Raw genomic sequence first — 56440 nt, forward strand, 5'->3', positions numbered from 1 at the left:
TTTGACCAAGAAGGAGAGTGATGGAGTGCTGCATCAGATGACCTGGTCTCCACAATCCCCCGACCTCAACCCAATTGAGATGGTTTGGGATGAGTTGGACCGCAGAGTGAAGGAAAAGCAGTCAACAAATGCTCAGCATTTGTGGGAACTCCTTCAAGACTGTTGGAAAAGCATTGATAAATGATTGTGTGCTGTGTCCTATCGTTTGAGTAGTCCTGTACATACAATGCACTCGGAAAGTATTCAGACCCCTTGACTTTTTACACATTTTTGTTACAGCCTTATTCTAAAATACAGTGAGGGAAAAAAGTATTTGATCCCCTGCTGATTTTGTACGTTTGCCCACTGACAAAGAAATGATCAGTCTATAATTTTAATGGTAGGTTTATTTGAACAGTGAGAGACAGAATAACAAAAACATCCAGAAAAACGCATGTCAGAAATTTTATAAATTGATTTGCATTTTAATGAGCTAAATAAGTATTTGACCCCCTCTCAATCAGAAAGATTTCTGGCTCCCAGGTGTCTTTTATACAGGTAACGAGCTGAGATTAGGAGCACACACTTAAAGGGAGAGCTCCTAATCTCAGTTTGTTACCTGTATAATCGACACCTGTCCACAGAAGCAATCAATCAATCAGATTCCAAACTCTCCACCATGGCCAAGACCAAAGAGCTCTCCAAGGATGTCAGGGACAAGATTGTAGACCTACACAAGGATACAAGACCATCGCCAAGCAGCTTGGTGAGAAGGTGACTGTCACGATCGTCTGAAGGAGGAGACCAATGCGCAGCGTTGCGAGTGAACATGATTTATTAAATAACGTACTCACGAAAACAAAACAAAAGACGATACGTGAAGTCCTCAAGTTACAAACTACTGACACACGGAACATGTAACCAGGAAACAATAACCCACAAAACAAAGGTGAAAACACACAGAATATATATGGCTCCCAATCAGAGATAACGAGCCGACAGCTGACACTCGTTACCTCCGATTGGGAGTCATCGACCAATCACCACATGACACAAACAAAATGAAACTCACCCATACCACACACCACCAAATGAAATACACCCAAACACAAGAAAATGAACAACCCTGGCTCAATATAAACGTCCATAGAGCCAGAGTGTTACAGTACCCCCCCCTAAAGGTGCGAACTCCGGGCGCACCAACATCAGGACTAGGGGAGGGTCTGGGTGGGCGTCTGTCCATGGTGGCGGCTCTGGCCCCGGTCGTGATCCCCACCCCACCACAGTCACAACCTGCTTTGGTAGCCTCCTCCCAATGACCACCCTCCACCTAACCCCACCTGGACTAAGGGGCAACCCCGGACTAAGGGGCAGCATCGGCCTAAGGGGCAGCACCGGGATAAGGGGCAGCACCGGGATAAGGGGCAGCACCGGGACAAGGGGCAGCACCGGACTACGGGGCAGTACCGGACTAAAGGGCAGTACAGAACTAAGGGGCAGCACCGGGCTAAGGGGCAGTACCGGACTACGGGGCAGCACCGGGCTAAGGGGCGGCACCGGACTCAGGGGCAGCACCGGACTAAGGGGCAGCACCGGGCTAAAGGGCAGCACCGGACTAAGGGGCAGCACCGGACTAAGGGGCAGTACCGGACTACGGGGCAGCACCGGGCTAAGGGGCGGCACCGGACTCAGGGGCAGCACCGGACTAAGGGGCAGCACCGGGCTAAAGGGCAGCACCGGGCTAAGGGGTATCACCTGACTAGATGGCGGATCCTGGCTGGCTGGCTCTGGCGGATCCTGGCGGGACGGCTCTGGCGGATCCTGGCGGGACGGCTCTGGCGGATCCTGGCGGGACGGCTCTGGCGGATCCTGGCTGGACGGCTCTGGCGGATCCTGGCTGGACGGCTCTGGCGGATCCTGGCTGGACGGCTCTGGCGGATCCTGGCTAGACGGCTCTGGCGGATCCTGGCTGGACGGCTCTGGCGGATCCTGGCTAGACGGCTCTGGCGGCTCCTGGCTGGACGGCTCTGGCGGATCCTGGCTGGACGGCTCTGGCGGATCCTGGCTAGACGGCTCTGGCGGATCCTGGCTGGACGGCTCTGGCGGATCCTGGCTGGACGGCTCTGGCGGATCCTGGCGGGACGGCTCTGGCGGATCCAGGCTGGACGGCTCTGGCGGATCCCGGCCGGACGGCTCTGGCGGATCCTGGCTAGACGGCTCTGGCGGATCCTGCTGCTCATGGCTGGCTGACGGATCTGGCTGCTCATGGCTGGCTGACGGATCTGGCTGCTCATGGCTGGCTGACGGATCTGGCTGCTCATGGCTGGCTGACGGATCCGGCTGCTCATGGCTGGCTGACGGGTCTGGCTGCTCATGGCTGGCTGACGGGTCTGGCTGCTCATGGCTGGCTGACGGATCTGGCTGCTCATGGCTGGCTGACGGATCTGGCTGCTCATGGCTGGCTGACGGATCTGGCTGCTCATGGCTGGCTGACGGATCTGGCTGCTCATGGCTGGCTGACGGGTCTGGCTGCTCATGGCTGGCTGACAGGTCTGGCTGCTCATGGCTGGCTGACAGGTCTGGCTGCTCATGGCTGGCTGACGGATCTGGCTGCTCATGGCTGGCTGACGGATCTGGCTGCTCATGGCTGGCTGACGGATCTGGCTGCTCATGGCTGGCTGACGGATCCGGCTGCTCATGGCTGGCTGACGGGTCTGGCTGCTCATGGCTGGCTGACGAGTCTGGCTGCTCATGGCTGGCTGACGGATCTGGCTGCTCATGGCTGGCTGACGGATCTGGCTGCTCATGGCTGGCTGACGGATCTGGCTGCTCATGGCTGGCTGACGGATCTGGCTGCTCATGGCTGGCTGACGGGTCTGGCTGCTCATGGCTGGCTGACGGGTCTGGCTGCTCATGGCTGGCTGACGGGTCTGGCTGCTCATGGCTGGCTGACGGATCTGGCTGCTCATGGCTGGCTGACGGATCTGGCTGCTCATAGCTGGCTGATGGTGCTGGCTGGGAGACTGGCGGTGGAGGCGGACCCCAGCCTCGGATTGCAGTCAACATCTCCAGCAGGGCGGCTCCCATCTGCAGGAGCTGCTCTTCCTGGTCCCGAACCCGAGCTTCCAGTCTAGTATGGGCTGCGTCGGCTCCTGCTGATTCCATAGCAGATGTATGATTCTGTCTGGCGGAAGGCTCTAGCGGCTCCTGTCTGGCGGAAGGCTCTGAAGGCTCATGGCAGACGGACGGCTTTGCAGGCTCAGTACAGACGGGCGGCTTATGCAGCGCTTGGCAAACGGGCAGTTCAGACGCCATAGGGCCGACGGGCAGTTCAGGCGCCGTTGGGCAGACGGCAGACTCTGGCCGACTGGTAACGCACCCCGTAGGATTCGTGCGTGGAGCAGGAACAGGCCGGGCTGGGCTGGCGACGCGCACCTTATCCCTGGTGCGAGTGGCCGGAACAGGCCGGGCCGGGCTGGCGACGCACATCGTGGACCTGGTGCGTGGAGTAGGAACAGACCGGTCCGTACCGGGAACACCCACCACTGGCCTTAACTGGGGATCAAGAACGGACCGGACCAGACTGGGAACACACTTCAGTCTCTCATGCCGTGCCACAACAACTTCCCTCCTTCCACTCGCCAATGGCTCCCGTACTCCGTTAGCCTTCTCTCCTTTTCTCCCTGTGGCAGCCTCCTGCTGCCCAGCTGCCCAAGCCATGTGCCCCCCCCAAAAAATTTCTTGGGGTTGCCTCTCTTCCACGGGCTTCCAGCCTCGCCTTCGCGCTGCCTCCTCGTACCACCTCCTCTCGGCTTTGGCTGCCTCCAGCTCTTCACGAGGGAGGCGATATTCTCCCGGTTGTGCCCAAGGATCCTTTCCGTCCAATAACTCTTCCCATGTCCAGACCCTCGGCTCCTGGACACGCTTGTTACGCTGCTTGGTCCTTTTGTGGTGGGTTATTCTGTCACGATCGTCTGAAGGAGGAGACCAATGCGCAGCGTTGCGAGTGAACATGATTTATTAAATAACGTACTCACGAAAACAAAACAAAAGACGATACGTGAAGTCCTCAAGTTACAAACTACTGACACACGGAACATGTAACCAGGAAACAATAACCCACAAAACAAAGGTGAAAACACACAGAATATATATGGCTCCCAATCAGAGATAACGAGCCGACAGCTGACACTCGTTACCTCCGATTGGGAGTCATCGACCAATCACCACATGACACAAACAAAATGAAACTCACCCATACCACACACCACCAAATGAAATACACCCAAACACAAGAAAATGAACAACCCTGGCTCAATATAAACGTCCATAGAGCCAGAGTGTTACAGTGACAACAGTTGGTGCGATTATTCGCAAATGGAAGAAACACAAAATAACTGTCAATCTCCCTCGGCCTGGGGCTCCATGCAAGATCTCACCTCGTGGAGTTGCAATGATCATGAGAACGGTGAGGAATCAGCCCAGAACTACACGGGAGGATCTTGTCAATGATCTCAAGGCAGCTGGGACCATAGTCACCAAGAAAACAATTGGTAACACACTACGCCGTGAAAGACTGAAATCCTGCAGCGCCCAAGAAAGCACATATACAGGCCCGTCTGAAGTTTGCCAATGAACATCTGAATGATTCAGAGGAGAACTGGGTGAAAGTGTTGTGGTCAGATGAGACCAAAATCGAGCTCTTTGGCATCAACTCAATTTGCTGTGTTTGGAGAAGGAGGAATGCTGCCTATGACCCCAAGAACACCATCCCCACCATCAAACATGGAGGTGGAAACATTATGCTTTGGGGGTGTTTTTCTGCTAAGGGGACAGGACAACTTCACCGCATCAAAGGGACGATGGATGGGGCCATGTACCGTCAAATCTTGGGTGAGAACCTCCTTCCCTCAGCCAGGGCATTGAAAATGGGTCGTGGATGGGTATTCCAGCATGACAATGACCCAAAACACACGGCCAAGGCAACAAAGGAGTAGCTCAAGAAGAAGCACATTAAGGTCCTGGAGTGGCCTAGCCAGTCTCCAGACCTTAATCCCATAGTAAATCTGTGGAGGGAGCTGAAGGTTCGAGTTGCCAAACGTCAGCCTCGAAACCTTAATGACTTGGAGAAGATCTGCAAAGAGGAGTGGGACAAAATCCCTCCTGAGATGTGTGCAAACCTGGTGGCCAACTACAAGAAACATCTGACCCAACAAGGGTTTTGACAATGTACTAAATCATGTTTTGCAGAGGGGTCAAATACTTATTTCCCTCATTAAAATGCAAATCAATTTATAACATTTTTGACATGTGTTTTTCTGGATTTTTTTGTTGTTATTCTGTCTCTCACTGTTCAAATAAACCTACCATTAAAATGATAGACTGATCATTTCTTTGTCAGTGGGCAAACGTACCAAATCAGCAGGGGATCAAATACTTTTTTCCCCTCACTGTAGATATTTTAAATTGTTTCATTTCCCCCTCATCAATCTATACACAACACCCCATAAAGGTCAAAGCAAAAAACAGGTTTGTATGAATTTTTTCACCCTTTTTCAAAAAGAAAACCTGAAATGTCACATTTACGTAAATATTGAGACCCTTTACTCAGTACTTTGTTGAAGCACCTTTAGCAGCGATTACAGCCTAGAGTGTTCTCAGTGTTGCGCCCAGCTCTAGGAAGAGTCTTGGTGGTTCCAAAGGTCTTCCTTTTAAGAATGATGTTGGCCACTGTGTTCTTGGGGACCTTCACCACTGCAGAAATGTTTTGGTACACTTCCCCAGATCTGTGCCGTGACACAATCCTGTCTCGGAGCTATAAGGACCATTCCTTTGACCTCATGGCTTGGTATTTGCTCTGACATGCGTTTGTCAACTGTGGGACCTTTTATAAACAGGTGTGTGCCTTTCCAAATCATGTCCAATCAATTGAATTTACCACAGGTAAGTTGTAGAAACATCTCAAGGAGGATCAATGGGAACATGATGCATCTCAGCTCAATTTCGAGTGTCATATCAAAACGTCTGAATACTTATTTAAATAAGGTATCTTTTTTTATATATATATTTGCAAAAATGTATAAAAACCTGTTTTGTTTCTGTCATTAAGGAGTATTGTGTGTAGATTGATGAGTGAAAAAATATTTTAAATCCATTTTAGAATCAGGCTGCACCGTAAAAGAATATGGAAAAGGTCAAGGGGTCTGAATACTTTCCGAAGGCACTATATTATAAAGTATGAAAAGGCTTGTTCATTCAGATGTCATGAATTCACTATGATATCATCATATTTTTGAATATGTTTTATTGATTGAAAAAAGTTTTTTTCTAAGAAATAAATAAACAATTCCAGGTGAAAGCCAAAGGTCATAGCTTTAATAAAATAACAAATTAACTGGCAAAGCAGCAGAGCGAGGCCCGCTTTCAGCAACGTCAAGAGTCACGTTTTTGCAGCGGTTTCAGTACAGCACTACAGGGAGAGAGGGCAAACTCCACTGGACTAGTTTCATAGTATGGAATCACTTCAGAGTTTCTGGATTTTGGGTAAACTTCTCCTTTAAAGCATCATTGAGAAATAATTAATTGAAGTTGGAACATTTGTAGACTAGCGGTTAAGAGTGTTGGGCCAGTAACCGAAAGGTCGCTGGTTCAAATCCCCACGCCCGCAAGGTGGAAAGGTCTGCCGTTAAGCACTTGAGCAAAGCAGTTATCCCCCAACAACAACTGCTCCCCGGACGCTGATGACGTGGAACGTCGATTAAGGCAGCCCCCGCACCTCTCTGATTCAGATGGGTTGGGTTAAATGAGGAAGACACATTTAGGGTGAATGCATTCAGCTGTGACTGACTAGATATCCCCTTTCCTTTCCCTTTTCATCCCAGTCCTCCTTTAAGACTCCATAATGTTTCATCATTAGATGCTACAGTCCTCCTTTAAGACTCCATAATGTTTCATCATTAGATGCTACAGTCCTCCTTTAAGACTCCATAATGTTTCATCATCAGATGCTACAGTCCTCCTTTAAGACCATAATGTTTCATCATTAGATGCTACAGTCCTCCTTTAAGACTCCATAATGTTTCATCATTAGATGCTACAGTCCTCCTTTAATACTCCATAATGTTTCATCATTAGATGCTACAGTCCTCCTTTAAGACTCCATAATGTTTCATCATTAGATGCTCCAGTCCTCCTTTAATACTCCATAATGTTTCATCATTAGATGCTACAGTCCTCCTTTAAGACTCCATAATGTTTCATCATTAGATGCTACAGTCCTCCTTTAAGACTCCATAATGTTTCATCATTAGATGCTCCAGTCCTCCTTTAAGACTCCATAATGTTTCATCATTAGATGCTACAGTCCTCCTTTAAGACTCCATGTTTCATCATTAGATGCTCCAGTCCTCCTTTAAGACTCCATAATGTTTCATCATTAGATGCTCCAGTCCTCCTTTAAGACTCCATAATGTTTCATCATTAGATGCTACAGTCCTCCTTTAAGACTCCATAATGTTTCATCATTAGATGCTACAGGCTACAAAGCAACAATGGGTCATATTAATCTTTACCACTTGATCTGTAATATGAGCAGTATTTTAATTTAGTAAAAAAATGAATTACATGAATTTATGAATATTGAAAAACATAAAAATGAATATTGAAAATATAACATTTTAGATTTTTTTTCTATATATTGTTGAACATAATATACTGTAAGGATATCTCAGTTCCAGAATCTCTGCTAGTGTTACAGTTATGGGCCATTTTATAACCGGCCAATAGCAGACCACTCCACTTCCCATACGAGGCTGCTATGGTGGTGTGACCAGGGGAGACTTAGGAGGCAGTTGGTCCAGAGGAGGCCGTGTTGGTGCTGACAGACGTGGTGGGGTGGGGGTGTGCATCGTGGTGGTGGTGGACAAAACCGCCGACGATGGCTTGGAGGAGCTGGTGTTTGTAATGGTGGGGTTGAGGTGCCAACGATGGTGTGGCCGGGAGAGTAGGCACGTGGCCTTCTTCTGCAGCTGGGGACTCCGGCGGCTCCTACAGGTGTTGCACACTGGGAGGCACTGGCAGTGGTGATGCACACTCAGCTCTCCCCCTGTCCAGAGTGTCCGGCCTCCTCATGCTCAGGTTCTTGTGCCTCTTCCTGAACAATTCCCACCACCTCTTCCCCAGTGGTGGGATTGTTTCCCCTGGGTGCCGAAACCTACAATAGAATAGAATATATAATTGTATATCCAGGATGAAAATGTTTGTTTTGGCATCACCATACACATCCACATTTACATCACACACATTGAGAACAGTCAGTCCACCAATCTACATACATAGAACACCAAATACCTGCGTATTTTGTCGGCGTATTTCATCACCCTCTGTCTGGTGAAGGGGAACCCATGGCTAGCGCAGTAGATACAGTACTGCACCAGAGAATTTTCATCCTCTGGTGCAAGCAATGTGGGTGGTCCACTGCGACAACCATGGGTACCCCGGCCGCTCAGCCTGTACGCCAGGGTCTGCCGAGGTACACCATGCACCTTGGTAGAAAAGAAAAGAAAACTGTTCCTAGCAGATAAAATTCACATACACATGGTAATCTCCTAAAAACAAAAGATGCCTAACCTTGGCAGCCTGGCGGATAGCCATCCCTGCCCCGCAGTCCTCCATGGCATGGAACATGTCCACCTCACTCCACTGCTTCTTCTTGACTTTCTCCATGCTGTGGTGGTAAATACATGTAGCTAAATAACTTGGCATACTATACACATTTTAGACAGATAACTCAATCTGAATATGTATAAAAATAAATAAAAATAAATTGGCCATTTAGCAGACGCTCTTATCCAGAGCGACATACAGGAGCAATTAGGGTTAAGTGCCTTGCTCAAGGGCACATCGACAGATTTTTCACCTAGTCGGCTTGGGGATTAGAACCAGCGACCTTTCGGTTACTGGTACAACGCTCTTAACCACTAAGCTACCTGCCGCCCCTGTATAAACATTTACATTTCAGAGCTAAGGCATTGAAAGGTGATGATGAAAGTTTTCACAATAACTGAAAGTGTACCCACATTTTTTGTTTGATGTTATCTGTAATGAAAATGAGTGTCCCAATTAGTTTCATATTGATGCATACATTGTAAAATTTGATTAAATACTGCCTCTATGTAGCTGTTGTAAGATGAAACATAGCCAACAGTGATAGGTGTCAAAAGGTTCATGGTTCAAAATTCCAAATACATTTTTGCAGATTGTGATAAAACGCCCCCGTCAGAGGACTCCAATTCTGAAAAGGTAAAGCTGGACAACATTCAGCTGTTTTCGTGATATGTATTATCTAACGCTTACAATCTCTTTCCTTTTTGCTGTCTTAGCAGTTCTATCAACATTTAGCAACTAAGCTAGTAACATTAGAAAATGCGTTAGCTATATTTCAGAGGTAAAAAGTTGGATATTAAATGATGTGTGGTCTGTCGCGCCGTCAAATTTTACAATATGCAAACCGAACTTAACTTACAAAAATAGCAATGAAAATCGGTGGTCAGCTAGCTAGAAGGGTGTCGTTAGTCGCAAAACGTACAGTTATTTTCCAGTCCATTTAAACGTCGAACTCGAGGTGATTTAGTCCTCCAACCACTAGAGTGTCCGAAGTTAGGGGGTGTCCGATGTTGGGGGAAAATTAGCTAATGTTTTTAGGAAATGTTTTTGTAAAACATGCACCTTATATTGGATCATCTTGAAACGTTCTCTCTAAATCTAACTTTCATCAAGGTTTTATATAGTCTATTGGTTTCTCTCTTTTCATTGGCAGAATCCTTTTTCAGTGTTATGATATTCATAACATCCATATCCACCAGTCTATCTTCGTGTCAACTAACAGAACTGTCTACTGTGGTGGAAATATACCAGTCTATCTTCATGTCAACTAACAGAACTGTCTACTGTGGTGGAAATATACCAGTCTATCTTCATGTCAACTAACAGAACTGTCTACTGTGGTGGAAATATACCAGTCTATCTTCATGTCAACTAACATAACTCTGCTGGTTGTCCTGGTAACAGATACCAGTCTATCTTCATGTCAACTAACAGAACTCTGCTGGTTGTCCTGGTAACAGATACCAGTCTATCTTCATGTCAACTAACAGAACTCTGCTGGTTGTCCTGGTAACAGATACCAGTCTATCTTCATGTCAACTAACAGAACTCTGCTGGTTGTCCTGGTAACAGATACCAGTGGGCAGATCTATTTTATTTGTTCAAACTAAACTACAGCACTTACTTTGATGAGTCAAATCTGCTCCTTTCTTCTCTTCTCCTCCTCTCACAGTTCCACTCAGCCCCGTTGTTTTCCTGCAGTCCACCAGCCGCACAGACAACCTCTTCAGACCCAGCAGTAAGGTGCTACTGGGAGAGGTACGACACAGGGACTCTGGGAGGGCGGAAGGGCTTGCGTTGTCCTGGTAACCATATAGAGGGGACATAGACATATATCATTATGGATGCTGATGTCACTGTTGTAATAAAGTGCTTTACAGAAACCCAGACCCCGATAGAGCAAGCTGTATGCTAGCCCAGACCTGTTCTGATCTGGAGAGACTCTTCTCTGCCTCGTCAGCATCAGGATGTTGTTGAGGCTCCCCAGAGGATCCATGATAGTCATGTCTCCCTCCTGTGTGAACGAGAACATCAAACAGATGGTAAACGTATTATCTTCTATTACAATCACAGGGTCTTACAAGAGGCATTAATATATCTAAACAGGGCCTAAAACGGTCACTTTCATCATGATTTTATAAAATATTGTTTATGATGCAAATGTGAAAAGGTAGTTCCACAAATTGGGTGCCTTTTGCATCTATTTGATATTTTAAGTAGAAATTAAGCACCAATATTGAATTTGAAAAGCCTGTTATATTAGATGAGGTGCACTTTAATGTAGACCACATGGATAATTCATTAAAGCTAATTTAAAAGTCCAAAAAATATATGTACCAATTGCAGATTGAACCTTTAACAATTTATACAGTACTGAACAACATATTGAAGTATATAACTTCAGTAGAACGCCCCTTTAAATCCCCACATTAGTTCAAGAACTGCATAGTTTGTGCCCCTGTGTTTAAGACAGTACTCACTGGTGTTAATCTGATCTTCTGTCTCCTCCTCCTGCTCTTTCACTCCAAAAACGTCTTCCTTCTTCACCTTTATTGAGATACCATCCTCTTCCTCTCTAAAAGGTTCTTCCTCTTTTTTCACTATAACATCCTCCTCTTCTTCTTTCAATATACCAGCGTCCTCTTCCTCCTTTTTCATTCTGAAAGCTTCTACCTCCTCCTCTTCCACTGTGACAGCCTCTACCCCCTCTTCCTCTTTCACTCTGAACGGATCTTTCTCTCCTTTCACTGTAACATCCTCTTCTTCTTTCAGTGTAACAGCCTCCTCTTCCTCCTTTATCATTCTGAAAGCTTCTACCTCATCCTCTTCCACTGTGACAGCCTCTATCCCCTCTTCCTCTTTCACTCCAAACGGACCTTTCTCTTCTTTCACTGTAACATCCTCTTCTTCTTTCAGTGTGACAGCCTCCTCTTCCTCCTTTATCATTCTGAAAGCTTCTACCTCCTCCTCTTCCACTGTGACAGCCTCTATCCCCTCTTCCTCTTTCACTCCAAACGGACCTTCCTCTCCTTTCACTGTAACATCCTCCTCTTCTTGTTTCACGGCAATGTTCAGCCCCAGAGCTTCTTTCTCCATACACCAGACCTCCTCTTCTTTAGCAGGGGAGGAGTAGTTTAGTGAGCTCATGCTCAGGTTCTTGTGCCTCTTCCTGAACATTTCCCACCACCTCTTCCCCAGTGGTGGGATTGTTTCCCCTGGGTGCCGAAACCTACAATAGAATAGAATATATAATTGTCCATCCAGGATGAAAATGTTTGTTTTGGCATCACCATACACATCCACATTTACATCACACACATTGAGAACAGTCAGTCCACCAATCTAGATACAGTGGGGAGAACAAGTATTTGATACACTGCCGATTTTGCAGGTTTTCCTACTTACAAAGCATGTAGAGGTCTATAATTTTTATCATAGGTACACTTTAACTGTGAGAGACGGAATCTAAAACAAAAATCCGGAAAATCACATTGTATGATTTTTAAGTAATTAATTTGCATTTTATTGCATGACATAAGTATTTGATACATCAGAAAAGCAGAACTTAATATTTGGTACAGAAACCTTTGTTTGCAATTACAGAGATCATACGTTTCCTGTAGGTCTTGACCAGGTTTGCACACACTGCAGCAGGGATTTTGGCCCACTCCTCCATACAGACCTTCTCCAGATCCTTCAGGTTTCGGGGCTGTCGCTGGGCAATACGGACTTTCAGCTCCCTCCAAAGATTTTCTATTGGGTTCAGGTCTGAAGACTGGCTAGGCCACTCCAGGACCTTGAGATACTTCTTACAGAGCCACTCCTTAGTTTCCCTGGCTGTGTGTTTCGGGTCGTTGTCATGCTGGAAGACCCAGCCACGACCCATCTTCAATGCTCATACTGAGGGAAGGAGGTTGTTGGCCAAGATCTCGCGATACATGGCCCCATCCATCCTCCGCTCAATGCGGTGCAGTCGTCCTGTCCCCTTTGCAGAAAAGCATCCCCAAAGAATGATGTTTCCACCTCCATTCTTCACGGTTGGGATGGTGTTCTTAGGGTTGTACTTATCCTTCTTCTTCCTCCAAACACGGCGAGTGGAGTTTAGACCAAAAAGCTCTATTTTTGTCTCATCAGACCACATGACCTTCTCCCATTCCTCCTCTGGATCCTCCAGATGGTCATTGGCAAACTTCAGACGGGCCTGGACATGCCCTGGCTTGAGCAGGGGGACCTTGCGTGCGCTGCAGGATTTTAATCCATGACGGCGTAGTGTGTTACTAATGGTTTTCTTTGAGACTGTGGTCCCAGCTCTCTTCAGGTCATTGACCAGGTCCTGCCGTGTAGTTCTGGGCTGATCCCTCACCTTCCTCATGATCATTGATGCCCCACGAGGTGAGATCTTGCATGGAGCCCCAGACCGAGGGTGATTGACCGTCATCTTGAACTTCTTCCATTTTCTAATAATTGCGCCAACAGTTGTTGCCTTCTCACCAAGCTGCTTGCCTATTGTCCTGTAGCCCATCACAGCCTTGTGCAGGTCTACACTTTTATCCCTGATGTCCTTACACAGCTCTCTGGTCTTGGCCATTGTGGAGAGGTTGGAGTCTGTTTGATTGAGTGTGTGGACAGGTGTCTTTTATACAGGTAACGAGTTCAAACAGGTGCAGTTAATACAGGTAATGAGTGGAGAACAGGAGGGCTTCTTAAAGAAAAACAAACAGGTCTGTGAGAGCCGGAATTCTTACTGGTTGGTAGGTGATCAAATACTTATGTCATGCAATAAAATGCAAATTAATTACTTAAAAATAATACAATGTGATATTCTGGATGTTTGTTTTAGATTCCGTCTCTCACAGTTGAAGTGTACCTATGATGAAAATTACAGACCTCTACATGCTTTGTAAGTAGAAAAACCTGCAAAATCGGCAGTGTATCAAATACTTGTTCTCCCCACTGTACATAGAACACCAAATACCTGCGTATTTTGTTGGCGTATTTCATCAGCCTCTGTCTGATGAAGGGGAACCCATGGCTGGCGCAGTAGATACGGTACTGCACCAGAGAATTTTCATCCTCTGGTGCAAGCAATGTGGGTGGTCCACTGCGACAACCATGGGTCACCCGGCCGCTCAGCCTGTCCGCCAGGGTCTGCCGAGGTACACCATGCACCTTGGTAGATAAGAAAATAAAACTGTTACTAGCAGATAAAATTCACATACACATGGTAATCTCCTAAAAACAAAAGATGCCTAACCTTGGCAGCCTGGCGGATAGACATCCCTGCCCCGCAGTCCTCCATGGCATGGAACATGTCCACCTCACTCCACTGCTTCCTCTTGACTTTCTCCATGCTGTGGTGTTAATACATGTAGCTAAATAACTTGGCATACTATACACATTTTAGACAGATAACTCAATCTGAATATGTATAAACATTTACATTTCAGAGCTAAGGCATTGAAAGGTGATGAAAGTTTTCACATTAACTGAAAGTGTACCCACGTTTTTTGTTTGATGTTATCTGTAATGAAAATGAGTGTCCCAATTAGTTTAATATTGATGCATACATTGTAAAATGTGACTAAATACTGCCTCTATGTAGCTGTTGTAAGATGAAACATAGCCAACGGTGATAGGTGTCAAAAAGTTCATGGTTCAAAATTCAAAATACATTTTTGCAGATTGTGATAAAACGCCCCCGTCAAAAGACTCCATTTCTGAAAAGGTAAAGCTTGACAACATTCAGCTGTTTTCGTGATATGTATTATCAAACGCTTACAATTTCTTTCCTTTTTGCTGTCTTAGCAGTTCTATCAACATTTAGCAACTAAGCTAGTAACATTAGAAAATCCGTTAGCTATATTTCAGAGGTAAAAAGTTGGATATTAAATGATGTGTGGTCTGTCGCGCAGTCGAATTTTACAATATGCAGCGTGTTACACAAAATGTGTACATATATAACTTTTTTTGAAAACGCTCAAAACCGAACTTAACTTGCAAAAATTGCAATGAAAATCGGTGGTCAGCTAGCTAGAAGGGTGTCGTTAGTCACAAAACGTACAGTTCTTTTCCAGTCCATTTAAATGTCGAACTCGAGGTGATTTAGTCCTCCAACCACTAGAGTGTCCGAAGTTAGGGGGTGTCCGATGTTGGGGGAAAATTAGCTAATGTTTTTAGGAAATGTTTTTGTAAAACATGCACCTTATATTGGATCATCTTGAAACTTTCTCTCTAAATCTAACTTTCATCAAGGTTTTATATAGTCTATTGGTTTCTCTCTTTTCATTGGTAGAATCCTTTTTCAGTGTTATGATATTCATAACATCCATATCCACCAGTCTATCTTCATGTCAACTAACAGAACTCTGCTAGTTGTCCTGGTAACAGATACCAGTCTATCTTCATGTCAACTAACAGACCTCTGCTGGTTGTCCTGGTAACAGATACCAGTCTATCTTCATGTCAACTAACAGAACTCTGCTGGTTGTCCTGGTAACAGATACCAGTCTATCTTCATGTCAACTAACAGAACTCTGCTGGTTGTCCTGGTAACAGATACCAGTGGGCAGATCTATTTTATTTGTTCAAACTAAACTACAGCACTTACTTTGATGAGTCAAATCTGCTCCTTTCTTCTCTTCTCCTCCTCTCACAGTTCCACTCAGCCCCGTTGTTTTCCTGCAGTCCACCAGCCGCACAGACAACCTCTTCAGACCCAGCAGTAAGGTGCTACTGGGAGAGGTACGACACGGGGACTCTGGGAGGGCGGAAGGGCTAGCGTTGTCCTGGTAACCATAAAGAGGGGACACAGACACATATCATTATGGATGCTGATGTCACTGTTGTCATAAAGTGCTTTACAGAAACCCAGCCCAGACCCAGATAGAGCAAGCTGTATGCTAGACCAGACCAAGCTGTACCATCTGGTGTTCTGATCTGGAGAGACTCTTCTCTGCCTCGTCAGCATCAGGATGTTGTTGAGGCTCTCCAGAGGATCCATGATAGTCATGTCTCTCTCCTGTGTGAACGAGAACATCAAACAGATGGTAAACGTATTATCTTCTATTGCAATCATAGGGTCTTACAAGAGGCATTAATATATCTAAACTGGGCCTAAAACGGTCACTTTCATCATGATTTTATAAAATATTGTTTATGATGCAAATGTGAAAAGGTAGTTCCACAAATTGGGTGCCTTTTGCGTCCATTTGATATTTTAAGTAGAAATTAAGCACCAATATTGAATTTGAAAAGCCTGTTATATTAGATGAGGTGCACTTTAATGTAGACCACATGGAGAATTCATTAAAGCTAATTTAAAAGTACAAAAAATATATGTACCAATGGCAGATTGAACCTTTAACAATTCCTACAGTACTGAACAACATATTGAAGTATATAACGTCAGTAGAATGCCCCTTAAAAACCACACATTAGTTCAACAACTGCATAGTTTGTGCCCCTGTTTTTAAGACAGTACTCACTGGTGTTAATCTGATCTTCTGTCTCCTCCTCCTGCTCTTTCACTCCAAAAATGTCTTCCTTCTTCACATTTATTGAGATAGCCTCCTCTTCCTCTCTAAAAGGTTCTTCCTCTTTTTTCACTTTAACATCCTCTTCTTCTTCTTTCAATATACCAGCCTCCTCTTCCTCTTTTATCATTCTGAAAGCTTCTACCTCCTCCTCTTCCACTGTGACAGCCTCTATCCCCTCTTCCTCTTTCACTCCAAACGGATCTTTCTCTTCTTTCAGTGTAATAGCCTCCTCTTCCTCCTTTATCATTCTGAAAGCTTCTTCCTCTCCTTTCACTGTAACATCCTCCTCTTCTTGTTTCACGGCAATGTTCAGCCCCAGAGCTTCTTTCTCCATACACCAGACCTCCTCTTCTTTAGCAGGGGAGGAGTAGTTTAGTGAGCTCATGGTCAGGGATGTAAGCTAGTTAGCTAGCTAGTTAGCATTAGCGACTAGCCTAGTGGTAGGCTCAGTATCAATCTTTAACAAGTTTGCAAATTAGGTTAAAGTTACCCAGTAGATAATGTTACGTCAACAGAAATGTGTTTCAAACACTGAGATTAGCTAATGTACATAAACATGGTCTAAAGCCTCAATCTTTCGGTTTTATGTTGGCTAGCAAGCTACTGAGATGGTTGAAAGAGTAGCCGTGTGGTTGTTGCTGAAGAAGAGTCCCGTCCAGTCCATCACACGTCACGCAAGAATCATCACCTGAAAGACGCACATCGCCATCTGCTGACTGGAGTGGGTAACGCAGTTTGGAAAATATATTTACTACATCGTATTGGCAAAGAATGTCGTAAAGCTTAACATGAATATTTAGATTTAGGTTCCTGTCTCTCCATTGGGATTCTCTGACCCTATTATGGGGCTGTTTCCCTGGCTTACTGGTGCTTTCCATGCCGTCCCTAGGAGGGGTGCATCACTTGAGTGGGTTGAGTCACTGACGATATCTTCCTGTCCGGTTTGTCGCTCCCTCGGGCTCGTGCAGTGGAGGAGATCTTCGTGGGCTATACTCAGCCTTGTCTCAGGGTGGTAGGTTGGTGGTCTGTTGATATCCCTCTGGTGGTGTGGGGGCTGTGCTTTGGCAAAGTGGGTGGGGTTATATCCTGCCTGGTTGGCCCTGTCTGGGGATATCGTCGGATGGGGCCACAGTGTCTCCCGAACCCCCCTGTCTCAGCCTCCAGTATCTATGCTCCAATAGTCTATGTGCCGGGGGCTAGGGTCAATCTGGTGTAATTCTCCTGTCTTATCTGGTGTCCTGTGTGAATTTAAGTATGCTCCGTCTAATTCTCTCTCTCTCCCTCCCATCCCGGAGGACCTGAGCCATAGGACCATGCCTCAAGACTACCTGGCCTGATGACTCCTTGCTGTCCCCAGTCCACCTGGTCATGCTGGGTTTCTGTATAGGACTTTGTGACATCTGCTGATGTAAAAAGGGCTTCATAAATAAAATTGTATTGATTGAATTTGATTAATAAATACTTCTATGAATAGGTAGTGTGTTAATACACATTCTCTGTTCATTTTTCACATTCGTTTTTATCTAAAAGTGACCATAATATTCCCTTAAAGCCACGCTCTATAAGATACAAATCGTCCTGTAAACAATAGAGCAAATGCATCACATGCAAATAGCACTTTATTTTCTGTAGTGATATACACTGAGTATACAAAACATTAAGAATACCTTCTCCTTCCATGACATAGACTGACTAGGTGAATCCAGGTGAAAGCTATGATCCAACTATTGATGTCACTTGTTAAATCCACTTCAATCAGTGTAAACCAAAAGCTTACCTTGACTTGGAAGAGTTCCAGTGTTGTGTTGGATAGTCATAGCCAGGTAGCTAACATAGCATCCCTCTGTTTGAGCCGGGTGTTTGAGTAACTAACTAGCCAGCTGCATTTGCTAGCTAAGTAAGTGAAACTGAAAGTGGGAAAAAAAATGACGAAATCTCTCTCTCTCTTGCTTCTCCTTCATTTTGGAAGAAATTAATTTGTTCAAAACTGTTCAACTATTGTATTTTTCTCTCTTTGTGTCAATTACTCACCACATTTTAGGTACTGCAGTGCTAGCTAGCTGTAGCTTATGCTTTCAGTACTAGATTCATTCTCTGATCCTTTCATTGGGTGGACAACATGTCAGTTCATGCTGCAAGAGCTCTGATAGGTTGGAGGATGTCCTCCGGGAGTTGTCATAATTACTGTGTGTCTATGGAAGGGCTTGAGAACCATGAGCCTCCTAGGTTTTGTGTTAAAGTCAATGTACCCAGAGGAGGACGGAAGCTAGCTGTCCTCCGTGCTATACCATGGGGCTACCCTACAGAGTGCTGTTGTGGCTACTGTAGACCTTCATTGCAAAATAGTATGTTTGAATCAATTATTTGGGGACGTGATTATATTTAGTATAGTTTTGTCTAAAAATGAGAACTTTTTAAATGTTTTACAATTTTTATTTTTCTGGAAATCACTCAGGAGGATGGTCCTCCCCTTCCTCCTCTGAGGAGACTCCACTGGACCCAAACGACATCCAGCCAACTTGACACAATTTTGGGAAGCATTGGAGACAACATGGGCCAGCTAGAGTCCATGTCCTGACGAATTGAGGCTGTTCTGAGGGGAAAAGTGAGGGTGCAACTCAATATTAGGAAGGTGTTCCAAATGTTTGGTATAATCAGTGTATATATATGCCATTTAGCAGACACTTTTATCCAAAGCCATTTACAGTCATGTATGCATACATTTTACATATGGATGGTCCCGGGAATCGAACTCACTACCCTGGTTTTACAAAAACCGTACTCTACCAACTGAGCTTCAGGACCACAATGAATGATCAAGGAATGACGCAGATAAACACACAAGCCAGAGTTTGAAAAATAGAATTGAATCAAAGACCGTAACATTGAAACTGATATGCTCTGTATTCAGTTCGAATCAAATCAAATGTTATTTGTCACATGCGCCGAATACAACCGGTGTAGACCTTACCATGAAATGCTTAATTACAAGCCCTTAACTAACAATGCAGCTTTGTGAAAAATAAGAGTTAAGAAAATATTTACTAAATAAACTAAATATATAAAAAGTAACACAGTAAAATAACAATAACGAGGCTATATACAGTGGGGAAAAAAAGTATTTAGTCAGCCACCAATTGTGCAAGTTCTCCCGCTTAAAAAGATGAGAGAGGCCTGTAATTTTCATCATAGGTACACGTCAACTATGACAGACAAATTGAGAATTTTTTTCTCCAGAAAATCACATTGTAGGATTTTTTATGAATTTATTTGCAAATTATGAAAATAAGTATTTGGTCACCTACAAACAAGCAAGATTTCTGGCTCTCACAGACCTGTAACTTCTTCTTTAAGAGGCTCCTCTGTCCTCCACTCGTTACCTGTATTAATGGCACCTGTTTGAACTTGTTATCAGTATAAAAGACACCTGTCCACAACATCAAACAGTCACACTCCAAAACTCCACTATGGCCAAGACCAAAGAGCTGTCAAAGGACACCAGAAACAAAATTGTAGACCTGCACCAGGCTGGGAAGACTGAATCTGCAATAGGTAAGCAGCTTGGTTTGAGGAAATCAACTGTGGGAGCAATTATTAGGAAATGGAAGACATACAAGACCACTGATAATCTCCCTCGATCTGGGACTCCACGCAAGAGCTCACTCCGTGGGGTCAAAATGATTACAAGAACGGTGAGCAAAAATCCCAGAACCACATGGGGGGACCTAGTGAATGACCTGCAGAGAGCTGGGACCAAAGTAACAAAGCCTACCATCAGTAACACACTACGCCGCCAGGGACTCAAATCCTGCAGTGCCAGACGTGTCCCCCTGCTTAAGCCAGTACATGTCCAGGCCCGTCTGAAGTTTGCTAGAGTGCATTTGGATGATCCAGAAGAGGATTGGGAGAATGTCATATGGTCAGATGAAACCAAAATAGAACTTTTTGGAAAAAACTCAACTCGTCGTGTTTGGAGGACAAAGAATGCTGAGTTGCATCCAAAGAACACCATACCTACTGTGAAGCATCGGGGTGGAAACATCATGCTTTGGGGCTGTTTTTCTGCAAAGGGACCAGGACGACTGATCCGTGTAAAGGAAAGAATGAATGGGGCCATGTATCGTGAGATTTTGAGTGAAAATCTCCTTCCATCAGCAAGGGCATTGAAGATGAAACGTGGCTGGGTCTTTCAGCATGACAATGATCCCAAACACACCGCCCGGGCAACGAAGGAGTGGCTTCGTAAGAAGCATTTCAAGGTCCTGGAGTGGCCTAGTCAGTCTCCAGATCTCAACCCCATAGAAAATCTTTGGAGGGAGTTGAAAGTCCGTGTTGCCTAGCGACAGCCCCAAAACATCACTGCTCTAGAGGAGATCTGCATGGAGGAATGGGCCAAAATACCAGCAACAGTGTGTGAAAACCTTGTGAAGACTTACAGAAAATGTTTGACCTGTGTCATTGTCAACAAAGCGTATATAACAAAGTATTGAGAAACTTTTGTTATTGACCAAATACTTATTTTCCACCATAATTTGCAAATAAATTCAAAAAAAATCCTACAATGTGATTTTCTGGATTTTTTTTTCTCATTTTGTCTGTCATAGTTTAAGTGGGAGAACTTGCACAATTGGTGGCTGACTAAATACTTTTTTCCCCCACTGTACAGGGGTATCAGTACCGAGTCAATGTGCTGAGGTACAGGTTAGGAGCAGAAGTTGAATGAAAAACATACAGCTTTATACAATTTGATTTAATGTGGCATGACCAAAAATTATATTCTAGTAAAAATATATGAGACAAGTGTACGAGCAGTATGTGTGTTCTCGCATAAACTTTAAGTAGCCTATATTTGATGTGATATATTCCTTTCGAGATAGGATTGTGTCACGGCACAGATCTGGGGAAGTGTACCAAAACATTTTTGCAGCAGTGAAGGTCCCCAAGAACAAAGTTGCTCCTATCATTCTTAAATGGAAGTAGTTTGGAACCACCAAGACTCTTCTAGAGCTGGCCAATCGGTGGAGAAGGGCCTTGGTCAGTGAGGTGACTAAGAACCCAATGGTCACTCTGACAGAGATCCAGAGTTCCTCTGTGGAGATGGGAGAACTTTCCAGAAGGACAGCAGCACTCCATCAATCAGGCCATTATGGTAGAGTGGCCAGACGGAAGCCACTCCTCAGTAAAAGGCACATGAAAGCCCGCTTGGAGTTTGCCAAAAGGCACCTAAAGGACTCTCAGACCATGAGAAACAAGATTCTCTGGCCTGATGAAACCAAGATTGAACTCTTTGGCCTGAATGCCAAGTATCAGGTCTGGAGGAAACCTGGCACAATCCCTACGGTGAAACATGGTGGTGGCAGCATCATGCTGTGGGGATGTTTTTCACCGGCAGGGACTGGGAGACTAGTTAGGATCGAGGGAAAGATTAACAAAACAAAGTACAGAGAGATCATTGATGAAAACCTGCTCCACAACACTCAGGACCTCAGACTGGGGCAAACGTTCACCTTCCAACAGGACAACGACCCAAAGTCTCTTCTGAGAGACTGGATGACGGCTGCCTGCTCCCTCTTCCATAGTGAGAACACTGCTGGCTCAACATGGGCTTCTGAGAGACTGGATGACGGCTTCCTGCTCCCTCTTCCATAGTGAGAACACTGCTGGCTCAACATGGGCTTCTGAGAGACTGGATGACGGCTGCCTGCTCCCTCTTCCATAGTGAGAACACTGCTGGCTCAACATGGGCTTCCTGGTGATGAAAGAAAGTGTAGTGGTCAATGGTAGCCACTCCCATTGTGTGAAGCAGTTGTAGTCTTTGTTGGCATGCATCCAAATCAAATCAAATTTAGTTTAGCAGATGTTATTGCGGGTGTACCGAAATGCTTGTGCTTCTAGCTACGACAGTGCAGTAATATCTAACAGTTTCACAACATATACCTAATACACACAAATCTAAGTAAGGAATGGAATTAAGAATATATACACCAGCAGTCAAAAGTTTTGACACACCAACTTATTTAAGGGTTTTTCTTTATTTTTGAAACGTTTTACATTGTAGAATAATAGTGAAGACATCAAAACTATGAAATAACACATATGGAATCATGTAGTAACCAAAAAAGTGTTAAACAAATCTAAATATATTTTATATTTGTGATTCTTCAAATAGCCACCCTTTGCCTTGATGACAGCTTCTCTCAACCAGCTTCATGAGGTAGTCACTTTGAATGCATTTCAATTAACAGGTGTGCCTTCTTAAAAGTTAATTTGTGGATTTTATTTCCTTCTTAATGCGTTTGAGCCAATCAGTTGTGTTGTGACAAGGTAGGGGGGGTATACAGAAGATAGCCCTATTTGGTAAAAGACCAAGTCCATATTATGGCAAGAACAGCTCAAATAAGTAAAGAGAAACGACAGTCCATCGTTACTTTAAGACATGAAGGTCAGTCAATACGGAACATTTCAAGAACTTTGAAAGTTTCTTCAAGTGCAGTCGCAAAAACCATCAAGCGCTATGATGAAACTGGCTCTCATGAGGACCGGCACAGGAATGGAAGACCCAGAGTTACCTCTGCTGCAGAGGATAAGTTCATTAGAGTTACCAGCCTCAGAAATTGCAGCCCAAATAAATGCTTCACAGAATTCAAGTCACAGACACATCTCAACATCTACTGTTCAGAGGGGACTGTGTGAATCAGGCCTTCATGGTCGAATTGCTGCAAAGAAACCACCACTATAGTACACCAATAATAAGAAGAGACCTGCTTGGGCCAAGAAACACGAGCAATGGACTTTAGACCGGTGGAAATTTGTTTTTGGTCTGGATTCCAAATTTGAGATTTTTGGTTCCAACCGACGTGTCTTTGTGAGACGCAGTGTGGGTGAACGGATGATCTCCGCATGTGTAGTTCCCACCGTAAAGCATGAGGGAGGAGGTGTTATGGTGTGGGGGTGCTTTGCTGGTGACACTGTCTGTGATTTATTTAGAATTCAAGGCACACTTAACCAGCATGGCTACCACAGCTTTCTGCAGCGATACGCCATCCCATCTGGTTTGGCCTTAGTTGGACTTCCATTTGTTTTTCAACAGGACAATGACCCAACACACCTCCAGGCTGGGTAAGGGCTATTTTACCAAGAATGAGAGTGATGGAGTGCTGCATCAGATGACCTGGCCTCCACAATCCCCCAACCTCAACCCAATTGAGATGCTTTGGAATGAGTTGGACCGCAGAGTGAAGGAAAAGCAGCCAACAAGTGCTCAGCATATGTGGGAACTCCTTCAAGACTGTTGGAAAAGCATTCCAGGTGAAGCTGGTTGAGAGAATGCCAAGAGAGTGCAAAGCTGTCATCAAGGCAAAGGGTGGCTATTTGAAGAATCTCAAATAGAAAATATATTTTGATTTGTTTAAAAATAAATTGGTTACTACATGATTCCATATGTGTTATTTCATAGTTTTGATGTCTTCACTATTATTCTACAATTAAAAAAAAAAATTAAATAAAGAAAAACCCTTGAATGAGTAGGTGTGTGAAAACTTTTGACTGGTACTGTTCATATATGGATGAGCAATGTCAGAGCGGCATGGACTAAGATACAGTAGAATAGTATACAATACAGTATATACATGTGAGATGGGTAATGCAAGATATGTAAACATTATTAAAGTGACTAGTGTTCCATTTCTTAAAGTGGCCAGTGATTTCTAGTCTATAGGCAGCAGCCTCTAATGTGCTAGTGATGGCTATTTAACAGTCTGATTGCCTTGAGATAGAAGCTGTTTTTCAGTCTCTCGGTTCCAGCTTTGATGCACCTGTACTGACCTCGCCTTCTGGATGATAGCGGGGTGAACAGGCAGTGGCTCGGGTGGTTGATGTCCTTGATTATCTTTTTGGCTTTCCTGTGACATCGGGTGCTGTAGGTGTCCTGGAGGGCGGGTAGTTTTCCCCCGGTACTGTCTGTGTGGGTGGACCATTTCAGTTTGTCAGTGATGTGTGCGCCATGGAACTTGAAGCTTTTCACCTTCTCCACTGCTGTCCTGTCGATGTGGATAGGGGGGTGGACCCTCTGCTGTCTCCTGAAGTCCACGATCATCTCCTTTGTTTTGTTGACGTTGAGTGAGAGGTTATTTTCCTGGCACCACACTCCCAGAGCCCTCACCTCCTCCCTGTAGGCTGTCTCGTCATTGTTGGTAATCAAGCCTACTACTGTTGTGTCGTCTGCAAACTTGATGATTGAGTTGGAGGCGTGCTTGGCCACGCAGTCATGGGTGAACAGGGAGTACAGGAGTGGGCTGAGCACGCACCCTTGTGGGGCCCCAGTGTTGAGGATCAGCGAAGTGGAGGAGTTGTTTCCTACTTTCAACACCTGGGGGCAGCCCGTCAGGAAGTCCAGGACCCAGTTGCACAGGGCGGGGTTCAGACCCAGGGCCTCAAGCTTAATGATGAGCTTGGAGGGTACTATGGTGTTGAATGCAAAGCTATAGTCAATGAGCAGCATACCTACATAGGTATTAATCTTGTCCAGATGGGATATGGCAGTGTACAGTGTGATGGCGATTGCATCATCTGTGGATGAATTGGGGCGGTAAGCAAATTGAAGTGGGTCTAGGGTGACAGGTAAGGTAGAGGTGATATGATCCTTGACTAGTCTCTCAAATCACTTCACGATGACAGAGGTGAGTGCTACGGGGCGATAGTCATTTAGTTCAGTTACATTTGCCTTCTTGGGTACAGGAGCAATGGTGGCCATCTTGAAACATGTGGGGACAGCAGACTGGGATTGGGAGAGATTGAATATGTCTGTAAAAACACCAGCCAGCTGGTCTGCTCATGCTCTGAGGATGCGGCTAGGGATGTTGTCTGGGCAGGCAACCTTGCGAGGCTTAACACACTTAAATGTCTTACTCACGTCGGCCACGGAGAAGTCGAGCCCACAGTCCTTGGTAGTGGGCCGCGTCGGTGGCACTGTGTTATCCTCAAAGCGGGCGAAGAAGGTGTTTAGCTTGTCCGGAAGCAAGACTTCAGTGTCGGCGACGTGGCTGGTTTTCCTTTTGTAGACCGTGATTGTCTGTAGACCCTGCCACATATGTCTTGTGTCTGAGCCGTTGAATTGCAACTCCACTTTGTCTCTATACTGACGTTTTGCCTGTTTGATTGCCTTGCGGAGTGAATAACTACACTGTTTTTATTCTGCCATATTCACAGTCACCTTGCCATGGTTAAATGTGGTGGTTCCCCGCGCTGCCATCTAGCCACGGTTTCTGGTTAGGGTAGGTTTTAATAGTCACAGTGGGCACAACATCTCCTATACACTTCCTGATAAACTCAGTCACTGTTTCAGAGTATTCGTCTAAATTATGACCGCAAGCTACCCGGAACATATCCCAGTCCGCGTGATCAAAACAATCTTGAAGTGTGGATTCCGATTGGTCAGACCAGCGTTGAATAGTCCTCAGCACGGGTACTTCCTGTTTGAGTTTCTGCCTATAGGAAGGGAGGAGCAAAATGGAGTCGTGGTCAGATTTGCAGAAAGGAGGGCGGGGTAGGGCCTTGTAAGCATCCCGGAAATTCGAATAGCAATGGTTGAGTGTTTTAGCAGCGCGAGTACAACAGTCGATATGTTGATAGAATTTCGGCAGCCTAGTCCTCAAATTTGTTTTGTTAAAATCCCCAGCTACAATAAATGCAACCTCAGGATATGTGGTTTCCAGTTTGCATAAAGTCCAGTGAAGTTATTTGTGGTATCGGCGTGAGGGGGGATTTTTAACGGCCGTGGCTATAACCAAGGAAAATTATCTTGGGAGATAATACGGTCCGCATTTGATTTTGAGGTATTATAGGTCGGGTGAACAAAAGGACTTGAGTTCCTGTATGTTACTAAAATTATACCATGAGTTGTTAATCATGAAACACACACCTCCGCCCTTCTGCTTCCCGGAGAGATATGTATTCCTGTCTGCGCGATGAACTGAGAACCCATTTGGCTGGACAGATTTCAACAGAATATCCTTAGAGATGTTCCATGTTTCCGTGAAACAAAGTATGTTACAGAACCTGATGTCTCTCTGGATAGAAACCCTTGCCCTGAGCTCGTCAACTTTGTTATCCAAAGACTGAACATTAGCAAGTAATATACTCGGAAGCGGTGGGTCACCTCCTAAGTCAAACCAGCAGGCCGCTCCGAGTGCCGGCGATGTTTTGGGTCGGCCTCTGGAACCAGTTTAATTGCCCTGGGGAGAGCGAACAAAGGCTCTGCTTCGAGAAAGTCGTATTCCTGGACGTACTGCTGGTAGTTCTGGTGAGTTGCCAATAGTTTTTCCCGGCTGCATGTAATGACACAAAACATTTTCTGAGCTAATAATGTAAAAAATAACACATAAAACAACTAAATACCGCAAAAGTTTCCTAAGAGCTAGTCGCGAGGCCGCCATCTCCGTCGGCACGATCACTTACTTACAGACACCAGATTGGCAGTAGAAAGGAGGCTGTTTCCCGCATGCTTCATCCCAACCATTGGCTGGCTCGACCACTCCCCCACATGACCGCAGGACCAGCACCGCTGTCAGATCTTCACGGCCATTCCTACAGCCTTTATCACCGTCCCTGGAGTCTCTTCATTGTCTGATCTTCATTCCCACAGCCTTCATCACCGTCCCTGGAGTCTCTTCATTGTCTGATCTTCATTCCCACAGTCTTCATCACCGTCCCTGGAGTGTCTTCGCTGCACATCACACAAGTTCTGAAGAGTTCCAGAAGCTGTGATTGAAACACGATGTACTTCATCTCCTTGTTAGGAGCAGTTTTCAGACTCTCTAAAATAATATTATTAAAATGTCAATACATAAACAGCGATGTAGCGTCTATGTCCAATAATGTGTAGCCAATAAGAAACCTGTCCCATTCTACTTGTCTATTATCTTAACAATGTTAAGAAATAGTCATTTGTGATGACTTACTGATGCTTCTAGTGTGCTGTCTCAATGAAGAGAGCTGTGTGCCCATGTGACACCATCCTTGATGTGGGGAAGAGTGTTGGGCAGGCACATCCTGTTCCTATTAAGACCTGACCAGCTGAGTGCAGGTGGGCTCTCCTGTCAACATGAGGCTCCTGCTGCTGCCCTCAAAGACACATTGACAGATTTTTCACCTAGTCGTCTCTGGGATTCAAACCAGGGACCTTTCGGTTACTGGCCCAACACTCTTAACCGCTAAGCTACCTGCAGCAGGAGCCTCATGTTGACAGGTGAGCCCACCTTTATATTTCCCTCATTATGAACATTCATATTGGACTGGACATCTATAGAGTTTTAAAAATGTATTTAACCTTTATTTAACTAGGAAAGTCTGTTAAGAACAAATTCTTATTTACAATGACAGCCTACACAGGCCAAACCCGCCCAATAATGGGCCAATTGTGCGCCGACCTATGGGACTCCCAATCACGGCCCATTGTGATACAACCCGAGATTGAACCAAGGTCTATAGGGATGCCTCTAGCACATTAGAGAGTAGCTGTGTTAAGATGTAGCAGCTAGCTAACTGGCTACCGATCAACCTATTGTGTGTATTGAACATTCATATTGGACTGGACAGCTAGCTAACTGGCTACAGATCAACCTATTGTCTTGATTTCTCAAATGACTGCCTCGCCTGGTTCACCAACTACTTCTCAGATAGAGTTCAATGTGTCAAATCGGAGGGCCTGTTGTCTGGACCTCTGGCAGTCTCTATGGGGGTGCCACAGGGTTCAATTCTTGGGCCGACTCTATTCTCTGTGTATATCAATGATGTCGCTCTTGCTGCTGGTGACTCTCAGATCCACCTCTACGCAGACGACACCATTTTGTATACATCTGGCCCTTCATTGGACACCGTGTTAACAAACCTCCAAACGAGCTTCAATGCCATACAACACTCCTTCCGTGGCCTCCAACTGCTCTTAAACGCTAGTAAAACTAAATACATGCTCTTCAATCGAACGCTGCTTGCACCCGCCCGCCCGACTAGAATCACTACTCTCGGAGGGTCTGACTTAGAATATGTGGACAACTACAAATACCTAGAGACCGTAAACTCTCCTTACAGACTTACATTAAGCATCTCCAATCCAAAGTTAAATCTAGAATCGGCTTCCTATTTCGCAACAAAGCCCCCTTCACTCATGCTGCTAAACATGGCCTCGTAAAACTGACTATCCTACCGATCCTTGACTTCAGCGATGTCATTTACAAAATAGCTTCCAACACTCTACTCAGCAAATTGGATGTAGTCTATCACAGTGCCATCCGTTTTGTCACCAAAGCCCCATATACTACCCACCACTGTGACCTGTAAGCTCTTGTTGGCTGGTCCTCACTACATGTTCGACGCCAAATCCACTGGCTCCAGGTCATCTATAAATGACTTCTAGGCAAATCCCCGCCTTATCTTAGATCATTGGTCACCATAGCAACACCCACCCGTAGTATGCGTTCCAGCAGGTATATCTCACTGGTCATCCCCCAAGCCAACACCTCCTTTGGCCGCCATTCCTTCCAGTTCTCTGCTGCAAATGACTGGAACGAACTGCAAAAATCTATGAAGCTGGAGACACTTATCTCCCTCACTAACTTTAAGCATCAGTTGTCAGAGCACCTTACCGATCACTGCACCTGTACACAGCCATTCTGAAATGAGCCCACCCAACTACCTCATCCCCATATTGTTATTTACATTGTTCATTATTTTGCTCATTTGCACCCCAGTATCTCTTTTTGCACATCATCTTCTGCACATCTATCATTCCAGTGTTAATACTACATTGTACTTATTTTGCACTATGGCCTATTTATTGCCTTACCTCCATAACTTGCTACATTTGCACACACTGTATATATATTTTCTATTGTGTTATTGACTGTACGTTTTGTTTTACCCCATTTGTAACTCTGTATTGTTGTTTTTATCGCACTGCTGTGCTTTATCTTGGCCAGGTCGCAGTTGTAAATGAGAACTTGTTCTCAACTGGCTTACCTGGTTAAATAATGGTGAAATAAAAAAGAAATGGTGTGTATTGAACATTCATATTGGACTGGACAGCCTTACTGGACAGCTAGTTAACTGGCTACCGATCAACCCATTGTGTGTATTGAACATTCATATTGGACTGGACAGCTAGCTAACTGGCTACAGATCAACCTATTGTGTGTATTGAACATTCATATTGGACTGGACAGCTAGCTAACTGGCTACAGATCAACCTATTGTGTGTATTGAACATTCATATTGGACTGGACAGCTAGCTAACTGGCTACAGATCAACCTATTGTGTGTATTGAACATTCATATTGGACTGGACAGCTAGCTAACTGGCTACCGATCAACCTATTTTGTGTATTGAACATTCATATTGGACTGGACAGCTAGCTAAATGGCTACAGATCTACCTATTGTGTGTATTGAACATTCATACTGGACTGGACAGCTAGCTAACTGGCTACAGATCAACCTATTTTGTGTATTGAACATTCATATTGGACTGGACAGCTAGCTAACTGGCTACAGATCAACCTATTTTGTGTATTGAACATTCATATTGGACTGGACAGCTAGCTAACTGGCTACAGATCAACCTATTTTGTGTATTGAACATTCATATTGGACTGGACAGCTAGCTAACTGGCTACAGATCAACCTATTTTGTGTATTGAACATTCATATTGGACTGGACAGCTAGCTAACTAGCTACACATCAACCTATTGTGTGTATTGAACATTCATATTGGACTGGACAGCTAGCTAACTGGCTACCGATCAACCTATTGTGTGTATTGAACATTCATATTGGACTGGACAGCCTTACCTATAGAGTAGCACCACCACCCATCAGCCAGTTCTCTTCTTGACGTCAAAGCCTCAGTGTATTGTTGCTATAGGAGTTTTTGATTAATAATCCTATTTATTTCAAGCCACACTAAGATGTCACCTTACTATTCCTTTAAAGCCCCACTCAGTAAGATATAAATCATCAGAGTGGGTCACCAACTTAAATGTAAACAATGGAGCAAATGCATCACATGTAAATATCACTTGATTATCAGAGGGGTGTACTACGGAGCCAGATAGAACTACTGAGACATTCCAAATCAGGCTTCATCCATATCATGAAGGTGGATGTTGATCCAACCATTTCAAAAGTAATGACGGGGCTGATGGATATGCGGGTACGATTGTATTAATGCCAACAGACAATTTGTTAGTTCGTTTGACATGGTGGGGTCTTTTTGTGTCAGTAAAAATGTATAGGCGAGAAATGGCGGTGGAAACTCCTTTATGCGCAAATATTGATATAATAACCATCATATCGAAGTTAGCTTGGAGTCATGCGATGATATGTTGTGTGGTCCTCCCACTACGACTTGGGAACCCATGCAGTTTATTAGGCTACAGATGAAATAAGTTATGAACTTCACAGGGTGGTGAAAGTGCACGTGATGAGCTTGATGCTCCGTTCCAATACATTTTGATGGTCTCATTCTGGTGACATGATGATCGATGCTTGGTTGCCATTTGACAAATAAAATAATATCGCTCTTATCCATAATAATCTCATCATGTAGGTAGCCTACCTGCACTGTATCTGTGAGCTGTTGGCTACAGTGCACGTGCCAAGAGCACGTTTGCTATATAACGCAACAGTTTTTTCAAACCATCAGTAGAGTTGAAAATGCGATGGTAACCCATTTAACTTGTATTTTAATTTGGTAAATGGAAATTTAACAGCAAAATCATTTTTTTTGTGCACTACGTCATCACACAAAGCCTTTGATCCGCAATAAGTCTGTTTGATAGAAACATAATGCATCTATTGTTTTAGGTAGATTAGAATATTCACATGAAAATCTGGTCGCAAATTGCATGGAAACTTAGCTACTAAGGTGGATATTGATCCAACACCTGCCGCTTATTCAAACCAGTCCACTGGGCACAGACGTCAGTTCAACATCTGGTTTCTATTTACATTTCTTTAAAGTGAATTCAACATGAAATCAACACAAAATGTCAACTGTCATTGGATTTAGGTTGGAAGTTTGGATTTGTTTTGTTGAAATGACGTGGAAACAACGTTTATTCAACCAGTGGGAGGCTTGTAAATGCCCCCAGGAAAGTCGAACGAGGAACTCTTCATTGAGACAATGATGAAACAGCAATAGGTCGGCAAATATCACTTGATTACCTGTAGTGCTGAAGGAATGACACACCCAGATAAACACACAGTCAGAGTTTAAAAAAGGACAATTTAAACACATGGAATCTGATCTACTGTATATTCAAACTGACACACTCCATATTCAATTCATGTTTTCTAATAAACACAATATATGTTTGAGTATACTTTGTATAAACACATTTCATATGGAATAAACAAGTAACCACATTCTCAGTCAACAATATAAGACAATGGGAGCACTGTGTATGTTCTCTGATGAATTTTAAGTCAATGTGATGTGAAATATCAATTTTACACACTAGGAGAAGTAATTAAGTCAACGTGATGTGAAAAATATCAATTTACACACTAGGATAAGTAATTCTTCTCTCCTGTGTGGATTCTCACATGACTTTTAAGTGACTGTGATGAGTAATATGTCTTCCCACAGTCTGAACATTTGTAAGGCTTCTCCCCTGTGTGCCGTCTCATGTGTTCTTTCAGCTTTCTGAACTGGTTAAAACGCTTTCCACACTGTGGGCAGTGGTAAGGTTTCTCCCCTGTGTGTATTCGCTCATGAGCTTTCAGGTTTCCTAAATGGCTAAAACTCTTTCCACACTGGGAGCATTGATAAGGCTTCTCCCCTGTGTGTATTTGCTGATGAGATTTCAGGTTTCCTAAATGGTTAAAACTCGTTCCACACCAGGTGCAGTGGAATGGCTTCTCACCTGTGTGTATTCGCTCATGAGCTTTCAGTTTTCCAAAATGGATAAAACTCTTTCCACACTGAGAGCAGTGGTAAGGCTTCTCCCCTGTGTGTATTCGCTCATGAGATTTCATGTTTCCTACGTGGTTAAAACGCTTTCCACACTGGGCGCAATGGTATGGCTTCTCCCCAGTGTGTATTCGCTCATGAGTTTTCAGGGTGTCTAACCTGTTAAAACTCTTTCCACAATGGGAACAGTGGTAAGGCTTCTCCCCTGTGTGTATTCGCTCATGAGCTTTCAGCTTTCCTAACTCCTTAAAACTCTTTCCACACTGTGCGCAATGGGGTGACTTCGCTCCTGTGTGTGTCCTCTCATGTCTTTTCAGGCTTCCTAACTTGGCAAACCTAGTTCCACACTGGGAGCAGAGGTGTCGTCTTGCTGGTTTGGATGTCTCTGGTTCCTTCGACTTTGGTTTTTCTCCTGGCAAAGACAGTGTTTATTTAAAGAGAGACCTGAATGAAACCCCACTTGATAAAACCGCCATGCTATGAAACAAATAATGTAAAGCTTCCTGGTATTTACTGATAATATATTTACATGACTTATTTTATTCATTCTGTTTATAAGTCAGAACACAAAAAACTAGACAGTTCTAGGACACTCAAGACAGACATCTCTGGATTCCTATCGTGCAGGTGGTTGTAAATGTATAACCTTAATAGCTGTATGATACAGAATGAGACCTACACATTTCCTTCAACCAAAAATAAGTAAAAAAGTAATTTTGTGTGGAAGTCCTTTTGTGTGGAAGTCCTTTTGTTTTTACATTGGAGACAGACAAAGCACATCAGTAACATCTACCCGTTTTCGAAAGGGTCCGACACATGATGTTTAAATGTTTCTAATTTAGACATTCAAAATTTTTTACATTTTGACTATCACTATGTGAAATATTTTGTTCCTAAAAATATAAACACAACATGTAAAGTGTTGGTCCCATGTTTCATGAGCTGAAATAAAAGATCACAGAATTTTTCGAAGCGCACGAAAGCTTATTTCTCTCAAATGTTGTGCACTAATTTGTTTACATCCCTGTTAGTGAACATGTCTCCTTTGCCAAGATAAGGCATATCAAGAAGCTGATTAAACAGCATGATCATTACACAGGTGCACCTTGTTCTGGGGACAATAAAAGGCCACTCTAAAATGTGCAGTTTTGTCACACAACACAATGCCACAGATGTCTCAAGGTTTGAGGGAGCGTGCAATTGGTATGCTGACTGCAGGAATATCCACTGGAGCTGTTACCAGAGAATCTAATGTTAATTTCTCTACCATAAGCCGCCTCCAACGTCGCTTTAGAGAATTTGGCAGAATATCCAACAGGCCTCACAACAGCAGACCAGATGGGGGACCGAGTGGCGCAGCGTCAAAAGGCGTCACTACAGACCCAGGATCGATCCCGGGCTGTATCACAACCGGCCGTGATCGGGAGTCCCAAAGGGCGGAGTACAATTGGCCCAGCATTGTCCTGGTTAGGGGAGGGTTTGGCCGTCATTGTAAATAAGAATTTGTTCTTAACTGACTTGCCTAGTTAAATAAACATATACGCATACATTTACATATGTAAAGAAGGTATTTATGTTTCTATATACATTTGCAAAAATTCTAAAAACCTGTTTTCACTTTGTTATTAGGGGGTATTGTGTCCCCCAGGGCTCAGTTCTAGGCCCTCTCCTATTCTCCCTATACACCAAGTCACTTGGCTCTGTCATATCCTCACATGGCCTCTCCTATCATTGCTACGCTGACGATACACAACTAATCTTCTCCTTTCCCCCTTCTGATAACCAGGTGGCGAATCGCATCTCTGCATGTCTGGCAGACATATCAGTATGGATGACGGATCACCACCTCAAGCTGAACCTTGGCAAGACGGAGCTGCTCTTCCTCCCGGGGAAGGACTGCCCGTTCCATGATCTCGCCATCACGGTTGACAACTCCGTTGTGTCCTCCTCCCAGAGTGCGAAGAGCCTTGGCGTGACCCTGGACAACACCCTGTCGTTCTCCGCTAACATCAAGGCGGTGACCCGATCCTGCAGGTTCATGCTCTACAACATTCGGAGAGTACAACCCTGCCTTACACAGGAAGCGGCACAGGTCCTAATCCAGGCACTTGTCATCTCCCGTCTGGATTACTGCAACTCGCTGTTGGCTGGGCTCCCTGCCTGTGCCATTAAACCCCTACAACTCATCCAGAATGCCGCAGCCCGTCTGGTGTTCAACCATCCCAAGTTCTCTCACGTCACCCCGCTCCTCCGCACACTCCACTGGCTTCCAGTTGAAGCTCGCATCTGTTACAAGACCATGGTGCTTGCCTATGGAGCTGTGAGGGGATCGGCACCTCTGTACCTTCAGGCTCTGATCAGTCCCTACACCCAAACGAGGGCATTGCGTTCATCCACCTCTGGCCTGCTGGCTCCCCTTCCTCTGCGGAAGCATAGTTCCCGCTCAGCCCAGTCAAAACTGTTCGCTGCTCTGGCACCCCAATGGTGGAACAAGCTCCCTCACGACGCCAGGACAGCGGAGTCACTCACCACCTTCCGGAGACATTTGAAACCCCACCTCTTTAAGGAATACCTGGGATAGGATAAAGTAATCCTTCTACCCCCCCGCCCCCCCCCTAAAAAAAAAACATTGTAAAGTGGTTATCCCACTGGCTATAGGGTGAATGCACCAATTTGTAAGTCGCTCTGGATAAGAGCGTCTGCTAAATGACGTAAATGTAATGTAAATGTAGATTGACGAGATTTTTAAAATATTTATCCATTTTAGAATCAGGCTGTAATGGAACAAAATATGGAAAAAGTCAAGGGGTCTGAATACTTTCTGAAGGCACTGTATAGAGCTATATTATAAAGTATGAAAGGCTTGTTCATCGACATATCATGAATTCACTATCACATCATCATATACCCTACAAGTCAAAGATTTGGACACACCTACTCATTCAAGGGTTTTACTTTATATTTACAATTGTTTACATTGTAGAATAATAGTGAAGACATCACAACTATGAAAGAACACATATGGAATCATGTAGTATCCCAAAAAGTGTTAAACAAATCTAAATATATTTTATATTATTTGAGATTCTTCAAAGTAACCACCCTTTGCCTTGATGACAGCTTTGCACACTCTTGACATTCTCTCAACAAGCTTCATGAGGTGGAATGCATTTCAATTAACAGATGTGCCTTCTTAAAAGTTAATTTGTGGAATGTATTTCCTTCGTAATGCGTTTGAGCCAATCAGTTGTGTTGTGACAGGGTAGGGAGGGGTATACAGAAGATAGCCCTATTTGGTAAAAGACCAAGTCCATATTATGGCAAGAACGGCTCAAATAAGCAATGAGAAATGACAGTCCATCATTACTTTAAGACATGAAGGTCAGTCAATACGAAACATTTCAATAACTTTGAACGTTTCTTCAAGTGCAGTCGCAAAAACCATCAAGCGCTATGATTGAGGACCGCCACAGGAATGGAAGACCCAGAGTTACCTCTGCTGCAGAGGATAAGTACATTAGAGTTAACTGCACCTCAGATTGCAGCCCAAATAAATGCTTCACTGAGTTCTAGTAACAGAAACATATCAACATCAACTGTTCAGAGGAGACTGCGTGAGTCAGGCCTTCATGGTCGAATTGCTGCAAAGAAACCACTACTAAAGGACACCAATAAGAAAAAGAGACTTGCTTGGGCCAAGAAACACGAGCAATGGACATTAGACCGGTGGAAATCTGTCCTTTGGTCTGATGAGTCCAAATTTGAGATTTTTGGTTCCAACCGCCGTGTCTTTGTGAGACGCAGAGCAGGTGAATGGATGATCTCTGCATGTGTGGTTCCCACTGAGAAATATGGAGGAGGAGGTGTGATGGTGTGGGGGTGCTTTGCTAGTGACACTGGCGTGATGTATTTACAATTCAAGGCACACTTAACCAGCATGGCTACCACAGCATTCTGCAGCGATACGCCATCCCATCTGGTTTGCGCTGAATGGGACTATCATTTGTTTTTCAACAGGACAATGAACCAATACACCTCCAGGCTGTGTAAGGTCTATTTGACCAAGAAGGATAGTGATGGAGTGCTGCATCAGATGACCTGGCCTCCACAATCACCCGACCTCAACCCAATTGAGATGGTTTGGAATGAGTTGGACTGCAGAGTGAAGGAAATACAGCCAACAAGTGCTCAGCATATGTGGGAACTCCTTCAACACTGCCTTGATGACAGCTTTGCACACTTGCACAATGCTTTTCCAACAAAGGGTGGCTACTTTGAAGAATCTCAAATATAAAATATATTTTGATTTGTTTAACACTTTTTTGGTTACTACATGATTCCATTTGTGTTATTTCAGTTTTGATGTCTTCACTATTATTCTACAATGTAGAAAATAGTAAAAATAAAGAAAAACCCTGGAATGAGTAGAAGTGTCCAAACTTTTGACGTGTACTGTATATATATATATATATATATATATATATATATATATATATATATATATATATATATAATGTATATAAATCAAATACAAATATCTCAAATGAATATGCAACCATTTAAACAACTGCATTAGCATGAGAAGCAAAAACGTATTTTATTTACTGATCTAAAAGTGGATATTTTCCTTCCAAAAACATTTATTCTGCGCTGGATTCAAAACTGTGCTCACTCAGTCCACATCCATTCGTTCTGTGTCAATCTACCGGTCAATGTCTGCAATAATATCATCAACATTTGTATACTTGGACTTCGATTTAGTAGCCATTATTTACTTTTTCAGTTTTGAGAAAAGTTTGAAGAATAGAATGAACCACTGCGTAACGTAAACTACCGTGCTTCCTGTTTCCTTTCACCAGAGAATGAACCACTGGGTAACGTAAACTACCGTGCTTCCTGTTTCCTTTCACCAGAGAATGAACCACTGGGTAACGTAAACTACCGTGCTTCCTGTTTCCTTTCACCAGAGAATGAACCACTGGGTAACGTAAACTACCGTGCTTCCTGTTTCCTTTCACCAGAGAATGAACCACTGGGTAACGTAAACTACCGTGCTTCCTGTTTCCTTTCACCAGAGAATGAACCACTGGGTAACGTAAACTACCGTGCTTCCTGTTTCCTTTCACCAGAGAATGAACCACTGGGTAACGTAAACTACCGTGCTTCCTGTTTCCTTTCACCAGAGAACGAACCACTGGGTAACGTAAACTACCGTGCTTCCTGTTTCCTTTCACCAGAGAATGAACCACTGGGTAACGTAAACTACCGTGCTTCCTGTTTCCTTTCACCAGAGAACGAACACTGCTGCTCACAGCTCGAGAATGATGGCTGTTTGTCGTACAAAGGGTGTTCACATACTGCTTGAAAGCCCAGCTCATTTTCAAAACAATAGGTGGTCATTGGACCAAGACACTGTCAATCAATAATGATGGCTGACCTTCATGGGCTAATTGGCATGTTGTGTAGCAAATACGTAATGTAGAATGATGAAACAAGTTTGGTTGCCTTCTAGAGTGTCTGAAGACTGCACAGAAACCGAACTTCCCCGGGTTAAACAGAGTTTTGCCAATTAGATTTCATAAATTGTTTTGTTGCAAGTTGAAACAGTCGGAATTCACGCAAAACGTTGTATACAACATTTGAATCCAGAAAATCACATTGTAGGATTTTTTATGAATTTATTTGCAAATTATGGTGGAAAATAAGTATTTGGTCAATAACAAAAGTTTCTCAATACTTTGTTATATACCCTTTGTTGGCAATGACACAGGTCAAACGTTTTCTGTAAGTCTTCACAAGGTTTTCACACACTGTTGCTGGTATTTTGGCCCATTCCTCCATGCAGATCTCCTCTAGAGCAGTGATGTTTTGGGGCTGAGATCTGGAGACTGGCTAGGCCACTCCAGGACCTTGAAATGCTTCTTACGAAGCCACTCCTTCGTTGCCCGGGCGGTGTGTTTGGGATCATTGTCATGCTGAAAGACCCAGCCACGTTTCATCTTCAATGCCCTTGCTGATGGAAGGGGGTTTTCACTCAAAATCTCACGATACATGGCCCCATTCATTCTTTCCTTTACACGGATCAGTCGTCCTGGTCCCTTTGCAGAAAAACAGCCCCAAAGCATGATGTTTCCACCCCCATGCTTCACAGTAGGTATGGTGTTCTTTGGATGCAACTCAGCATTCTTTGTCCTCCAAACACGACAAGTTGAGTTTTTACCAAAAAGTTATATTTTGGTTTCATCTGACCATATGACATTCTCCCAATCCTCTTCTGGATCATCCAAATGCACTCTAGCAAACTTCAGACGGTTCTAGACATGTACTTAAGCAGGGGGACACGTCTGGCACTGCAGGATTTGAGTCCCTGGCGGCGTAGTGTGTTACTGATGGTAGGCTTTGTTACTTTGGTCCCAGCTCTCTGCAGGTCATTCACTAGGTCCCCCCGTGTGGTTCTGGGATTTTTGCTCACCGTTCTTGTGATCATTTTGACCCCACGGGGTGAGATCTTGCGTGGAGCCCCAGATCGAGGGAGATTATCAGTGGTCTTGTATGTCTTCCATTTCCTAATAATTGCTCCCACAGTTGATTTCTTCAAACCAAGCTGCTTACCTATTGCAGATTCAGTCTTCCCAGCCTGGTGCAGGTCTACAATTTTGTTTCTGGTGTCCTTTGACAGCTCTTTGGTCTTGGCCATAGTGGAGTTTGGAGTGTGACTGTTTGAGGTTGTGGACACTTTATACTGATAACAAGTTCAAACAGGTGCCATTAATACAGGTAACGAGTGGAGGACAGAGGAGCCTCTTAAAGAAGAAGTTACAGGTCTGTGAGAGCCAGAAATCTTGCTTGTTTGTAGGTGACCAAATACTTATTTTCCACCATAATTTGCAAATAAATTCATAAAAAATCCTACAATGTGGTTTTCTGGATTTTCTTTTCTCATTTTGTCTGTCAATCTTTGGAGGGAGTTGAAAGTCCGTGTTGCCCAGCGACAGCCCCAAAACATCACTGCTCTAGAGGAGATCTGCATGGAGGCATGGGCCAAAATAACAGCAACAGTGTGTGAAAACCTTGTGAAGACTTACAGAAAACGTTTGACCTGTGTCATTGCCAACAAAGGGTATATAACAAAGTATTGAGAAACTTTTGTTATTGACCAAATACTTATTTTCCACCATAATTTGCAAATAAATTCATTAAAAATCCTACAATGTGATTTTCAGGATTTTCTTTTCTCAATTTGTCTGTCATAGTTGACGTGGACCTATGATGAAAATTACAGGCCTCTCTCATCTTTTTAAATGGGAGAACTTGCACAATTGGTGGCTGACTAAATACTTTTTTTCCCCCACTGTATGGACATTTTACCAATCGATTGGTCGAAAGAACAGGTGACTAGGTCGACCGAGATTTTTATTAGTCGAGGACAGCCCTACTGGGAACAGATTCCAGTCGATCTTCATGTCAACTAACAGAACTCTGCTGGTTGTCCTGGTAACAGATACCAGTGGGCAGATCTATTTTATTTGTTCAAACTAAACTACAGCACTTACTTTGATGAGTCAAATCTGCTCCTTTCTTCTCTTCTCCTCCTCTCACAGTTCCACTCAGCCCCGTTGTTTTCCTGCAGTCCACCAGCCGCACAGACAACCTCTTCAGACCCAGCAGTAAGGTGCTACTGGGAGAGGTACGACACGGGGACTCTGGGAGGGAGGAAGGGCTAGCGTTGTCCTGGTAACCATATAGAGGGGACACAGACACATATCATTATGGATGCTGATGTCACTGTTGTCATAAAGTGCTTTACAGAAACCCAGACCCCGATAGAGCAAGCTGTATGCTAGCCCAGACCTGTTCTGATCTGGAGAGACTCTTCTCTGCCTCGTCAGCATCAGGATGTTGTTGAGGCTCCCCAGTGGATCCATGATAGTCATGTCTCTCTCCTGTGTGAACGAGAACATCAAACAGATGGTAAACGTATGATCTTCTATTACAATCATAGGGTCTTCCAAGAGGCATTATTATATCTAAACAGGGCCTAAAACTGTAACTTTCATCATGATTTTATAAAATATTGTTTATGATGCAAATGTGAAAAGGTAGTTCCACAAATTGGGTGCCTTTTGCGTCCATTTGATATTTTAAGTAGAAATTAAGCACCAATATTGAATTTTAAAAGCCTGTTATATTAGATGAGGTGCACTTTAATGTAGACCACATGGAGAATTCATTAAAGCTAATTTAAAAGTACAAAAAATATATGTACCAATGGCAGATTGAACCTTTAACAACTCCTACAGTACTGAACAACATATTGAAGTATATAACTTCAGTAGAATGCCCCTTTAAAACCACACATTAGTTCAAGAACTGCATAGTTTGTGCCCCTGTTTTTAAGACAGTACTCACTGGTGTTAATCTGATCTTCTGTCTCCTCCTCCTGCTCTTTCACTCCAAAAATGTCTTCCTTCTTCACCTTTATTGAGATACGATCCTCTTCCTCTCTAAAAGGTTCTTCCTCTTTTTTCACTATAACATCCTCCTCTTCTTCTTCTTTCAATACACCAGCGTCCTCTTCCTCCTTTTTCATTCTGAAAGCTTCTACCTCCTCCTCTTCCACTGTGACAGCCTCTATCCCCTCTTCCTCTTTCACTCCAAACGGACCTTTCTCTTCTTTCACTGTAACATCCTCCTCTTCTTTCAGTGTAATAGCCTCCTCTTCCTCCTTTATCATTCTGAAAGCTTCTTCCTCTCCTTTCACTGTAACATCCTCCTCTTCTTGTTTCACAGCAATGTTCAGCCCCAGAGCTTCTTTCTCCATACACCAGACCTCCTCTTCTTTAGCAGGGGAGGAGTAGTTTAGTGAGCTCATGGTCAGGGATGTAAGCTAGTTAGCTAGCTAGTTAGCATTAGCGACTAGCCTAGTGGTAGGCTCAGTATCAGTTTGCAAATTAGGTTAAAGTTAACCAGTAGATAATGTTCGTCAACAGAAATGTGTTTAAAACACTGAGATTAGCTAATGTACATAAACATGGTCTAAAGCTGTAATCTTTCGGTTTTATGTTGACTAGCAAGCTACCGAGGTGGTTGAAAGCGTAGCCGTGTGGTTGTTGCTGAAGAAGTGTCCCGTCCAGTCCATTATACGTCACGCAAGAATCATCACCTGAAAGACGCACATCGCCATCTGCTGACTGGAGTGGGTAACGCAGTTTGGAAACAATATTTACTACATCGTTCGTATTGGCAAAGAATGTCGTAATAATTTAACAATACGTTGATATATTTTCTCCTACGTCTTACAAATAAGACTTTCCTGTACACAGACGTAGAAGCTTAATATTAATATTTAGATTTAGGTTCCTGTCTCTCCATTGGGATTCTCTGCCTCTGACCCTATTACGGGGCTGTTTCCCTGGCTTACTGGTGCTTTCCATGCCGTCCCTAGGAGGGGTGCATCACTTGAGTGGGTTGAGTCACTGACATTATCTTCCTGTCCGGTTTGTCGCTCCCTCGGGCTCGTGCAGTGGAGGAGATCTTCGTGGGCTATACTCAGCCTTGTCTCAGGTTAGTAGGTTGGTGGTCTGTTGATATCCCTCTGGTGGTGTGGGGGCTGTGCTTTGGCAAAGTGGGTGGGGTTATATCCTGCCTGGTTGGACCTGTCTGGGGGTATCGTCAGACGGGGCCACAGTGTCTCCCGAACCCCCCTGTCTCAGCCTCCAGTATCTATGCTGCAATAGTCTATGTGCTGGGAGGCTAGGGTCTGTCTGTTATATCTGGTGTTATTCTCTTGTCTTATCCGGTGTCCTGTGTGAATGTAAGTATGCTCCCTCTAATTCTCTCTCTCTCCCTCTCTCCCTCCCATCCCGGAGGACCTGAGCCCTAGGACCATGCCTCAGGACTACCTGTCCCGATGACTCCTTGCTGTCCCCAGTCCACCTGGTCGTGCTGCTGCTCCAGTTTCCACTCTTCTGCCTGCGGCTATGGAATCCTGACCTGTTCACCGGACGTGCTACCTTGTCCCAGACCTGCTGTTTTCAACTCTCTCTCTCTACCACACCTGCTATTTCAACCTCTAAATGCCCGGCTATGAAAAGCCAAGTGATGTTTACTGCTGATGTACTGACCTGTTGCAACCTCTACAACCACTGAGATTATTATTTGACCCTGCTGAACATATATGAACGTTTGAACATCTTGGAGAAAAATCTGGCCTTAATTGCCATGTACTGTTATAATCTCCACCCGGCACAGCCAGAAGGGGACTGGCCACCCCTCAGAGCCCGGTTCCTCTCTAGGTTTCTTCCTAGGTTGCTGCCTGTCTAGGGAGTTTTTCCTAGCCACCGTGCTTCTACATCTGCATTGCTTGCTGTTTGGGGTTTTAGGCTGGGTTTCTGTATAGCACTTTGTGACATCTGCTGATGTAAAAAGGGCTTCATAAATACAATTTGATTGATTGAATTAATAAATACTTCTATGAATAGGTAGTGTGTTAATACACATTCTCTGTTCATTTTTCACATTCGTTTTTATCTAGAAGTGACCATACTATTCCCTTAAATCCACGCTCTATAAGATACAAATCATCCTGTAAACAATAGAGCAAATGCATCACATGCAAATAGCACTTGATTTTCTGTAGTGATATACACTGAGTATACAAAACATTAAAGAATACCTTCTCCTTCCATGACATAGACTGACTAGGTGAATCCAGGTGAAAGCTATGATCCAACTATTGATGTCACTTGTTAAATCCACTTCAATCAGTGTAGATGAAGGGGAGGAGACCGGTTAAAGAAGGATGTTTAAGCCTATAGACAAATGAGACATAGATTGTGTATGTGTGCCATTCAGAGGGTGAATGGGGTAGACAAAATATTTAAGTGCCTTTGAACGGGGTAAGGTAGTAGGTGCCAGGCGCACCGGTTTGTGTCAAGAACTGCACTTAAATATGGGTTTTTCCAGCTCAGCAGTTTCCCATGTGTACCAAGAATGGTCCACCACCCAAACAGTGGATGTTGGTGCCGTTTAAGATGACGGAGGACAAAAAACTAAATCATGAGCATGGCCTTATTTCTATTACACCACATTGGATGACTGTCATTCATATTCCATTCACCCTGTTCAATGTAACAGCGATAGGTTTATGCTACTACATGATACTTTTCCCTGTACCCATCATGAGGTTGCTACAACCTAGCCTATGAATGAAAGTTTAGAATGTAGGTGCACACAGGTCGAGATAAACATTTGAGGTGACAGACAGTGACACATTCAATACCACCTTCCAAACTGTTGCCTGTATCTAGCTGACATAGTGTGTAATCATTAGTCCAACAGTTATAAACAAGAGTTTCTATTGGACAAATTCAGGTACGTTTATCCCGGTTTTGTTCAGTTTTAGAAACGTTTTTCAACAGAATCGGCGGAATGAATAGACCCCTGATCACGCGTAAACACAGTTCACTTTCATAACAGCCACGTTGTATTCCTTCTCGCATCCATACCCTCTCCTCCTCTCACCTTTTCCCTTCGCTTCTGGACTTCAATGCAAACCACATCAGCTGTATGTGACAAGGCGAAAAAACCTTTCCAAGCCAAACCATATCATAACTGCTACACACAGCCTACATCGTTGTCACCATTTTAGCTAAAGTAAAGTCATAGTCAACATAGATAATACATTTACATTTTAGTCATTTAGCAGACGCTCTTCTCCAGAGCGACTTACAGTTAGCACATACATTATTTTTATCGAACCCACAACCCTGGCGTTGCAAACGCCATGCTCTACCAACTGAGCTACATCCCCTGCCGGCCATTCCCTCCCCTACCCTGGACGATGCTGGGCCAATTGTGCGCCGCCCCATAATAGAAGTAACACATGAGTATACCTGCTACAATCATGCAATAATGTTACAGTGTACAGTCAGTAAGCAGTTTAGCACTTACACCGGTGGGCCTGGAGGCAATAAATTAATAAAACCAAAAGCTTACCTTGACTTGGAAGAGTTCCAGTGTTGTGTTGGATAGTCATAGCCAGCTAGCTAACATAGCATCCCTCTGTTTGAGCCGAGTGTTTGAGTAAATAAACTAGCCAGCTGCATTTGCTAGCTAAGTGAAACTGAAAGTGGAGAAAAAAATGACGAAATCTCTCTCTCTCTCTCGCTTTTCCTTCATTTTGGAAGAAATTAATTTGTTCAAAACTGTTCAACTATTGTATTTCTCTCTCTTTGTGTCAATTACTCACCACATTTTATGCACTGCAGTGCTAGCTAGCTGTAGCTTATGCTTTCAGTACTAGATTCATTCTCTGATCCTTTGATTGGGTGGACAACATGTAAGTTCATGCTGCAAGAGCTCTGATAGTTTGGAGGATGTCCTCCGGGAGTTGTCATAATTACTGTGTAAGTCTATGGAAGGGCTTGAGAACCACGAGCCTCCTAGGTTTTGTGTTGAAGTCAATGTACCCAGAGGAGGACGGAAGCTAGCTGTCCTCCGTGCTATACCATGGGGCTACCCTACAGAGTGCTGTTGTGGCTACTGTAGACCTTCATGTTTTAATCAATTATTTGGTGACGTGCTTATATTTAATATAGTTTTATCTAAAAAGGAGAACTTTTTTAATGTTTTTTTTTGTCTGAAAATCACTCAGGAGGATGGTCCTCCCCTTCCTCCTCTGAGGAGCCTCCACTGCACCCAAACGACATCCAGCCAATTTGACACAATTTTGGGAAGCATTGGAGTCAACATGGGCCAGCATCCCTGTGGAATGATTTCCACACTTTGTAGAGTCCATGTCCCGACGAATTGAGGCTGTTCTGAGGGAAAAAGGGGAGGGTGCAACTCAATATTAGGAAGGTATTCCAAATGTTTGGTATAATCAGGGTATATACAGTGGGGAGAACAAGTATTTGATACACTGCCGATTTTGCAGGTTTTCCTACTTACAAAGCATGTAGAGGTCTGTAATTTTTGTCATAGGTACACTTCAACTGTGAGAGACGGAATCTAAAACAAAAATGCAGAAAATCACATTGTATGATTTTTAAGTAATTAATTTGCATTGTATTGCATGACATAAGTATTTGATACATCAGAAAAGCAGAACTTAATATTTGGTACAGAAACCTTTGTTTGCAATTACAGAGAACATACGTTTCCTGTAGGTCTTGACCAGGTTTGCACACACTGCAGCAGGGATATTGGCCCACTCCTCCATACAGACCTTCTCCAGATCCTTTATTGTGTGTATTGAACATTCATATTGGCCTGTACAGCCTTACCTATAGAGTACTATGAAGCTAAAACTACTCAGACTTTCCAAATCAGGGAAGCCACACTAAGATGTCACCATACTATTCCTTTAAAGCCCAACTCAGTAAGATATAAATCATCAGAGTGGCCCACCAACTTAAATGTAAACAATGGAGCAAATGCATCACATGCAAATAGCACTTGATTTTCTGTAGTGATATACACTGAGTATACAAAACATTAAAGAATACCTTCTCCTTCCATGACATAGACTGACTAGGTGAATCCAGGTGAAAGCTATGATCCAACTATTGATGTCACTTGTTAAATCCACTTCAATCAGTGTAGATGAAGGGGAGGAGACCGGTTAAAGAAGGATGTTTAAGCCTATAGACAAATGAGACATAGATTGTGTATGTGTGCCATTCAGAGGGTGAATGGGGTAGACAAAATATTTAAGTGCCTTTGAACGGGGTATGGTAGTAGGTGCCAGGCGCACCGGTTTGTGTCAAGAACTGCACTTAAAAATGGGTTTTTCCAGCTCAGCAGTTTCCCATGTGTACCAAGAATGGTCCACCACCCAAACAGTGGATGTTGGTACCATTTAAGATGAGGGAGGACATTTTGTTTTTCATGAGCATGGCCTTATTTCTATTACACCACATTGGATGACTGTCATTCATATTCCATTCACCCTGTTCAATGTAACAGCGATAGGTTTATGCTACTACATGATACTTTTCCCTGTACCCATCATGAGGTTGCTACAACCTAGCCTATGAATGAAAGTTTAGAATGTAGGTGCACACAGGTCGAGATAAACATTTGAGGTGACAGACAGTGACACATTCAATACCACCTTCCAAACTGTTGCCTGTATCTAGCTGACATAGTGTGTAATCATTAGTCCAACAGTTATAAACAAGAGTTTCTATTGGACAAATTCAGGTACGTTTATCCCGGTTTTGTTCAGTTTTAGAAACGTTTTTCAACAGAATCGGCGGAATGAATAGACCCCTGATCACGCGTAAACACAGTTCACTTTCATAACAGCCACGTTGTATTTCTTCTCGCATCTATGTGCTCTCCTCCTCTCACCTTTTCCCTTCGCTTCTGGACTTCAATGCAAACCACATCAGCTGTATGTGACAAGGCGAAAAAACCTTTCCAAGCCAAACCATATCATAACTGCTACACACAGCCTACATCGTTGTCACCATTTTAGCTAAAGTAAAGTCATAGTCAACATAGATAATACATTTACATTTTAGTCATTTAGCAGACGCTCTTCTCCAGAGCGACTTACAGTTAGCACATACATTATTTTTATCGAACCCACAACCCTGGCGTTGCAAACGCCATGCTCTACCAACTGAGCTACATCCCCTGCCGGCCATTCCCTCCCCTACCCTGGACGATGCTGGGCCAATTGTGCGCCGCCCCATAATAGAAGTAACACATTAGTATACCTGCTATAATCATGCAATAACGTTACAGTGTACAGTCAGTAAGCAGTTTAGCACTTACACCGGTGGGCCTGGAGGCAATAAATTAATAAAACCAAAAGCTTACCTTGACTTGGAAGAGTTCCAGTGTTGTGTTGGATAGTCATAGCCAGCTAGCTAACATAGCATCCCTCTGTTTGAGCCGAGTGTTTGAGTAAATAAACTAGCCAGCTGCATTTGCTAGCTAAGTGAAACTGAAAGTGGAGAAAAAAATGACGAAATCTCTCTCTCTCTCTCGCTTTTCCTTCATTTTGGAAGAAATTAATTTGTTCAAAACTGTTCAACTATTGTATTTCTCTCTCTTTGTGTCAATTACTCACCACATTTTATGCACTGCAGTGCTAGCTAGCTGTAGCTTATGCTTTCAGTACTAGATTCATTCTCTGATCCTTTGATTGGGTGGACAACATGTAAGTTCATGCTGCAAGAGCTCTGATAGTTTGGAGGATGTCCTCCGGGAGTTGTCATAATTACTGTGTAAGTCTATGGAAGGGCTTGAGAACCACGAGCCTCCTAGGTTTTGTGTTGAAGTCAATGTACCCAGAGGAGGACGGAAGCTAGCTGTCCTCCGTGCTATACCATGGGGCTACCCTACAGAGTGCTGTTGTGGCTACTGTAGACCTTCATGTTTTAATCAATTATTTGGTGACGTGCTTATATTTAATATAGTTTTATCTAAAAAGGAGAACTTTTTTAATGTTTTTTTTTTGTCTGAAAATCACTCAGGAGGATGGTCCTCCCCTTCCTCCTCTGAGGAGCCTCCACTGCACCCAAACGACATCCAGCCAATTTGACACAATTTTGGGAAGCATTGGAGTCAACATGGGCCAGCATCCCTGTGGAATGATTTCCACACTTTGTAGAGTCCATGTCCCGACGAATTGAGGCTGTTCTGAGGGAAAAAGGGGAGGGTGCAACTCAATATTAGGAAGGTATTCCAAATGTTTGGTATAATCAGGGTATATACAGTGGGGAGAACAAGTATTTGATACACTGCCGATTTTGCAGGTTTTCCTACTTACAAAGCATGTAGAGGTCTGTAATTTTTGTCATAGGTACACTTCAACTGTGAGAGACGGAATCTAAAACAAAAATGCAGAAAATCACATTGTATGATTTTTAAGTAATTAATTTGCATTGTATTGCATGACATAAGTATTTGATACATCAGAAAAGCAGAACTTAATATTTGGTACAGAAACCTTTGTTTGCAATTACAGAGAACATACGTTTCCTGTAGGTCTTGACCAGGTTTGCACACACTGCAGCAGGGATATTGGCCCACTCCTCCATACAGACCTTCTCCAGATCCTTTATTGTGTGTATTGAACATTCATATTGGCCTGTACAGCCTTACCTATAGAGTACTATGAAGCTAAAACTACTCAGACTTTCCAAATCAGGGAAGCCACACTAAGATGTCACCATACTATTCCTTTAAAGCCCAACTCAGTAAGATATAAATCATCAGAGTGGCCCACCAACTTAAATGTAAACAATGGAGCAAATGCATCACATGTAAATATCACTTGATTATCAGAGGGGTGTACTACGAAGCCAGATAGAACTTCTGAGACATTCCAAATCAGGCTTCATCCATATCATGAAGGTGGATGTTGATCCAACCATTTCAAAAGTAATGACGGGGCTGATGGAAACAGGATATGCGGGTACAATTTTATAAATGCCGACAGACAATTTGTTCGGTCGTTTTACATGGTGGGATAATAACCATCAAATCGAAGTTAACTTGGAGTCATGCGATGATATGTTGTGTGGTCCTCCCACTACGACTTGGGAACCAATGCAGTTTATTAGGCTACAGATGAAATAAGTTATGAACTTCACAGAGTGGTGAAAGTGCACGTGATGAGCTTGATGCTCCATTCCCAAAAAAATGGAGGGTCTTATTCTGGTGACATGATGATCGATGCTTGGTTGCCATTTGACAAATAAAATAATATCGCTCTTATCCATAATAATCTCATAATGTAGAAAGCCTACCCGCACTGTATCTGTGAGCTGTTGGCTACAAGAGAACGTTTGCTATTTAAACGCAACCCTTTTTAAAACCATCAGTAGAGTTGAAAATGCGATTGGAACCCATTTAACTTGTAATTTTCATTCGGTACATGGGAATTTAACCTCTACGGGATCGGTGTCCCGTATACGGGATGGTTGAGCTAACCTGCGCTTATGTGAAGCCTTTGATCCGCAATAAGTCTGTTGGATGGAAACATTTCTGGTGGGAAAATCCATATATTGTTTTATGCAGAATTGAGAATAATCACATGAAAATCTGTGGCAATTTGCATGGAAACTTTGCTACTAAGGTGGATATTGATCCAACACCTGCCGCTTATTCAAACCAGCCCACTGGGTACAGACGTCAGTTCAACATCTAGTTTTTATTGACATTTGTTTGAGTCGTCAACAAAAGTGAATTCAACATGAAATAAACACAAAATATCACCTGTCATACCTCATGTTGAGTTTTCCACATTTATCTAACATCACATGGATTTGTTTTGTTGAAATGATGTGGAAACAACATTTATTCAACCAGTGGGAGGCTTGTAAATGCCCCCAGGAAAGTCGAACAAGGAATCCGTGGGCGAGTCAGTGAACATTTTCATTTAATTAAACAATAGAGAGAACGCATCACATCCAAATATCACTTGATTATCTGTAGTGTTAGAGGAATGACACACCCAGATAAACACACACAGTCAGAGTTTAAAAAAAGGACAATTTAAACACATGGAATCTGATCTACTCTATATTCAAACTGACATACTCCATATTCAATTCTTGTTTTCTCAATGTGATGTGAATATCAATTTACACACTAGGAGAAGTAATTATTCTCTCCTGTGTGGATTCTCACATGACTTTTAAGTGACTGTGATGAGTAATATGCCTTCCCACAGTCTGAACATTTGTAAGACTTCTCCCCTGTGTGGAGTCTCATGTGTTCTTTCAGCTTTCCTAACCGGTTAAAACGCTTTCCACACTGGGAGCAGTGGTGAGGCTTCTCCCCTGTGTGGATTCGCTCATGAGCTTTCAGGCTTCCTAACTGGCTAAAACTCTTTCCACACTGGGAGCAATGGAAAGGCTTCTCCCCTGTGTGTATTCGCTCATGAGCTTTCATGTTTCCTAACTGGTTAAAACTCTTTCCACACTGGGTACAATGGTGTTGCTTCGCTCCTGTGTGTGTCCTCTCATGTCTTTTCAGGCTTCCTAACTTGGTAAACCTAGTCCCACACTGGGAGCAGTGGTAAGGCTTCTCCCCTGTGTGTATACGCTCATGAGATTTCATGTTTCCTAACTTGTTAAAACTCTTCCCACACTGGGCGCAATGGAAAAGCTTCTCCCCTGTGTGTACTCGTTCGTGAACTTTCAGCCTTCCTAACTGGTTAAAACTATTTCCACACTGGGCACAATTGTATGGCTTCTCTCCTGTGTGTGTTCTCTCATGTCTTTTCAGGCTTCCTGACTTGGCAAAACTCTTTCCAATCTGGGAGCAGAGGCGTCGTCTTGCTTGTTTGGACGTCTCTGGTTCCTCCGAGTTTGGTTTTTCTCCTGCCAAAGACAGCGTTTATTTAAAGAGAGACCAGAATGAAACCTCCACATGATAAAACGGTCCCTATGAAATTTAATCAGATCCCTCAATAACCTGAGGCCAGTTTTCAAACATTTCATCATTTAAAACTATGTTGTAGAGTAATTCCTGGTATTTACTGATAATATGTTTACATTACTTATTTAATTCATTCTGTTTTATGAGTCAGAACACAAAAAACTAGACAGTTCTAGGACACTCAAGACACAGACATTGCTGGATTCCTATCGAGCAGGTGGTTGTAAATGTATAACCTTCATGGCTGTATGACCGCACACTTCCTTAAACCTAAAATAAGTAAATAAGTAATTTTGTGTGGAAGTCCTAAACTATACACAAAGTACATCAGTAACATCTCACCGTTGTCAAAAGGGTCCGACACTGCTGTTTAAATAGCTTTTTTTTTTTTTTTTTTTTGATTTTCACACATTTTTTACATTCTGACTCACTAATGTCATTATATTTTGGGTGAAGTAAAAAATAATGTGGAACCTTTTGGATGTTAGATGTTCCAAAAATATAAATGCAACATGTAAAGTGTTGGTCCAATGTTTCATGAGCTGAAATAAAAGATCCCAGGATCTTTCCATACGCACGAAAGCTTATTTCTCTCAAATGTTGTGTACAAATTCGTTTACATCCCTGTTAGTGAACATGTCTCCTTTGCCAAGATAAGGCATATCAAGAAGCTGATTAAACAGCATGATCATTACACAGGTGCACCTTGTGCTGGGGACAATAAAAGGCCACTCTAAAATGTGCAGTTTTGTCACACAACACAATGCCACAGATGTCTCAAGTTTTGATGGAGCGTGCAATTGGCATGCTGAATGCAGGAATATCCACTGGAGCTGTTGACAGAGATTGAATGTTAATTTCTCTACAACGTCATTTTAGAGAATTTGGCAGTACATCCAACCGGTCTCACAACCACAGACCACATATAACAACACCAGCCCAGGACCTCCACATAGTCTGAGACCAGCCATCCGGACAGCTGAGGAAACTGGAGTATTTCTAACTGTAATAAAGCCCTATAAAATGGGGAGAAACTGATTCTGATTGGCTGGGCCTGGCTCCCAAGAGGGTGGGATTATGCCCTCCCAGGCCCACCAATGGCTGTGCCACTGCCCAGTCATGTTAAATCCATAGATTAGTGCCTAATTTATTTATTTACATTGACTGATTTGCTTATATGAACTGTAAATTGCTGAAATTGTTGCATGTTGCGTTTATATTTTTTTCAGTATACACTACCAGTCAAAAGTTTGGACACACCTACTCATTCAAGGGTTTCACTATTTTTTATATTTTTTTACTTTGTAGAATAATAGTGAACTGTAAATAGTTGAAATTGTTGCAGTACTTTGTTGAAGCACATTTGGCAGCGATTACAGCCTGGAGTCTTCTTGGGTATGACGCTACAAGCTTGGCACACCTGTATTTGGGGAGTTTCTCCCATTCTTCTCTTTCAGAGTGACCATCGGGTTCTTGGTCACCTCCCTGACCAAGGCCCTTCTCCCCCGATTGTTCAGTTTGGTCGGGCGGACAGTTCTAGGAAGAGTCTTGGTAGTTCCAAACTTCTTCCATTTAAGAATGATGGAGGCCACTGTGTTCTTGGGGACCTTCAATGCTGCATAATTTTTTTTGGTACCCTTCCAAATCATGTCCAATCAGTGCCTCGACACAATCCTGTCTCAGACGTCTACGGAGAACTCCTTCGGCCTCATGGCTTGGTTTTTGCTCTGACATGCACTGTCAACTGTGGGACCTTATATAGACAGGTGTGTGCCTTTCCCAAATCATGTCCAATCAATTGAATTTACCACAGGTGGACTCCAATCAAGTTGTAGAAACATCTTAAGGATGATCAATGGAAACATAATGCACCTGAGCTCAATTTCGAGTCTCTTAGCAAAGGGTCTAAATATGTAAATATATAAATAAGGTATTTCTGTTTTTTTGTTTTTTTACATTTGCAAAAATGTATAAAAACCTGTTTTTGCTTTGTCATGAAACTAGTCCACTGGACTAGTTTCATAGTATGGAATCACTTCAGAGTTTCTGGATTTTGGGTAAACTTCTCCTTTAAAGCATCATTGAGAAATAATTAATTGAAGTTGGAACATTTGTAGACTAGCGGTTAAGAGTGTTGGGCCAGTAACTGAAAGCTCGCTGGTTCGAATCCCCCGCAAGGTGGAACAATCTGCCATTCTGCCATTGAGCAAGGCAGTTAACCCCCAACAACAACTGCTCCCCGGACGCTGATGGCGTGGAACGTCGATTAAGGCAGCCCCCTCACCTCTCTGATTCAGAGGTGTTGGGTTTAATGAGGAAGACACATTTAGGGTGAATTAATTCAGCTGTGACTGACTAGATATCCCCTTTCCTTTCCCTTTTCATCCCAGTCCTCCTTTAAGACTCCATAATATTTCATCATTAGATGCTACAGTCCTCCTTTAAGACTCCATAATGTTTCATCATTAGATGCTACAGTCCTCCTTTAAGACTCCATAATGTTTCATCATTAGATGCTACAGTCCTCCTTTAAGACTCCATAATGTTTCATCATTAGATGCTACAGTCCTCCTTTAAGACTCCATAATGTTTCATCATTAGATGCTACAGTCCTCCTTTAAGACTCCATAATGTTTCATCATTAGATGCTAGAGTCCTCCTTTAAGACTCCATAATGTTTCATCATTAGATGCTACAGTCCTCCTTTAAGGCTCCATAATGTTTCATCATTAGATGCTACAGTCCTCCTTTAAGACTCCATAATGTTTCATCATTAGATGCTACAGTCCTCCTTTAATACTCCATAATGTTTCATCATTAGATGCTACTGGCCTCCTTTAATAATAATAATAATAATAATAATATGCCATTTAGCAGACGCTTTTATCCAAAGCGACTTACAGTCATGCGTGCATACATTTTTGTGTATGGGTGGTCCCGGGGATCGAACCCACTACCTTGGCGTTACAAGCGCCGTGCTCTACCAGCTGAGCTACAGAGGACCACTAAGACTCCATAATGTTTCATCATTAGATGCTACAGTCCTCCTTTAAGACCATAATGTTTCATCATTAGATGCTACAGTCCTCCTTTAAGACTCCATAATGTTTCATCATTAGATGCTACAGTCCTCCTTTAAGACCATAATGTTTCATCATTAGATGCTACAGTCCTCCTTTAAGACTCCATAATGTTTCATCATTAGATGCTACAGTCCTCCTTTAAGACTCCATAATGTTTCATCATTAGATGCTACAGTCCTCCTTTAAGACTCCATAATGTTTCATCATTAGATGCTACAGTCCTCCTTTAAGACTCCATAATGTTTCATCATTAGATGCTACAGTCCTCCTTTAAGACTCCATAATGTTTCATCATTAGATGCTACTGGCCTCCTTTAAGACTCCATAATGTACTTATTTTGGGTGCTGGTACTGTTTATATTTAGAAGCTGGAGATCCACAATACTTTTTGAGCTAATATTCTATAAGAGGAACAGGAGCTCAAGCATTAGAACATTTGAGGTGCTGGTACTCAGCTACGGTGAACTCCTGCCCAAGTAAAGCACTGCTTCTTATCCCTTGGTGTAAATAGCCTGCAGATGTGTCTGTCCCTGTTTCCTGGTGCAGGAAACTCTGAGGGCCCAGAATATTTTATACAATGTTGCAAGTTCACTAGCCAGAGCTTCAGGCCAGACTCAAGTTAATAGTTGATACAATGTTTTCAAGTTCGTTGCAGACAGGTCAAGCATAGCCAATGTGATTTATAGGATATTTATTTATATCAGGATATTTTCTACCTGCAGGTTGCAATGTTTTTATTTGTAGGCTTTATAAAAGCTATTTTTACAAAGTTGGCAATGGCAATAGAAGTAACTTTTTAGGTTTGTATCATTTTAATTTTGATTTAGATATAATTTTGATTAACCACATGACAATACTTTTGAGATATGAAGAGACGTTATTATAAAATGAAATGAAAATGTTTCACGAAAATGTGCACATGAAAACCATAACTGGCACGCAGATCGGTAGAAATGGTAAGATAAATATGCATTCCACATGAGAAAGGTTGCAGACTCCTCGTTTAGCCTATTACCGGGCAACTTCAGGAGAGTAACGGCAGAATCTGTGAAAGCCAGCAGGACAGGGAGGAGAATGGTTGGGTCAGGTTAAGCAGGACAGGGAGGAGAATGGTTGGGTCAGGTTAAGCAGGACAGGGAGGAGAATGGTTGGGTCAGGTTAAGCAGGACAGGGAGGAGAATGGTTGGGTCAGGTTAAGCAGGACAGGGAGGAGAATGGTTGGGTCAGGTTAAGCAGGACAGGGAGGAGAATGGTTGGGTCAGGTTAAGCAGGACAGGGAGGAGAATGGTTGGGTCAGGTTAAGCAGGACAGGGAGGAGAATGGTTGGGTCAGGTTAAGCAGGACAGGGAGGAGAATGGTTGGGTCAGGTTAAGCAGGACAGGGAGGAGAATGGTTGGGTCAGGTTAAGCAGGACAGGGAGGAGAATGGTTGGGTCAGGTTAAGCAGCACAGGGAGGAGAATGGTTGGGTCAGGTTAAGCAGGACAGGGAGGAGAATGGTTGGGTCAGGTTAAGCAGGACAGGGAGGAGAATGGTTGGGTCAGGTTAAGCAGGACAGGGAGGAGAATGGTTGGGTCAGGTTAAGCAGGACAGGGAGGAGAATGGTTGGGTCAGGTTAAGCAGGACAGGGAGGAGAATGGTTGGGTCAGGTTAAGCAGGACAGGGAGGAGAATGGTTGGGTCAGGTTAAGCAGCACAGGGAGGAGAATGGTTGGGTCATGTTAAGCAGGACAGGGAGGAGAATGGTTGGGTCAGGTTAAGCAGGACAGGGAGGAGAATGGTTGGGTCAGGTTAAGCAGGACAGGGAGGAGAATGGTTGGGTCAGGTTAAGCAGCACAGGGAGGAGAATGGTTGGGTCATGTTAAGCAGGACAGGGAGGAGAATGGTTGGGTCAGGTTAAGCAGGACAGGGAGGAGAATGGTTGGGTCAGGTTAAGCAGGACAGGGAGGAGAATGGTTGGGTCAGGTTAAGCAGGACAGGGAGGAGAATGGTTGGGTCAGGTTAAGCAGGACAGGGAGGAGAATGGTTGGGTCAGGTTAAGCAGCACAGGGAGGAGAATGGTTGGGTCAGGTTAAGCAGGACAGGGAGGAGAATGGTTGGGTTAAAACATCTTCTGGGTAGGACCCTTCATCTCAATTTCCACCTAAAATGACCCAAATCTAACTGCCTGTAACTCAGGACCTAAAGCAAGGATATGCATATTCTTGATACTATTTTAAAGGAAACACTGGACAGGGAGGAGAATGGTTGGGTCAGGTGAAGTTTTTTCTTCTTCTGGTTATTAAAGTCGATAGAAATGGTAAGATAAATTGTCAAGATAAAAAGTTGCCGACTCTTCGTGTTTCCTGTTACCTTCAGGAGAGTAACAGCAGGAGTGGGAGGAGCTTGGTAATTGATCTCTGGCTCCCTCTTGTGTCATTTGTGTCTTATTTCATCAAACGTTGAGCTTAAAGCATCAGACAAAGCTCAATGCATATAGTTGATTTTAATAAAACACATAGTGTATGTCTATATATGGAAAAATACACGTTTAAAAATGTCTACCAATCGATTGACCAAGATTGTTATTAGTCGGGGACAGCCCTACTGGGAACAGATACCAGTGTATCTTCATGTCAACTAACAGAACTCTGCTGGTTGTCCTGGTAACAGATACCAGTGGGCAGATCTATTTTATTTGTTCAAACTAAACTACAGCACTTACTTTGATGAATCAAATCTGCTCCTTTCTTCTCTTCTCCTCCTCTCACAGTTCCACTCAGCCCCGTTGTTTTCCTGCAGTCCACCAGCCGCACAGACAACCTCTTCAGACCCA

The 56440-nt window shown here is 43.5% G+C and overlaps 2 protein-coding genes across 2 annotated transcripts; both read right to left on the reverse strand.

Moving 5' to 3' along the window:
- Positions 1-7298: 7298 nt before the first annotated feature.
- On the reverse strand, positions 7299-17185 carry LOC311115982 (uncharacterized protein). Its single transcript, XM_084191098.1, has 13 exons — positions 16128-17185; positions 15564-15661; positions 15251-15428; positions 14146-14164; positions 13898-13994; positions 13619-13812; positions 11124-11872; positions 10566-10657; positions 10268-10445; positions 9057-9075; positions 8608-8704; positions 8329-8522; positions 7299-8191 (listed from the first exon to the last, which is right to left on the reverse strand). The coding sequence occupies exons 1-13, from the start codon at positions 16561-16563 to the stop codon at positions 8026-8028; spliced, it is 2517 nt and encodes an 838-aa protein (XP_084047224.1). The 5' UTR covers positions 16564-17185; the 3' UTR covers positions 7299-8025.
- Positions 17186-31265: 14080 nt separating this feature from the next.
- LOC311115981 (uncharacterized protein) lies at positions 31266-41269 on the reverse strand. The gene is made up of 4 exons (XM_084191097.1): positions 40553-41269; positions 39995-40086; positions 39697-39874; positions 31266-32555 (listed from the first exon to the last, which is right to left on the reverse strand). Exons 1-4 carry the CDS (start codon positions 41013-41015, stop codon positions 31738-31740), a joined length of 1551 nt encoding a protein of 516 aa, XP_084047223.1. The 5' UTR covers positions 41016-41269; the 3' UTR covers positions 31266-31737.
- Between the last annotated feature and the right edge of the window lie 15171 nt (positions 41270-56440).

This window comes from Coregonus lavaretus, assembly GCF_964263955.1.
Source record: "Coregonus lavaretus genome assembly, contig: HAP1_SCAFFOLD_1463, whole genome shotgun sequence".
Taxonomy (NCBI): domain Eukaryota; kingdom Metazoa; phylum Chordata; class Actinopteri; order Salmoniformes; family Salmonidae; genus Coregonus; species Coregonus lavaretus.

Coding starts and splice junctions, on each gene's coding strand:
- LOC311115981 (XM_084191097.1), bottom strand. CDS start 41,015: ATGAGCTCACTAAACTACTCCTCCCCTGCTAAAGAAGAGGAGGTCTGG. Junction 39,875..39,994: donor GTCTCTCCAGATCAGAACAG/GTCTGGGCTAGC, acceptor TATGGTTACCAG/GACAACGCTAGCCCTTCCTC. Junction 32,556..39,696: donor AGCAGATTTGACTCATCAAA/GTAAGTGCTGTA, acceptor TGTCTTTGCCAG/GAGAAAAACCAAAGTCGAAG.
- LOC311115982 (XM_084191098.1), bottom strand. CDS start 16,563: ATGAGCTCACTAAACTACTCCTCCCCTGCTAAAGAAGAGGAGGTCTGG. Junction 13,813..13,897: donor CTATCCGCCAGGCTGCCAAG/GTTAGGCATCTT, acceptor TTATCTACCAAG/GTGCATGGTGTACCTCGGCA. Junction 10,658..11,123: donor AGAAGATCAGATTAACACCA/GTGAGTACTGTC, acceptor TCGTTCACACAG/GAGGGAGACATGACTATCAT.